The sequence below is a fragment of the Dermacentor variabilis genome, chromosome 7 (genome assembly GCF_050947875.1).
Source record: "Dermacentor variabilis isolate Ectoservices chromosome 7, ASM5094787v1, whole genome shotgun sequence".
Classification (NCBI taxonomy): Eukaryota; Metazoa; Arthropoda; class Arachnida; order Ixodida; family Ixodidae; genus Dermacentor; species Dermacentor variabilis.
In genome coordinates, this window is record NC_134574.1 from 134686564 (window position 1) to 134758652 (window position 72089).

At 44.8% G+C, this 72089-nt stretch overlaps 1 protein-coding gene across 1 annotated transcript; it reads left to right on the forward strand.

Moving 5' to 3' along the window:
* Positions 1-2563: 2563 nt before the first annotated feature.
* On the forward strand, positions 2564-25182 carry LOC142587148 (uncharacterized). The gene is made up of 9 exons (XM_075698033.1): positions 2564-2668; positions 3757-3867; positions 7196-7372; positions 9192-9371; positions 11817-11948; positions 14698-14826; positions 20683-20868; positions 22204-22383; positions 25031-25182. The coding sequence occupies exons 3-9, from the start codon at positions 7228-7230 to the stop codon at positions 25063-25065; spliced, it is 987 nt and encodes a 328-aa protein (XP_075554148.1). The 5' UTR covers positions 2564-2668; positions 3757-3867; positions 7196-7227; the 3' UTR covers positions 25066-25182.
* The last annotated feature ends 46907 nt before the right edge of the window (positions 25183-72089 follow it).

Here is a 72089-nt window from a genome sequence, read left to right on the forward strand (position 1 = left end):
TTCCAAGGCTAAATTAATTCAGGCAAATATACGCAGTACGGTATATTAGATGAGGCAAGTCAGAGCTATATTGTTTGGTACATTCTTTTAACGCATCGCTTCTGTATGGCGAGACATATATTTCATCTGGTGTACACCCGAGTTCTTCAAAAGCATATGTTGCAGGAGGGATTTAGAGATGTAACAAAGAGAGGAAAGGCAGAGAGCTCAACCAGACGAGCGTCCGGTTGGCTACCCTACAGTGAAGGTGAAGGACAGCGCTATAACGATGTAGACGTGTGTAACTGACCTCCGGTGGTTTCGCTGTGGAAAGCGAAAGGCATGTAACTGGTGATGTCACTGCTGTATTATGTTGAGCGGATGCTGGTACCACCGCGCTAGCTCAGTGGCTGTAGTGTTGATCTGCTGAGCGCTGGTCTACGGGTTAAATTCTGGCCACGGTGACCACCTTTTGTTGGTTGCGAAATGCAAAAGTGCTCGTGTGTTTAGATTTTAACGCACATAAAAAAATCCTCAATTGGCCAATGTCATGCGGCGACGCCACCCCGTACCTCGCCATCAGATTGTGGTTTTCGTACGTCATGCACCGAGGATTGGTGCATGACCGAGGAAGAAGATGTCATTTAGTTTCTTTGTGTTGACCTTCAAAGTGTGGAAGATTGAAGATTTTAACCCCACAATAACAATATACTGGTTTAGTGATGACAGGTTACGTCAACCAGGTGATGCAGAAGTCGCCCAGCTCAACCGCCTGCTTACGCCACAATTTGATCGACCGACCAAACAATAACGAACATGCCGCTATGTGCAATCAGTGCCTTTGCATGAGCTCAGAGATCACGCGATCTCCGAGGTCATCACCTTTTTTGCTTGCTCTTTTTATACACTGCTGAGCGACGCCATGCAGGCGATGCAGATACTTAGAACTGAGGTGAAGCAGCGCGAAAAAGACGAGGACACAAGGAAACAAATACCAATGACAAGCGCTGACTGCCAACTGGAAGTTTATTTGAAGTTCACCGCACATTTATACCTTTTTCAGCATACGTCATGCGCACATCAGTCGCAAAAACATCTGCAAATGAACAACATTTGAATCTTTGTTCCAGGAATGTGATTTCTTTTCCCGACAAGGCAAGAGAGGGAGTGCTTACACATTTATCTCCTTCCTTTTTTATATGAAAGGCCTCTACTAGTTCTCTACTAGGCCTCTACTTTTTCGTGCTGTTTCACCTCAGTTCTAAGTATGAACCAACTAGCCCTCAACAAGATATTACTGATGCAGATACCTTCCAACTGCATCGCCATGGGACGCCAGCCTTCCGCCCATGTTATATTTTTCATAAACCGGCAACGATGTCAATGGATTACCAGTACTAAGGTACGGGGCAGAAACATGGAGGCTTACGAAAAGGGTTCTGCTTAAATTGAGGACGACACGACGAGCTATGAAAAGAAGAATGATGGGTGTAACGTTAAGAGAAAAGACCAGATTGGGTGAGGGAACAAATGCGAGTTAATGGCATCTTAGTTGAAATCAAGAAAAAGAAATGCGCATGGGCAGGACATGTAGTGAGGAAGGAAGATAACCGATGGTCATTAAAGGTTACGTACTGGATTCCAAGGGAAGGAAAGCGTAGCAGGGGGCGGCAGAAAGTTAAGTGGGCGGATGAGATTAAGAAGTTTGCAGGGACGACATGGCCACAATTAGTACATGACCGGGGTAGTTGGAGAAGTATGAGATAGACCTTTGCCCTTCATTGGGCATAACCAGGCTGATGATGATGATGATGTCGTCACTGGGTGCAAAGCGCGCCTTTCCATGGCCCGTGTGTAGTACGCGCACACTTCTCATATTTCAAACCTGCCATGGCCCTTCGTGCCTCCTTGTTATAGTCACGATATAGCAGCCTCCCATTACGAGTGACCGATCGCCTGACCGAACCAGGCCAAACAACCGAATGGTAGGTAAGTCAATTAGGCAAGTGAATTAGCAATTACAGAGCCGTCTCTATTGTTTTAGTTTGTTTCTCGCTCGGTTTTTCAGGTTTGAACATGCATGAACTGGCATAGCAGTCCATTCGTAAAATAAAAAAAAGGAATACAGAAACCGTAATATGGCACGAATGGTAATATTACCGCGAATATTTAGGCAAATGAATTGCAAACAACATAAACAGCTGTAGAAAAAGTTCTGTAAGGAAACAATGGTATAGTTTGTTATGCAGATCACGTCAGTGTTTACTTGCTTTCTATTTCGTTTTTTCTGAGTGCATTTGCAATTTGTTGCCCATAATAGTCCACTGCTAGCGGTAAGTAATTTCTAAACATTTCACTTTGCCCAACTAATCACTGAACCAGCTGAATGTTGTCCATTCTGCAAAAGTGGCGGTTTGGCACATAGTGCTAAGGTTAGAAAAGTTTACTTGTTTCTGGTCTGTTGCGTCGAGAATAAAAAGAAAGGAGGTTATGAACACACATAATGAAAGGTATTTGTTATATAATATTTCTTCTCACTCGTGCTTTAATTGAGTGCTAGTCTAATATTGTTCTACAGCGGCGACGGCGCAGCCCGCTGGCACCGGACATATCAAAGGGCAAGGAGGCGAACCAGAGAGCGGAAAGACAGGCCAACAAAGCGGAGAAGGGATCCCACTAAAACCTAAAGGTGGGTAATGGCCAATATGCACACTCGAGCAACGTAAGAAGCAGTGAGAGTGGAATACCAGCTGAAGATATAACGCAGCATATTGAGCATAGTTGAACTGAAAGTTTTGCAGTATGGCTCAACAGCCTGAAATGCATTCCCTAATACGTGTCAACTAGCGGACTTCCGCAGCCGCCTTCTTGTGCACGTAGTTTAGAACACATGCTTACGCTGTAACGCAACTACGCAAGCGGCTGCTCGAGTAGTTGAAGACGGTACCGACTCTACGTGATTTCAAAGCTCCAGCACGTGTAAAAGTGCCATGTTGAGGGGATGTTGTACGCCTTCGCCTAGTCCTTTTTACTCGGCTTTTATTAGGAAACAAGATACTTCGTTTGTCCAAAAAGGGGCAGTGTCCATTGGTTCCTTTCTTGCGTCAGTGATGAATGATTTTTACTTCGCTGGGGTGAATGGCGCCACAATAAAGGACTTAGTCGGCATCGACGCCTGTTAAAAGTATGCTAATAGCGATATATGTTTGGGCCAAAAAATAGAACCGACGTCAAATCACGGCGTGGAGGTCACCGGTATAGCCAGGAGCATTAAAGGGGCTTAGCCGCACTCCAGAGTTTTCACTCCAGACTTCCAGGAGTGAGGCAAACTGCAGTAGCTAGATTTGGAGATAAAAATGGAACACCGTCACTTGCGGAGGTCGCAATGCTTCCATCAGGGTGATTAAAAGAGGATTTTCAATTAAAAAAGATAGAAGACTGCTGTTAATACTTCACCCGGAAGGTGAATCATGACCAGCGATGGCAAGGTTTAGAGTTGCGTCTGTACTGTTCGGTGGGTGTTCTAAAATACAAGGCCGTGACATGTTGGTGAGCTGCAGCACTCAAGGCAACTGCCGCTGGACGGAGAGAATAGCGCCCCTTGCAGTTACTATGCGCTGCACAAAGCTGTCGGGATCAATTTTTTTTAAATATCTTAACCTCGGGTGAATGCTCAAGTGTGTATTAGGCTTTGATGAAATAAATGTAATCCTCACTTATTACCCCAGCTCACTTGTGTTGATGAATGCAGCGCTAAATTTTTAATCTTTTTTACAGAGGTACCCAAAAAGCCCGAACCTACCGGCAATTCAACTGGGATAGGAGGTGGGAAAGCGGGTAGCAAGAAAGGACCAGGGACTGGAGAAGGGAGCCACCCAAAAGACGGAGGTGAGCAACGGGAGAGAGACACTTGCGATTGAGGAGGCAGAAACTTGCGCGCGCGCTTACATTCCGCGTGGCTTCAGCTTTGCTTACCCTAAAGTTTATGCAGATAAAGCGAACGATTCAAAGGAATTCGCAATAGCGCTAAGACCACAACAAAGTTACCTAAAGAAAGTTCAAGTGCTTCAAGATGTTCACTATTTGCCCTCGGTCAAATGCCTAGATGACTGAAGGACCGCCACGGAAAGGCATAGAAGGCACGTTGGATATTCCCACGAATATTCCGAATTTTCTGCGTCTACCGACGTTCAGTTTCCTAAAAATGAGTATATGCTTCCTTTGTAGGTTCAGATAGTGTAGAGTGGTTGAAAAAAGTACTGATTTCATGAGTTCTTCTGAACCTTGTGGGCTTCACAGATGTAATTTTCAATATTCGGTGTACGTTTGTTTCGAGCTTTATGAATAATACAGCCTCGATCGGCGTTCCGCTCTTTTCCTGGTTAGCCCACATCATATAGCGACCACTCCGGCAAGGTGTTTGTGTTGGGTTTGAACGCCAAAGTAGGACAAATACCGCTGTGTCAGTAAAGCTTTATATTCGGACGAAACCGTGTCGGTATTCTTTGTTGCTTGCCATGCTGTCATATGAATTAGCGCCCCTTTTTAGAGCGCAGCTCTTTGGCGTCCGTTCCTGGGTTTCGCGTCGTCGTCGGCGTCGGCCTCGTAACCAGCTCCGCCCCCCTTTCATCCCCCCAGCGCTAGCAGCGACCGACTGATACCGCTGGATGCCGCTGACGCCGCTAGAGAGTCAAGATAACGTGACTGCATAGAACACCGTCGCCGCCATGCAGAAAGAGGAGGAAAGGGTCCCCCCCCTGTTCTTGTGTGGCGGATAGGGTGCTCTTCAGTTGCCGACGCGCCGGTTATTCGTTGTCCCTGAAACCAAGTCCTCAGCTGGGGTTGACTCACTATCGGCGTCAGCGGCATCAGTCAGTCGCTGCTATCTCTTCCCTCCTCCCTTTATTGTGTTGTCCGCTTGCTGCGCGCGCTTCTGCCCCCATCGTTTGCCGCTGGGTGTACACGCCGCCCCCCTCCCCCCTCTTCCTGCGAGTCTCCGGTTGTCAAAGCGCCGGCTCGAACTTAATTCCTTTCTTCGCTCCTCCTCCAATGCAACCCCTGTGCGGTGGCAATCAGAGAGCCAGATCGGTGGCGGCGGATCTGTATATGTGCACCGCCCGAGCCGAAATTGCCGCTGCCGTTCGCCCTGTGCGGTGGCAATCAGAGAGCCAGATCGGTGGCGGCTTGACATAAAGACAAACAGCAATTTCCTAACACTTATGCGGGAGAACATCCCGTTCCTCTCGCTCGTAACGCGTCCCACGGCTGTGACAACCTCGCGAGGCACTTGTATACATCTCGTCTTTGAGAATCAAGCATTGGTGTACCAAGTCGAACATATATCAGTCTACTTCTCCGACCACAAAGCTTCCTTCATGACTGTCAAGAACTGTTAGTGGAGTCTTTGTTAAAGGAATACGTGTGAAAAATAAAAAAAAATTCTGTGATAGCGCATACATGTGTTGCTCGATTTCTTTGCCTCAATCTATCGAAAAGGTGAAACAGCTTATTTGCTGCGCTCAAATTTCGCATTAGGAAGTAACGTAATCGTCGGTAATTTTTTCTCCAGATCTAAATTCACTCATCATATCATCTCTCCCATCTGATAACAGGCTTTTCGGAGAATCCTTGTTCACCTTCATATTCGAGTTTTCTTATAGGGGGGGGGGGGAGGGGCGGTGTGTTATAGCGCTCTAAACGATTACGTGTTTATAAAAAACGAAGAGATAATTATAAAGACCATTGTAACTTCTTGTGCACTATCACCATTGTTTTTACTTTAAAGCTGAAAAAAAGTGTTATTCTAACTTGAATTTGCAGCCCTAACCCAATTGCTATGTGATTTTAGTACTGGGCAGGAATTTCTAGGTATGATAGCCGTCTGCGATAGCCGTATACCCAGGGAGTGAACTGGAAGAAAGTTTGTGCGCGGTTGCTAGGACGGACGGGTAAGAAAATTAGGTTCTAAAAGCATATTGCGAGAATTCCGCTTCTGCATCTCTCCTAGCCCCAGTAGCGCTTAGGCGCAACAACTACCTGAATCTATAGTTACTTCTACTGTATCGACGCACAACCATCATTTTCATACAGTCACCGCAGCCAGCTTTGGTTAAATGGTTAGATCCTGACTCGATCACGATCTCATTCGCAACGCACGTCACTTGAAATGCCATTGGTTCCTTTAAATATTCATTATAACAAGCTTGCCCATGTTTGGGAGCTCAGTTTCTGTGCCTTTTGGAAGTACACGTGCGCTTTAATTATAACTATACCATGATAAATTGAAATCTCACTAAAAAAGCTATAACAGCACTAGGCATGCATAAAACTGCTCCGGCATTGGCTCGTTCTCAGCCTCCATCTTTAGCAGAACGTAAGCAAAAGAGATGGGGTTTAGTCGAACATAACATAGTTTTTTTGCTGATTTCATGTGGTTGTCTGATTTTCCCTTTATTAATTACTCCCATTCACCTTGCGGGTTTCCGCACAACTATTACGTCATACCTATTCACGTGTATTTTATCTTTTCCACAAGAATGGGAATTTCAACAAGTCAAAAGGAGAACAACACGGGAAGCAAGAAGAGAAAGCTTTGTTTTCCGAACAGTTGAGGCATCAAGCAGCGTCATGTGGTTTTGGAACCTTCCTCAATAACGCCCTCCGGGACCCCTTGGTAGCTTGGTTGCGTGACAGAACCACTCGAGCGGAATTTCTTAAGAAGGGAACCTATATATTCAGAAGTGCCTGTGACATTGCGAAAGGCATTGAGCTGGCACGCAAATAAACCCAGGAATGGCAACCATGCCGCGTTCAAACAGTCAGCGCAGTTAATGCATACCGTACATGGGTAACATGCACAGCAGAACAAACAAGCTTGCGCGCCAAAACTAGGAGTAAATGCGAACAGAAATAAAGATGAAACACAGGCTATCAATCGGAGTGGTCAAAGCAGTGTAAGCACTCCCTCTATCGACCTGCTATATGAAGAACCAGCCTGCGCATGCTGTTTAAAGGTGCTCGTTTTTGCTCAGAGTAAACTTTTGAAGTTAGCGTCAGGTGTTTCAAAAAGACATGACCTTGCTCCTACTAACTTGCTGAGCAGTCTTCTAAACAATCTTCTTGCAGTTTTCAATGTTTTAAGACAAGGAATTACAATGAGCAAGCAAAGATTGCACAGAAGCTAACATAGTAAACAGATGTTTTATTCACGATACAGGTAAAGAAGGGTTGCGACAAAGTTGTTCTGTGATGCCAGAAGAAGGACATTGCGAAGGTTTGAAGCTATGGTATTACAACATACGAAGAGCCAGGTGCAGAAAGTTCAGAAGTGGAGACTGTGAAGGGAAACACAAGTTTTTTACAACTAAGGATGAATGTTTGGACACATGTCAAGGTAGGACTGATCTGAGTTACTTGTCTGCTTCCAATCCTGATACAGCTGTCGTCGCGACCCCTAAGTGCTCAAAATAATGGCCACCATAAAAGCCTGGAACAGATAATAGTGAATATAACGAAACATTAAATGGATTTTTAAATGTAAGTGGCAATAAGACCTCTAAATATATATATATATATATATATATATATATATATATATATATATATATATATGATACGCCCTTTAAATTCAGTGTAGTATGCCAACATAGCGTTTTGAGGCACCGTTCTGCAAATTTGAGCAAATCACGACTGACTGAACTGGCAGTTCAGTGTAAAAGATGTCCTTGCATTCAATGTCTAATCGAACGGCTGATGTTATTAAGTACATCAAATAGGCAACCTCTTCAATATAGGGTGAACAATTTTTCTGCATAATGTGCAACAAGAAAGCTGTTTTCTTTCTTTCCCAGAAAATTAGAGCGACATTCGACAATGCTTGTTTTGCTAACTTTTGAGCAAGCCAATTCCTGTTTTTTTCTTCATTAAAAGACTAGGTGACACAATTTCTGAAGTATTTGACATATCTGGTCTGAATCTACAAGTAGGGCAGATTGTTAGGCGTTTATTGGCAATTTTTCAGAAAATGCAATGAAAATTCAAGAACATGGCGAATATTGAGTAAATAATTCATTTGTCTAACGTTGTTTTAGCTCTGGCATGGTCGTTTAATGAAAAGTTAGGCAAACTAAGGCAAGTTATCAATTTAGGCCACTAATGACTCATACTGTATATAATGACGTTGTTAACATGAACATTTATTGTTGGTGTGTAACTTAGCTGACGATACAACATTGGTCCTGTCTGCAAAATCTAGCAGTGACCTAATTAATGCTGCAAATATTTTGCTAGATTAGCTAGAAGTTTGGCCGCATGAAAATCCCCGCTCTGGTAATGTCGATCAATGTAAGGCCATGTATATTTCCACAACACATAACTAGCGCCATGACGTTCGTTCCTTACCTTCTAATCACAAAAATAAATGCATAAAATTGCTTAAATCACTCGGGTAATGTTCCAAGAATAATTGCAATAGAATGACCAAATAAACCACAGAGAACTGAGATATTCTAAACCCGTAGGTTTTATGTCACGTTGTACATGTATGTTCCCTCGAAAACAAAGTTGTTACTGCATCAGACATCAGGTCGCATATAAATTACTGTACACTCGTAAAGAGAGGTCTGGTACACAAACTCCCCTTCAAAAAATATCCATCCTTGAGAAACGCGCTATTGGCGTTGTCTATAATTTACCGTGAAGACATTCGACGAAGCAAATATAGATAGAGACCAAATAAAGATAACCCTATGTACTTTTTTTATCTGTAAGCTATTACGCAAGTGTAGTAACGAACAAAAATACACTTAAAAAACATTTGTCTGAGCTCTGCTACGTTTGCATGAATCGCCATGCCCACACCGCTGCAAACCAGACTGGTTCTTACCAGCAGTGAGAACAAACAATGAATACCACATATCAGCATACCAATTAGCACTACTAGCAATAACCACATTATCTGACGCACATATTTATATAGACAATGTCAGGAACGCGGCCATGCATGAATTCGTTCTTTTATAATTTTAACCATCTCGGTGCCACTTTGTAATAACAAGTTCAATATGTTAATAATCTATTTTATCAGCAGTGTTCTTATCAATGCCGATCATGTCAATCAATGTCAATGTCAATCATATCAATGTTCGTCAACTGCAAGCTTGGTTGCGTACGAAAGAAGCAAGATAAAACACATTCTTTTTTTCTCGCTCAAGGTAAACAAGGCACGCCAAGGCGAAGGTGCTTTGCAATGCCAGAAGAAGGAGACTGCGACTATGTGGATAGATGGTATTATAATACGAAAAGGAATGTGTGCAGACAGTTCGCGGACGGAGACTGCGAAGGGGCCAACACTTTCTTTAAAACGAAAGCTGAATGTGTGCAGATATGTCAAGGTAATTCTGATTTTATTTCACCTATCTAACTTTGTGTGTTCAAATCAAATAATCTCATCGTTAAAAGCGGTAGTTGTACCGACATATGGTCTCTAAGAAGACACTATTGACACACGAGAACAATCCTAAATCAATATTGAAATATCATCAACACCCTCCCCCTCCCGAAGAAATAAAGGAAGGACAAGGAAAGCGCTTTTAACTGCCCATACCACCATTCCTTTTTTTCATGCGTCTTAGTATTATCCTACATAGAGAAGATAATTATGAATGATTGAACCGGAATTTAGTCACAGCAGATATCCCTGCACGCAATGAATTGCGAACTTGGTCACGTCACTAAACTCGAGTAACGAGCAACAAACTTTAGAAGCGGCATAGCTTCTATGCCTAATGACTAATTGTTATTTTAAGCAGTAACGATCAGGCCAATTGCATGTAAGCAGATTGCATGTAAGCAGGAGCGTAGTAAATGAGAAATTACAGGTACGAATTTGCTGTGGCATGACAACCGGCTAACCAACCGGTTGCCGCCTCTGTCGCACTGCGGGACAGTAAAGCGGAAATTCCCGCTCACGGAGCAGGCACCACACGATCGCTTTTCACTCTCGAGTACATCAACCGCATTGAAAAAGTGTCGTCTTTGTCAACAGCAATTGAGCTAGCCTCTGTCAAGTTATTGATATGCTCCCTTAACATAGCCAGGTCCACAATGAGCACATAGAAGCCGAGACAGCGGTGATCGGTTATCACGGTACATGACAACAGCTTATTATTAGCAAATTTATTAACTTGGTAAAATAGCAAACGTTCCGTGAATACGTACACCTACAGTAAAGTTGTCCAAGCGCACATAGGAAAGAGAACGTGACGCAAGGTGGCCGACGCCCTGCAGGAGGCGCTTCTGATGCAATTCGCAACGAATCAGCAAAATTAGGCTTAGCAGAAGCCAGACCGCTCACTTTCAAATGTGACACTAGGTGTTGTTAGCTTGCTGGACTGCAAAATGCGCATTCATGCAATGGTGGCGTATGAGTATATACGATACGATAAATTGATGCGATACGCTTCTTCCGTATTTGTGTAAACGTGGCTTGTGCTAATGTGGTATGAGCAGAGCAACTCCGCATTTACCGCTAATTTGAGACATTTAGGCTCAAGAACTTATGTTAGCACAAGTTAGTTATCTCACATAATTCTCCATTATAGGTCTTTCAGTTATACAGATAACTTATATAACCCTTTAACTGACAGTTCTACAATATTGTTGACCGTACAATAGATGTACAAACACAGGACAACACCAAACGTCAGTCGCTGGCTTTCAATTTACCTTATGTATCTGCTCAACAGTGGTATAAAAAAAATGTGGACCGTGAATAGCAGCAGTTGTTTTGATAACGCACCCTGAAGACCTAGTCGTCGTCGTTGTCTTCCTAGACAACGTGGTGGTCGTATTATCGGTAATGCGATTCTTTTTTTACTTTGTTAAAGAAAACTTTTATTTTTCTTCTCCATTTATGTGCATCTCAGGAAAACAGATTTACCTTGTTCAAGGAACTACGAAACACAAGTTTCCGACTATATATTTGCCTTTAGCCCACTGGTCAACAATATTTTGGCCCGCTGTATGTCAATTAGTTATAAACCATTTCATATTTCAATTGGTATGTATTTGAATAATTTGAAGACATAAAGCAATAAAGATATACAAGGTCAGGTATTTCTTACGACTTAAAGGGTTAAAGAAAAAGGTAAAATGTGCTGCGGAATGTAATTAGCAGCGCACAACAACTTTTGATGCAGAATAAGCGTACGCAGCATTCAAATGTACAGTAATTTATTTGACAGTAATTGAGCCTTTGTAGTATCAACTCACTATGGGCGTTTTTGTGGTTGATTTATTGGACTTTGTTAACCACCAGATGTTTCGCGCTAAGAGCATCATGTAATAAGTAAATACGATGACACAATTTCACATACCTTGTATGGTGCTTTGAAGAAATATTAAGATTTCCGTTGTATCTGGGCTTTTCGGCCTCATATTTTTGCGCGGTACTCGAAATTGCGGGCGATACATTTAGAGCGCACGTTTGAACTATAGATTTTCTGTCCGAGTTATGAAATACCAAGACAAAGCAGCAGAAGCTTGATGTGCGCGAGTTGGTGCAACATACTTGAAGCGAAAACTGCGCAAAAGTGACGAGGACAAAAAAGAAGACAAGTACAACGGACGGTATAGCGTGTGTCAGGTAAAGAAAGCTATAGCGCCCATCCGTTGTACGTGTCTTCGTAGTCGTCTCTTTTGCCCTGTTTTTTCTTCAAGCAAGACAAAGCAGACTGCTTAGTCACGACTCATCATTTTTCTGTACCAATATGCTGTTGTAGACACACGTACTTTCTTCTGCTCATTGAATCAGCTCAAGGGGAACTACATATTCGCAGATGCATCGAATGAACCAGAAAGTACAGTACATACAAAGAGAGGTGAAGAAGAGGCACCAGCGCCAAGTACTTCTGGCCAGGGAAAAAATCAGAAACAGGAAAAGGGTGAAGTGGGTAGCAAACAAACCGAAGGTAAGTGGAGCGAGAGGAGACGCGCATATATCAAGTAATAGGGAGAGAAAAAGCCAAGCGCCATAATAACGGGAAAACATCAATTCTCGCTTGAAGTTTTACAAACTAGAAAGAAAGCTTGAACGATATTAGGTGGCCAGTGCACTTTCTCAAGAGCGCAACGGCAGTGACGGTGAAGTTATTCGTACGAAGCACAATATCACTGTAGAGTAAAATATTTAAAAGCTGTTTCCTATGAAACTTTTAAGGTAGTAAGTGACATTGCGGCCGCAGGTCATCATGCAAGGTCATGAAACGTTCCTCGAACACCGCACCAAGGAGGCACAATAAAGCACGTTTTTACAATATATTTGTAAAAGGATAGTAAAAAATTTATTTTTTTAAAGAAAATGCGAACCTGTATGAATTATCAACCAGAAAAAAAGAGACATTTCTCAAGTAATCGAGAGTATGCTACAGCATTTCTATAATGTTTGCATTCTTACCAAAGTGAGGACCGATATGTAACAAACAACTGATACGTGTTGTTATCTACTATGCTCGACCTACAAATATACAGATGTTCCTAGCTTTTACGATCAAAGATTTCAAAAGTATATGAGGAACCAACCGTGCTTGCTATCAAACAATCTGTTCTGGAAGAGTTGTCAACAAGGTAATGAACCAGCAAATTAGGCGCATACATAGAGACAAGAAGCGCACAAGACAATGCCGAGCTATCAGCTGACTATTATTTACCGATACCCGCATGGTTTTCACCAAGCGCATTCTTTTTCCACATGTAGTTGACTCATGCTGTCAACATCACACTTCTAGGTATGAACAGTCCTTTTCAGTCAGGGTGAATGACGGAGCACTAATTCAAAGGTCTTTGTGCTTCCTAATCTGAAAATTTCAAAAAATCTCCTTCGTGGTTAGCATGTTTCGCTGGTCAGGAATCGTTACCGAGTTAAATATAGAAACACAACCACATCTACTCCAATGGTAGGTTAAATTGGCCATCCTCACCTGCACCTACTTTGTTTTTCCGTTCATTCAGCCAGTAGTTGATACAATGCCCGGTGTGCTCTGTAGACACCTTTCCACACGTCACCTGTACCTTGTATATCACTTGGAAGGAAATCTTAAATTTGTTTCTGTGATTAGTGCATTGCTCAAAGGTACTTTTTCTTATCAACCGAAGTGCGCACACACAAAGAAGATTAATCTTGATGGAGCCGCAAATACAACGTTCATGCCTTGCCGCTTAGCCACTTTCTCGAAACAGTGGGTCAAAGTTGGCTAGTTAAATACGGTGACAAGCTTTAACAATAATTAGGAATCACACCCGCATCTTGTTAGTCTCTTTCAGCGTCACTAACACTCACACTGTATACGCAACTGTCAACTACATTGTGCCTATACCGTTCAAACCTATATAAACTACATCGCTGTACTACGCGTATTTAATACACCACGTAGAGCATGGCGTCGCCCCGCTGACCAGCTGGATCGCACTTTTACTTCAGCTTTAAGACTAGCTGGAACGCCCACAATAATTATCTCCTATGCAAAAGTACAAAGAAAACACTACGCACACAAGGTCAGAATCTGGTACGGCGCAATCAGACGTTCTGAAACACGAACATGATGAACCCATAGCTTTATATTTTGACTCATTTAATGCCCAAGTATAGCTCCTTCGGGGCCATAAGTGGTCCGCCTGCCTATGTTATCTGGATGATATCATATATCCCCCTACTTTTGATAACGGTCTCAATCGTTTGGACGCTATTCTTGAAGTCACTAGGCAGGCTTTCCTTCAACTTAATTAACTCTTTTAAGTGCCATTTTGGACACCACGAAGTCAAAGTTATTTGCTGTATTGCCAGGGCTGCAGCTATACATCCATATACTGATAAGATTCACGGAGTCAAGAACTTTCCTGTACCCTGCTCAGCAAAAGATGTGTGCAGCTTCCTGGGCTCAGGCTCCTATTTTCGTTGGTTTGTTAAAATATTACGAACTAGTCCGCGTTTAAGACACACCGTCTTCGTCTTAGCTAGCAATTGACGGAGTCCCCGTCTTCCGTTTAAAACCGTAATGCTTATCCAGTTAGCTATCCTTTTAACAAGCGCCAGGATGGTGCTCCAGCCCCCGGGGTTTTTATGTTATGGTGTATTTGGACAGGACCGTACGCGCGAGAGGGAGACGTCAATAGTTGTACATAGATTTGTGCATCGGGCTTCCTCTTCGCGACAGTGTTTTTGCTTCGTAGATTTCTTTTCCGGGAAGTCTGAGAAAATTCACAGAACAGTGGTAGTGGTGTTCTGATGGCAGTTAGCCGCGGAAAATACATGCCTAATGGATTAAAAACAGCGAAATCGAAAGTTTTATACTACAATACCAGATTTCTCACTAATATTCATGGCCATAGTTGAAAAAATAAAGTTTAGTTATTCTTTGTGATAAAATCCAGGGTAAATATTAAGAAAGCAATTGTTACAATGGAAGGGGACTGACTACTCAACATCCTAGAGCAGCATAAGCGTCTATTGCAGGAGTTTTCTAACAGCTTAGCTAACATTAGATGAAAAACACTGACATGTAAAAAAAAAAGATAAGATAGTAAAGCGCAGAAGGATGAGCAGCGACGCTCCCCATTTTCTTATCAACAGTGCCATTTGAAACGCAGGCGGTTACGTACACGTTATATGTGCATGGTAATTCTGCTTACTACACGATTTCTGTCACCAATGCTTACTGGCAGGTGCATTGAATGGAACGGGGAAGACCGGACACGTCAGTGGAGGCGAAGGAGAGGCGCCGCTGTCAAACACTACCGGAAAGGGAGGAAAGGAGGAAAAGAAGGGTGAATTGGAGGGTAAGCCTAACGAGGGTAAGCATTCAGACTCTTTCGTTGCCATGTAGAACTCGTACGCATGCGCCATACTGTGTATTGTTTAATAGCGCCCCGTCCATGGTTTTCTGTCCTCTTTTTCCGTGTTTCTTTGTGCTACAATTGCTTCAATGTTGAGATGAGCCAGACCTGCTGATGTCATTTTCTCGGTGAAAAAAAGGCTAGGTGCCTTAATGATGAGAGTCTACATAAACTGTGCAATGTAGGACAAATGATTCCTAGGTAGTAGTTGCTAGTAAAGAGGCTCAAAGACGAGGCAAATGAACCTAAAATGACTAGAACGATTTTGGTTCACCGGTACCAATGCGTACAACCCTTGTAATGAATGTTGCGCGTCGCAATCTAAAGTCGCTCAAAGCACTCACTATATGGTACACGTTGAAGAAATGCACACGTTAAAACTGTACGTTTAGAAGACATTTCTCCTCTGCAAGAACACCCCTTTGTTCTTCCCAATAAACATATTGAATTCGGCAATTCGGCTTTAGGTAGAAAGACATTGAACATCAATCTTTTAACAGTTTAAACACTGTGTAAAAAACGTTTTAGTTTGATAATGACATTACTTATAAATAAATAAACTCCATGCACTGCAATCCTGGTAGAAAGAAAAGTGATTTTTATCCATGTATTGACTTTTGTTACTTTACAAGTCTGCCACACGTATAACTCATGCGAATGATTTTTAGCATGAAATGTACAAGAAAAATCCATGACACAAAATTTGCGGACGATGCATGTAAACATGCCTGTATGAAATGTACCTGTATGCCGAACGTCAACAGCAGAAAGAGCCTGTGTCATGCCAAATGGCCTTTAGCTCTTGGTAATCTTTGTTCTATAAGGAAGAAATAAACCGAACAAAATTAAAAAGAAGTATAACCAGAAATAGCCTCACCTACCTTAAGATGTAACACACTACACTGCACATAACTATGATTTTTACACGATGGGCCTCTTTTCAAGCGTATTCGAGTCTCCCAGTCACGGCGATTTGGCAGGCTCCTAGTTCTCCTAGTACGGTATTCATTAAATGCCTTTCTGTTTGCTGAAATCCTAATGTTCCGCCCTTCTCTTTTTTCCCGGCAATCTGTATTTTTCATTCCAGAAATCCGAGTTGTCATTCTTTTAATTCTCAGAAAGTTCGCCCAAGTTAAGAACTTCTCATACAATTTTTTATTTTTTATATAAATGAGTCAGTAAATAATGATAAGCACAGTTTAATTATTGTGTACGCCCACGATGGCAGCATAAGTTTTTACACCTGCTTTCATTGCCAGGCTTTTTGGGGATCGAGTAGGACTTGTTAACGCAATTACAGGTCCTAAATACCATCCAGATTTTTCGGAATAGTACAGTTTGAACTACAAATAATTTACAAATGTTCTTCTCAATTATGCCTAAATGTTCGTGCCTGCTTTTTTTCTAGATGACCAAAATGTTTACAGTACATTTAAGGCAGTGTTGACCTTAGTTCCTGCGTTTGCACTAGGTCTTTCCTTTCATCATTATCCATTCCTCTAATTAAGGTAGTATTTCCCAATATTTCCACGGGACAATCTGTCTGCGGTGGCTTTTTCTTGCAGCTGTTTCGCACGAAGACCTCATCTTCCAGTAACTTATGATGACGATGCGTTTCAAAGGCATTCCCTTTGAAACAGGGCGGCGACAAATATTCATCATGCCTGCTTGAGTTAATCCGCTGTTACCTATATCTAGAGAACTTCTATTCATGAAATATTTTCTCTTTCACACTATCCCCTGATCACCATTTTATGGCATCCTGCCGGCGTAGATTTTACATTGTCTCATCAGCTGGCGTTCCGCAGACCTTCTGACGTTTCTCGGATCACAATCACGGGCTTTGCATCTTGTGGCACCTCTCATGATGATAACAAATTGTTATCAATAAGCATTTATTTAACACGAAAAGTTCGTTGCCCTATCACACGAACTTTTTGGCAGTTATATATATATATGTTCTGGTCACGCGCTATTTAAAGCGTCTTCAAAGAGATTATAAATTCAAGTACACGTCCCGCACCATAAATTTCCGGTGGTCTAACCATGGAACACTAACGCAAGCAAAATTATCTCGTGCCAAGACCAACTACAAGTTTGGGGCTAATGGCGGGTGCTTCCCGTCGCATAAGGTAGAATTTTCCTAAAACGTGATGGTAGATGCATGCTCCACTTTTAATTTCCCCACACACGATAGAATGGAACATACGAATTAGTGTTAACCGTATTTACTTGGGCGTGCGAGACATAGTATTGAAACGAATGACGCACAAAAGCGATGGCGTAGCAGTTTTCCTTATTTTTTGTCGTTGTATCTAGCCTCTATGAGTTGCTAAGCGACCGTCTTCAGCTTTCTGGATCACTCCAGGCCACAACAGAAGAGGTTTTGACATTTTCCTGCCATCGCCGTCACTAACATGTAGTCGTCGTCTATGTGGTCTGGCTACTGTTGTTAAACGCAAAATTGCTCACTAAACAAAAAATACGTTGGTACATCGGTTGACTTTTTGACCAATTCCAAACGGCGCTTGAAAGCCTGCTGTATACTTCGACAATGTTTCACGTAACATCGATTTCCAGAGTATGGGCAATGTGCACATTTTTTTTGTGCCACCGCTGTTTCTGACTAATTTCTGTAAATTGTGTGTCACCAATTCAGCACATCAAACTTCCATCACTACATCATCATGAGGCCAGTCAGGTCACTTTGACTGCTGGCTTTCCTTCACCTACACCTTCACCCCCCCTTTTTTTTCGTCGACTTGTTATTTATTTGCTCCAACCGACCGCACTGCGTTCTGGAATACAAAACACATTCCGTGTAACTTTGCGACCACCGCAGCCTTTTTTTTGTGTGTGTTCTTCCTAATAGTCCCCATATCCGTTATTACTTTTCTGACCCACCGTCATCACTGCGCGATGTCACTTTCTGACCCTTAATGCTCCAGCGCCATAGACAACAAGGCTGCCTATAACAAATATAGGTCAGGTTTTCCAAACGTCTTTCAGGGTGTCTTGAAACTTTTCGATCCAGCATCTCCCAAATACTTATAATATAAAATAGTAATGGTAGTAGTTGTAGAAAGCGACTGTCTTCCGCTTTAGCACAGCTGTGTCTCATTGTTGTGTATCGGATTTGTGTATAATAATTGTAGACTTAAACATGTACTTTACGCTGCGGTTTGCAATTTCATCTAACACATACGCAAATAATCAGAGGTATGCTAGCCGAAGAATACGAAAGTTGACACAAGGTCTAAATTTCATATCCTTATGCTTGTGTTTGCGTTTAATAGTGATAAGCTGTACCTTTAGAATATAGTTTCATACTGCAAGTTCTCTAACGAGTGTCCCAATGTTAGGTATGAACTCGCTTTTCTGTTTTGATGTTCTTCGTAGCCTCTAGAAGAGAATAATGTGCTTGTTTTATCACGTTTTTTATGCTACTGTACAATAGCTTCCTTGCTGTGAAGTGTCACCCGCAAGTCATGCATTTGGCCAGCCTTTAGCCGTGTCTTCCAAGGCAATTTTGAACCGGGTTTAACCTGAAGAAGCCAACAAAAAGAACTAAAGAAAGAAAAGCGCGAAGAAGCCGAATGCACACTACTTGATATGGCCTGTGGTCAACGCGCCACAAAGATTAAGGTGTAAATGCACGGTTTTGTAGATAAAATACATCCATTTCACGGCAATATATTTTTGAGCTTCAGAATTGATTACTTCTCAACAGACGCGTTTCTTGTTTACTTTCTTGGTAATTTTGTGTAAGGACATTGAGCAGGCCTTCTGCGAACGAGATAGGCAGTGGGAGGGGGGGGGGGTGTACAACGTCGGCGGGGAAACTTATTTAGCACGAGTTGCACTTAGCTATAGCCTACGTTGTTTGAAGCGGGGCCCAGGAACGACGAATACAGAAAACAGCACTAACCTCATATATTGACGATATTGTACAACGGCGGCTTCTCTCACGGCAATTGTCATATCGCGTCGTCACATCTAGACAACGTATATTCCTCTGTATATACGGATCTACAGCAACATCACTGCTCGGGCAATATTCGAAATGTGTGTAGTTGGAATAGCTCATAGGCGTTACTGCGATGTTTGACACTAATGGTTGCCGTACGTACGCTTTCGTTGTTCATTGTAGGAAATGGTATGCTGTGGTATTCCTTAAGAAAATTATAATTAAAGGTTATATATCAAAGGTCCTGACTGTTTTGTGCATACTGAAATTGTTCTTCTATTATACATCGGATTAGTGCAATACAAAGAGACAGGTCCTGTGAGTCAGTATGGAGCCTTCTCTTTTTTTTTCGAAACATTCTTGTTCGACTCCAGACAGTTTTCGTTTTTTTATTGGTAGTGCGTACCACAGCGTACGTATCTCAGGGTTTTCGTGGGTCAACAAGCAGCTCCATACTGACATTTGCAGTGAAGTATGGGATGCAGCTGAGGGTTCAATTGGTGACTGCGACTGGGGACGATGAAAACGAGCCAGCCAAGCGCGTTGAACGTGGGCTCATCAAGCACGTGAGAACCATTCTGCGACCGTCTCCTCTTTGGACGCGCCCTTTTGGCCCGTTGTCGTTTTACTTCGAGCGAGCGACAATAGCTGACGATTCGATTGGCGGCCACTAAGACGGAGCACATAGCAACACGTGCGCCATGCTCTCCAACATCCTGCTTTTCTGACGTGCATTCTTTGCCGCTGTTGCATTTTCTGGAGTAAGAGACACGAATAAGCGCTGAGCGCCATTAGTTGGCTTGACTTACCCTCGATGTTTTAAAACACTACCTTCGGTGACAACCTAAATAGGCAACGTACACCAACAATAACACCGTGCATCTGCGCTTGACCTCTGATGAGAGTGCCAACTTAGAATTATTCACTAATTATGTACAACCAATTATTCTTGCTTGTTTTTGTGCCGTCAAGCCGTACTGCGTGTCTGGAACAGCCACATTTTCCCTACAGATGTGTCTTTGCGTAACGGGTCTGAAGATGAACTTGGAATGCTTAAGGACATTTTAGGAGTGATCCTGATATCAGCGCTAAGCGAAAAAATAGCCTCAAACAACGAGCTTCTATATTCCAGTTAGCCAAACATTTACACTAGACGACCAAAGTCACTAAGCTATCAGAAGGCTACAGCTCTGCAAGCTCTCTTGCCGAGGTAAAGCTAAGTACGCAACGTTTTTGTGGGTCGGGAAAGAGAGAAAGACTAATCAAGAGGGGAAAAGCAGGAAGGTTAACCAAGAACATGCCCGGTAAGCTGCCTTGCTCTCGGAAAGGCGTAAATCGGGAAGACTAGATAACAATGAAAGAGAAGACAAACATTGAAGAGTCCGTCATTGCGAACACGTTCGCAGAGGTGTGTTGGCTGTAACAAGTGTTTGGACAATACAGGGCGGACTTCGTTTGCAGTTCTAAGGTTTTTACCGACTATAGGCAACAACGCGCGTATCCCGCGCCACCAGCTCCACGCCCGTCTACGTCTCGTGCTCAAACAAATCGCGCTACGCTGCCTACGACGTAGATGTCAACTACAGTTGAGTGAGCGAAATTATTTTGTTTTCCTTCTTGTGTGGCCATATGCTCTAATGTTAAAATATATAATAGAAACCAAAATGGCCTTACAAGGTGAATTCGATTTTTCTAACGACAGAAATGATCTCTATACGAGCCATTGAAGATGTCCACAACGGGCCATCACGTGTTCATCTTTTTCAGTGTCGCGAGAGGGTGCATGAACTGTCAGCTGCACGGAGCCGTAATGCTACGACGTTAGTCATTTCAGCTTTAATTCAAAGGCGCAGGTACGGTTACGACCAAACGGCCCGAGAATGTCACATTTCCTGGCCCTATCGAGACACCCCCAATGTCAACGACATCGAAAGGACAGACTATGACCGAGGCAAAGGGAGGAGTTGCTGAGGCGAAGCGTCGACAGGAGCAGCGAAGGAAAGAACTAGAAGCTAAACGCAAGCAACGCTCACGTGAGTATCATATGCGCGATCGGTGTGCTTAAGCGCCGACAAATCGCACATGAGCAATGTCGTCGTGTATGACCAATTACGTTCGCCAAGGTTTTAACGAAACAAAGAATGCAACACCGGGCCTGCCAATGAACCTGGGGGGCATGGAATTTGTTCTCATCTTTTATATAAAAAATAAATTAAAAGAATGTCGTTTAGCGAAAGATAGATACTTGCAGACATCTACAACAGTTATAACCTCAATTGTTAAACATTCCTCATACGTATGCGACGATTCTTGATTTATTTAATCCAGTGCAACTGTTGTTAGGTAAGGGTTGATTGCTTTAGCAAGTGGCCATCAAAAGGGGATATGGACCCTCCAGGAAGGAAATCCCAAAAAAGCAGGGTCATTTTAGGAGTTCTGATTTGACTTTACACATCCCGGGCGGGAATAAAACGCTTGGTCCTAGTCTATAACTGCGTAATGCCGAGTTGACAAATCGAAAAAAAAAACAAGGCAGTCGGGGACGCGCTGAGATCGCGTCATTTTTGTGTCTATCTTCGCCAACAGCACATTTGGCAGCTTGGTTTCCCGCTTATGTGGAGCAAGATGCCCGATGCAATGTATGATTTTCCTCGGCGCCACGTCGCGCTCAGGTACTTTGAGTGTGGAAAGATGCGCGTTTCATTTCGTTTGTATGGAGGTACGCCTTTCTGGATATTCATATGCACCTTCCACGCGAGCCACTCTGGGTACACCCAAACACATGCGTCTAAGTAAGCGTGAACATTACCGGGAAGTTTGCTCAGCCCCAACTAATAATGGCATTTGTATTAAAGGCATAAGCAGTACGTGAATGTCAAATAATCAGAAGCGTGCAAATGAAAGACAAAACAGAGGGGGCTGAGATCACTCTGTGAAGGCAGCTGACATGGAAGCTTGTTCCAGAGAGCTTCACATTTCAAAAAAGATTGTTCCATAAAAAGGCCTAATTATTGCAGCGCTTTTAATCCAATGAAGTAACTGCTAGAAGAATTAGGGTTTCGTCAAATTGTTAGCACATGTTGAACGATTGCAGAGCTCTACTGGCTACTGCGAAATAAGACACTCGGAGACAGAGAAAGTACGAAGACGACACTTCGTCCTTTCTTTGTGCCCGTGCATCTAGGTTCACACTTTCACCAAAGTAGCAAATTTACACTCTCATAACGCAGTGCAGTCTTGCAGTTAATGCAGACTTCCTGTTTTGAAGTGCCTTCAAAACGTACATTCAACTTGTCTCTTATTGTAGTAGATGGTTTCTGTGGGATGTATATGGAAACGAAGGATATGACATTTGTGTTGTTTTCCAGGCAAACCTCAAATCAAGGGAAGTTGCGGCTCAAGACCACGAAAGGGGACATGTGACGGTGATGGAGAGAAATGGTGGTTCGACGGAACATTTCGATTATGCAAGAAAGTCACGGAAGGACAATGCACAAACCATGGCGCATTCTTTGATACCTGCAGTGACTGCATGAACAGGTGCTTTCGTAAGTGGCACAGACACCCATTTAGCAGCGTTGTCATTCGCGCCCTTCCTTAGTGTACAAGAAGCGGTCGTCATTTGTGGCGCGTGGTCGTATAGTATTACTCCGCGCATACGTTATTATCAAGGGACCCTCACCTTCTTGGACACTACCGCTACGTATCATATGTTGACTGCATGAAGTCCTGACCAACGCTGGAGCTGGTCACTACCCATCACTAAACCTTTTATAATTCCTTACTGGTGTAACCAAACACTATAACATTCTATATATACATCTCATACCATTCACGAGTATTCCCTTGTGATGAGCTGCGCTTGAGAATGTAAACAGTAGCGTTTGCGGCACCTGCTGAAGTGACACAACGATGAGAGTGCCAATCAGATGAGCAACGGCCACCAACAAAAGCAAAACAATGTGCGCGCGATAATTAAAAGGGCCATAAACAGGACGCCTATTTTAAAGGCAACAAGTGAGGAAAGTGGATTCACACTTTCACAATCTCAAAAGCTACGCTGATGTGGATAAGCTAGTATTTGCTAGGTAGAAACTTGTCAACCCAGTTTCGGAAATCTGGGCGGCTTATCTTCATTACCATATTCGTCAACGTCTTCGGATCATTATGATCAGTAGGCCACCGATTCATTATAATTTATGTTCACTTCAGGACCAAGCCCTGTCGAAATGATCTCCAGTAACGCAGTTTTGCATCAACCGAAACCAAGACATGCTTTAAGCTGTCCAATAGCCTCACCTAAAAAAATCTCCAAATGTTCTTTAAATGGTTTCGATCCTATGCGGCATGATTACCAAGCCATGAAGAGTTCTTTTCCGTGGTCCTTAAAAAGAAAGTTCAGTCGCCGCATTTCACTGGTATTTTGCGGATAAAGTTTGAGGTTACCCACTAATCTTGTGAAAAAAGTAAGCAGCGCGAAACGAGCGACGGAACAAAAAATCCTTGCCCTAACGTTCAGACACCTGTAGAGGTAGCCGATATTCTAGTTGATATTCAAGGAAAAAAAATATTGAGCTGTGCAGGATAACGAATACCGGATAACCGCTAGATAGATATAAAATCGACGCTAAGGTTAGGTGGTGTGATAAACATGTGTCCAGCATGCGGTAAATGCAGTGCATAGTTTCGCACGTGATACTTTCGTCCAAGTTGCCAAGATGCTTACTTTGATCTCACAGTGTTCGGCAGCATGATATGCAGGTGGAATTGCATAAATAATTGTAGAGCTTCTTACGTAACACTGGAGTGCATGTATCTTACAACCAAAGAACGCGGTTCTCCAGTGAAGGGTCCTTCATGTCACTTGGAGATCTTCACGGTTACTGCCGGCACATATCATATCTTGAACTGCATCCATTATTGACAAAGGGCGAACATGAATATCTTGAAGTGCATCAAATATTGACAAACGGCGCAGTTAAATGTCTTGAACTGCACCATGTATTGACAAACGGCGCAGTTAAATACAAACTAATGCTAGAGCCATCGCATCCATGTGTATTCTACAAACAAAGACCCTCAGTCAACTGTACGTAGCAACACACACGAGCTATTGTGTTGCATACGCAGTGAATCCAATTAAAGCTCATTCATTTTCTCAATTCTCGCCAAAATATGCGAGAGTGCAAGCCTAATATTGCTACGGGGTAGTATTCCCAATGACGAAGAGCCGAGTAGGAAGAAGACGAAGACGACGATTGGAAGCTAGCGCGGGCTGTTGCCTCTTTGTCAACTGCGGCGTCTTGCCTTGTAAATATACTTGTAGATAGCTTTTCGTCGGCGTCTTCCTACGTAACATTTTTGGTGGAGGTACGGTACTTCCTCCTGACACGCTACTTCCTCCTGCTGCGACCTCAACATCCGAGTATGCGCGCGACGCCATCGCCCTCGCCGATCATGCACGCCAGCTTGCCCGTGCTCGACTGACGGACTCGCAAACCACGCAGCAGCGTCAGTACAACGCCCGCCACCGTGACGTACAGTTTTCGCCTGGTGCACTCGTGCTCCTGTGGTCGCCCTGTCGTCACGTCGGACTTTCCGAAAAGCTCCTTTCGCGATACACAGGGCCCTACCGCGTGCTGCGCCAGGTGACGCCTGTGACTTATGAAATTGCTCCTGTGAGCTCAACCTCGTCATCTACTCTGGTGTCTAGTGATGTCGTGCACGTCAATAGGCTCAAGAGCTACTACACTGCTTCAGAGTCCGGCCTTGAGTCGCTCCGGGACGGCGCTTTTGCCGCCGGGGGTAGTGCTACGGGGTAGTATTCCCAATGACGAAGAGCCGAGTAGGAAGAAGACGAAGACGACGATTGGAAGCTAGCGCGGGCTGTTGCCTCTTGGTCAACTGCGGCGTCTTGCCTTGTAAATATACTTGTAAATAGCTTTCCGTCGGCGTCTTCCTACGTAACAATATATATTAAAAAGTTGTAAGAAATTTGTAAGGGATTGTAGTGCATCACAAGCATCAATTTGTAGACCACGGTTGCAATTTCAGTTTAAATGAAAGAAAAAAAAACTTGGTTGACTGTTGTTCTATAGGTAATGTTTTGCAGCATGTAGTGATCATTCTTGTGCTTTAAACACACACTGCTCTTTTATCCTTTGATTGGGTCACTTCAAGCATACCTCTTTACAGGTCGGCAAGCGTTCCGGTGCCAATACTGGGAGTGAACGGACGCTACACGACAACAACCGACCTGGGAGCAGTGTTCACTTCAGACGTAAGCTGCACTACAAGCGGACTGTAAAATACTGAAATAAAGTGCTTACATTGAAATAAATGAGTTAAACGGGGGAGTCATGGTGTATGGTAATTCAGTCGACGTGGTATTACCGCACGCTCACAGTATAACCAAATTTACATAAAAGTTTACGCTAGTCATGGCCGCAGGGTCCACGAAGATGTATGACGGAAATTGCAAAATAAGGACCTGCGATTATGAAACGTGCTGCATATATATGGCAAAATAGAAATACGAGAAAAACAGCAAGCGAAACTACAAACGTCAAGGAAGCTTATTGCTGCTTATGCAGAGTGGACAGAAAATTTGAGAAATTGGCGCAGTGCGTCTACAATTTGTCATCTGCACGTATAACGGTGCTGTCCTTTGTAGGAATAGCTCAACGCTAAACTTCATTTGTTCTATACCGCTTTGGAATTCACCCAAACACTCGTAATTTTGGTAGTGAACGACAATATTACACCGGGAAGATTTAGTTTCATGCGAGTAAAACGGTGTCAGCCTCTCTAACCTGAGGTCCTCCAATACCAAAGTATACTATACACTACCGCACAAGGATTTATTTTCTACCTTGCTCCATATCTAGAATGATGCGCAAAAGAAAGCGGCCGTCAGTGGGAAATACGAAAACGCAACGCATGTTCATTCGATGAGTAAAACATATCCGTACTATACGAAGTGCGTACAAGCAAACAAGAAAGCATCTGAGTCGATGAACACGCGAACTTGCTGTCAAAACTCTTGCGTGAGGAAATACAGCAGCACCAGCGAACGAAGACACATTTTTGCTTTCTATCACTTCAACGCAAACTGAGCACAGAGAACGCACAGCACGCAGAAAGCTACGAGTCGTTGACGCACCTAGACTCTGCCCAAACGCAGATCGCTCCCAAGATACGGCCATGTGACCGCGCGTAGCCGCCACATGCGCAGTTGCTACCGCAGTAGAGCACCCACCGTCCACTTTTTCCCCAGCCCCCGGTGCATCCTGTTGGAATCTCAGCGCTGACACCCGTTGTTGCAAATGGGTTGCAAGCCCCAAGGGTAGCGTTGGCCTGGCGGCCTGGGGCACAACTGGAAGCATCCGAAGGTCCCGGCAAAGCATGAGTCGACTGGTAACAGAACAACTTATTTATTCTAGCATAGCAAAAGAGCGGGCGGTCAGGTCGACCGAAGTGGAGAGACGGGAGAGCACGTAACTCTTCGGAAGAAATCGGAGCCTCTCTCGGCGTCCGGGAGCAGCTGCTCTTATACTCTCGGAGTCGAGGGGAAGAAGGAACGCCTCGTCAGAGGCGCACGTGATGCGCGGCACGGACAGGCTGAGAGACATGTTGGGACGAGTGTAGTGACGCATCTGCCGGGCCGGCGCCGTTCAGACCTTCTCGCTTCACACTTGGGGAGCTCCTCTCCCCGGCTGCCGCGCTTTGACAAGCGTGGGCACCAACATGCACACACACACACACACGCACACTTGAAGACACGTGGCATTGAAACATGCCTGGACGCGCTTGGCGGAGAGGCGTATCGGCGGCGCTGAACGGGCCAAAATATCCGCCGCTTTGAACGAAGCCCCGGCGTCCGTTGCATCCGCGCCGGCTATACCGCGCGTTGTAGGCGAAACGTAACAGACCGCCCCGCCGGGGGAAGGAGATCCCGATGGTCAGGGGACTGCATCCGCTGTCAGGAAGGATGTCGCTCGATGATGCTCATAACCGAAGTCGGGCGTCCTTCGGCGTTTCTTGAGCGCAGCGAACAGAGAAGGCCTTGTTCTCTCGTACAGGTTCACACAGGACACTGCAAAGTGACTTCGGGAGAGTTGACATTTTTGTTCTCGTTCCCGGCAAGCGTTAGAACTACGCCGAAACTCAACCGCTCAGTCAGCAAGCACGAAACAACCCTCACCAAGTCCTGCCAGGCTCTTTCCCCTTTTATACCACTGCCTAGTTCCTTACAGTAGTCTAGCAGCACTCAGAACGCGTCCACAAATTCGAAAATTGCACTAGAAAGCACGTCATCACTTTGAAACACTAAACAAAAGCAATATGTTAAAAAATCCTGCCTCAGGAAGAAAAACATCAGTAACAAACAACTTTGAGGCTGATTCCTACGTTAGGGGCTTCGACTTAAGCCATCGGCGTTACCGTTGAGACTCCCCTTTTTGTAACGCACCTCAAAGGAATATTGTTGCAAAGCGAGGCTCCAGCGCAGGAGGCGCCCATTTGTGAAAGAGATGGTCTGCAGCCATTGAAGAGGGCAGTGATCCGTCTCGAAGCATGCGAAGGGGAGATCGCAGCGAGCGACCGTACACTAGCTCAACCGGCGAAAACCCCGTAGCCGCATGCGGCGCGGTCCTCAATGCAAACATCACCCCAGGCAGACACAGCTCCCAGTCAGTTTGTTGTTCAAACCACAAAGCTCTCAACACACGCTTCATGACGGAGTGGAGCTTCTCAACGGAATTCGACTGTGGGTGGTACACTGAGCTGTGTAACAGCTTTACCCCACACCTTTCGAGAAAGGCTGTCGTCAAAGCGCTAGTAAACACTGTGGCCTGATCTGATTGGATTTCCGCAGGAAAACCAACTCGCGCAAATATGGACAGTAGTGCATTGACTATCTCAACTGAGCTGAGTTCTTTAAGCGGCACTGCTTCAGGGAACTTTGTCGCTGGGCAGATCACAGTCAAAATGTGTCTGTACCCCATGGCTGTTACCGGCAGAGGTCCCACTGTATCAATAAAGAGCCGTCTAAAAGGCTCCGTAATGATAGGTACCAATCTCAACGGCGCCCTCGATTTGTCCCCTGGTTTGCCCACCCGCTGACAGGTGTCGCATGTCTTCACAAAGTGGTCTGCGTCCCGAAAACACCCTGGCCAATAGTACTCTTGCAAGAGACGGTCCTTAGTTTTCTTAACTCCTAGGTGTCCGGACCACGAACCCCCATGCGACAAGCGCAACAGATCCTGACGATAGCTTTGAGGCACGATCAGCTGATCGAACTCCACTCCCCTGCGGTCTAGATACTTCCGGTACAGGACCCCACCTCTTTCCACAAAACGAGCATTTTTCTTGGCGATACCTTCCTTGACAATGCAGCGTATGTTTTCAAAGCTGCCATCCTTCTTTTGCTCGGCTATCAAAGCCGACCGGCTGACTTTTAGCAACCTATTAAGTCCGTCTGACGTAGGCGCGATGAGCAAATCTGCAGATAGCTCTTCTAACTTTCCCGTTTCGGGCATTTCCTCTCCAGTATCTGGTGCCTTCAACGCTACAGGCTCAATTTTATTCAGTTCGGGCGTGCTCTGAATATCAGCTTGCTGCGCCTCTGACCCTTTCTCATTGTTCGACAACGTCGGCCCCGCAACTGCCGCCTTTGCAGCGAGCTCCCGAACCTTCGATCTGGTTAAGGCCTGAACGCTAGCCTCACCAAACAAAAGCCCCTTCTCGCGCAGGAGGTGATCGGACCTGTTCGAAAATAGGTACGGGTACTGGGGGGGGCAGCATAGATGACACTGCCGCCTCCGTCTCAAGCGCTCCGAAAGGTCCTTCAATAAGCACTTTTGCTACGGGCAGACACACGCTGTGAGCTTCCACGGCTTGCTTGATCCATGCGCACTCGCCCGTGAACATATCGGGCTCTACGTAGGAGGGGTGAACTACATCCATCGTAGCTGCGGAATCGCGAAGCACTCGGCACTCTTTCCCGTTCACGAGGAGGTCTCGCATGTAAGGCTCGAGAAGCTTCATGTTGTCGTCTGTGCTGCATAATGACAAAAACACGACTTTTGTTTTTGTTTCCGGACACTGCGCCGAAAAGTGACCCGGCTTCTGGCACGTATAACACACGCGCGCTTGCCTCGTCTCGAACCGCTTTCTGCGTTCGGCTTCGGCTGCCGCCGTCTCCTTAGGTTCGGTCGGACTGCTTTCACTCGCATCCGCACTACGTGTGTTCCCCTTTGCTCTCATGGGTGTGAACTTCGGCCTCTCAAACTTGGAGCCAAATTCACCCTTTTGACCGTCCTTAGCTCCACGAGCCCGACGCGTCACAAACTCCTCGGCTAGCTCGGCGGCTTTAGCCACCGTACTAACGTCTGGCCTATCCAAGACCCAGTACCGCACGTTCTCAGGTAACCGACTATAAAACTGTTCCAGCCCGAAACACTGCAGAACTTTCTCGTGGTCACCAAACGCTTTCTCTTCTTTGAGCCACTCCTGCATGTTTGACATTAGCCTGTAGGCAAACTCTGTATATGACTCACTTCTGCCTTTCTCATTTTCCCGAAACTTCCGACGGAACGCCTCCGCTGACAGCCTGTACTTTTTTAGCAGACTCGATTTCACTTCGTCGAAATCCTCTGCCTCCTCTCTCTTCAAGCGAGCGACTACGTCGGCCGCCTCGCCGGGTAACAAAGTGAGCAAGCGCTGTGGCCGCGTTTCCCGAGAGAACCCCTGCTTCTCGCACGTTCGCTCAAAGTTAACCAGGAACAAACCAATGTCCTCTCCAAGCTTAAACGGCCGCATCAGGTCAGTCATTTTGAACGATACTCGTTCTCCTGCACCGTGTGCCTGACTTCCATTACGAGCGCGTTCCATCTCTACCTCGAGACGCTTCATTTCCAAAGCGTGTTCGCGCTCTTCTTTTTCTTTCTGCTCTTTAAGTTCGCGCTCCTGTTTCTCTTTTTGCTTTCTAAGTTCGCGCTCCTGTCTCTCTTTTTGCTCTCTAAGTTCGCGCTCATGTCTTTTTGCCCTCTCCTCAATGGTCTCAAGGCATTCCGACAGCTCGTCATCCACAGCTTCTAACTCAAGAATAGCCCTTAGCAGTTCTGGTTTTCTGAGTTTGTCTGAGACATCCAGACCCAACTCTCTTGCAAACTCCAGCAATTTCGGTTTGCGCAACGACTTCAAATCCATGGCTGCTCTGAATGCTGCTTTCTCTACTGCCTACTATATTCTTGCCGGAAACTAACCCGGCAGCAACGACAACCACAATTACCAGCTCTGTTTCTGACACTAACAAAAGCCTGGCAAAACTCAGAAGAAGAAAGTCCCGCACTCACCAAACCTCGCAGCCAAGAATTCAGCGCAGTCGTTCCGCTGCAGGCAACCAGTCATCACACAGGGCTCGTTGCACTGCTCCCGGATGGTCGTTGTGCTGCTCAGCATACAGTCAACTGCATATCTTCGCTGCTGGCCTCCGTTGTCGCGATCTCACCGCTGGCAGACAGTTGTTGGAATCTCAGCGCTGACACCCGTTGTTGCAAATGGGTTGCAAGCCCCAAGGGTAGCGTTGGCCTGGCGGCCTGGGGCACAACTGGAAGCATCCGAAGGTCCCGGCAAAGCATGAGTCGACTGGTAACAGAACAACTTGTTTATTCTAGCATCGCAAAAGAGCGGGCGGTGAGGTCGACCGAAGTGGAGAGACGGGAGAGCACGTAACTCTTCGGAAGAAATCGGAGCCTCTCTCGGCGTCCGGGAGCAGCTGCTCTTATACTCTCGGAGTCGAGGGGAAGAAGGAACGCCTCGTCAGAGGCGCACGTGATGCGCGGCACGGACAGGCTGAGAGACATGTTGGGACGAGTGTAGTGACGCATCCGCCGGGCCGGCGCCGACAAGACCTTCTCGCTTCACACTTGGGGAGCTCCTCTCCCCGGCTGCCGCGCTTTGACAAGCGTGGTCACCAACATGCACACACACACACACGCACACTTGAAGACACGTGGCATTGAAACATGCCTGGACGCGCTTGGCGGAGAGGCGTATCGGCGGCGCTGAACGGGCCAAAATGTCCGCCGCTTTGAACGAAGCCCCGGCGTCCGTTGCATCCGCGCCGGCTATACCGCGCGTTGTAGGCGAAACGTAACAATCGGAACGTCAAGCGCCTGGCGCACGATGGAAGGCGGCGCGCTTTCTCAGCGCTTTCGTCTCCTTCGAGCGGGGGAGCTTGTGCCGCGATCGTCGGCTCCCATCGCGCGCTTTCACTCGCACATACAGTGTAGGCCGCGTGGCGACGGTGTTATGGCCATTGGACTTTATAAAGATACCTCAGGGCGACGGCGACGCTGACGGAGCGAGTGCGCTTAGTGTGTCCATATAATTGATATGGCAGTAAAAAAATTCAACATCAAGCTTACTGCATTTCTAATTATGCCATTTCGCTAAGAAAGGCCTTGCCAAGAAGACCACGTTGCGCTTATTTCTCAGATCTCCGATGATAATATATTCATGGTCAGAACTGGGGAAGTTCTGGGCATACTAAGTTCTGCGGCATCTGCAGGTTGTTTATTACTGCGATTAGCGTTATAGGCATTTCGGAGTCCTCCACTATGGCGTCGCTCATAATCAGAAAGTCATTTTGGCACGTAAAACTCCATAATTATTACAAAAAGTTTATTTCGACAAGAGTCTATACGAACACGGAGTCACGTTCACGGCACCATTCCACCAAGACGATAACGTAAAACAACGAAACACGGCACGTTTTCAAGGTAGTGTCCGAGTCCTCACTCACTAACATATAATCACATAGACCTATGGAAAGGCACAGTTACACATAAACTAAATGTCACATGTATAAAATGATGTTCTATATATACAGTATACACGCTGGTTATGTACAATGATGATGTGACAAAACAGTTTGCGCAATTTTGAAGTGATGTACATGAGCTGTGTATATGCTAAAATGATCATTTATACGAGAGCACACGCACATCCTATTTGCATTAAATGAATACTTCTGATGACCTGGCTACAAGAACCAGGCTGGACGAAAATTAAGCGATACGCGTCCATCAGCCACCGACACGAAACGGCATGAACACTGTCGAAGGAACTCTTCTTCTTCAAGGAAGAACAACCCCTCTGACAGAAACGACCGTAGCTCAGAGTAGAGCCTATCCAGAAGCGGAACCAGAGCATGGCGACGATGTCCCGCGCCAACTGCCTCGCTCCGGTTACGCCATAGACAAAGGGCCCCCACAGCAATTAAAAGCCGCGTGAAGGGGCCACATGTGCAGCGACCAGATGTAGCAAAGCCGTTAACTCGAAGGCCGCGGAAAGCAGTATACACGGCCCTCCAAACTACTCTGGCAACGACGCATTGCAGCAGCACATGTTTATTGGATTCTTGAAGGGGGCAATTGAGACACAGCGAAGATGGGCCAGCGCCCCACCACTCTAGGCTGTATGTAACGTGTTGGATGCGCTTGCACACTATAGATGTCACGTGAAGTTGCGTGGGTGGCTAGGCCACGCCGTTATCGCATTCCCCGACACATTCTTGGAACGTGCGAGGTGCGCTGGGGGAACTAGAGGTAGCAGTTAGGCTGACATAGTACCTACTACATGGTTTTCGAGAACGTCTAATTCAGGATATACCTATTGTACGCAGCGATAAAATGCCGCAGCTGCGCAGCTTTTTAACAAGTAGGTACGTTTGAAAGTTGTCGTCCGCAAACAAGCACATTTTCGGGCCAAGGTAATCGTAGGCGAGTTCAAGATCGCAGAGCAAACAGCGGGCAACTCATACGCTACAATAGACCGAAGGAAATGTGTTAGGCAATGCACAATCCGACAATTTTCGAAACAGACATACTCAGGCCGTTCTTGTGATGCAAGGAATTCACCGAACTAATTGAATTTCTCAAGGTAAAATACGCAAGAAAATTGTAAAATACAAATTATGCACAACCAACAATCATGATGGCTCTCGGATTGTAGTTTCAATATGCGAGAAAATATAAATCTGTTATGCGAAAACTCAACCAAACCCCTTTATGGCGTGTCTACAATGCACATAGTCGAGATGGCGTCCGCCATTTGCGCGCGCTGGCGAACAGGTATCTCAGAGTCCACGGAGCAGCGCGCTCATTTCCTTCAATGACGTCCAGATGGCGCTCGCGTCTCGCGCTTCGCGGCCCCTGTGGGAGGCCGTGTTTCGACCAGAAAGCCTGCCTTCGTGCGTAGCGTTCGCCGACAGCGTTTCCCGGTAATTATTACGGTTACATACGCTACAGTTGCCGTGAAGCGTGGGAAGCAGTCAGGGATCTTTGAATGCTATCGCGTTCCACTCATAAAGGCGAAGCTTAAGCGTCCCCCAATTTTTTTTACTGCGAAGCAGTAAACGGGTAGGGTTCCGTGTTTTTCCTGTCCGTGCGTCGACAATGAAAAAAGTGAGCGTGGGCCGATCCCAGCCACAGTAAAATACGAGGCCAACCCATGACGGAGGTTGGTCAGGCGTCAGGCACTCCGCCCCTATTAATAATAATAATAATAATAATAATAATAATAATAATAATAATAATAATAATAATAATAATAATAATAGTAATAATAATAATAATAATAATAATAATGTTTATTGTCACAAAAAATAGAAAACAACAGAAACCGGCCAGTCTAAGCCTCAGTTGGCTCGAAGGACCTTGCCTATGAATATGATAGACACGGAAAGAAAAGAATACATAAATTGATGAGACACCTAGAATAAAGAAATAAAAGGAATGATAAATAAATTGAGTCGAACAATATAACATTTGGCTTATCTACTTAAAACAAGAAAGGTTGAAGAAGGCAATATTGTGATGCAAAAATATTCTGAAGATTAATTTTAACATATCTGCTTTAATAATTCTTTCGGCGTGCTTTTCGATGTCGCTTTAAAAATTTCGTCAGGCAATTTGTTAAATATGTCCGGCACATATGCACAGCGTCTGGCCGCGCCATACCATGTGGCGCGGCCATACCATGTGGCAGTCTTTCAGCGATAAAAGAATCATCCAGAAACCCGTTAAGCATGAAAAGAAGAATGGCTGACAGCGTTTCAAAGCTTCTTTGGTGATTTGTTCTATCTGAAGCTGAAAATGATCTTATGTAAATCAAGTTCCGACAACTCAGGCACGGGGGCGGAGCAGATACAGATTTTTGGAGTGCGCAGTCCAGCGCATTGCCCTGGGGCTGCTCCATCAGATGAAAGAGCAAAATGACGGTTAAATATCTTAACCATTGTGGCGGCGTCGTTCCAAAAGTAATGAATGGCAGATTTCAAGTCTGCTTTACCTCGAAGGTGATTTAATAAAGACCAAGCCTTTGCCGGGTTTCTCATAGCTAGATTAAATTGATGTACAAGATACTGCCGTTTTGCCGATCTAATAAGGACGACCACCCTGTTTCTAGCTGCTGTGTACTCTGCGCGAAGTATTACATTTTGGGGAGAACGTTTCGAACGTTTCCAAAGCACATCTCTTTCCGCTATAACACGAATTACGTTAGCATTTACCCAGTTATGATTTTTCGGCGTGTCCTAATTACAGTTCTTTTTCTCAAGTTTTCAAATTTTTGTATTTGTACACACAAGAATTCGTAGACATGTGCAGCCTTTGAGTTCATTAACGTAGACCAATCACGCGCCCTGATTAGGTCATGCAGCTTATCTGGTCTGTTATAGAAATCTTGACAACGTTGCTAGGCATGTTCTCTGCGCAAGCAGTGTTACTATTGGGGTTGCGACACAAAGCGGCAAGACAAAAAATAATGATGTGCCGCACATCGTTTTATGACACATGAAACTAAAGAATAATTTGAAGCACGAACCGAAATATGATATATGCATGAACTGACTACATTACCATTTACCTGGTCTTCTCTGGTTGAAATATTTATAGTATTTTCAATCCCGTGGGAAGCCAAAAGGGATAAGTAGCGCGCTGACGCAGTCTTCGTGTGACAAAGAGCGTTTATGTTGAAGTCTCTAACTGAGCATATTTTATCCACCGGGTTGAATTGTTGCAAGAACGCTTACAATTATATTAAAAGCCACTGACACTATTTGATGGAGGACGATATTTGATGGGTTACGGACTGGATCCCAAGGGAAGGGAAGCGTTGCAGGGGGCGGCAGAAAGTTAGGTGGGCGGATGAGATTAAGAAGTTTGCAGGGACGGCATGGCCACAATTAGTACATGACGGGGGTTGTTGGAGAAGAATGGGAGAGGCCTTTGCCCTGCAGTGGGCGTAACCAGGCTGGTGATGATGATGATGATGATGATAAAACGCAAATACAGATAGCAGAAACAGCGCCTGAGCCACTTTAATAGCAAGACATTCCGCAAAAGTAAATGAAACATCGATGTGGGACAGGTCATACACGTTTTTAATAATAATAATAATAATAATAATATTAATAATAATAATAATAATAATAATAAAGTAAATAAATCAGGAATCATTGTTTCAAGTGGTTGGTCACATGGGTATTGTTTGTGAGTAGAGCATGGACTCACGAGTAGGAGGCTTTGCCACATACGCCAAGGACAAAAGTTATGTAGAGTGATACACCCTTGATCGCAACAGAAAAATGCCACCGAGTGTGGGGACGTTTGTGCAGTACAAACGAAAGATGGAATTGGGATATCCACTGCGTATATCCAGGCATGCCCACGTGTGATATTGAGAAGTTCGTAACGACGCACGTTGCATGAATTAGCTGAGATGACACTACCCCTGTGATCGTCGCTGGAGACTGTGGAAATTTCAAAACCAGACAATAAATTGTTGACACTGTTTGTGCTAGAAGAGTATGGTTTGAAGTGCCACTTCAGTAGAAGTAACTCAACTACCCAACAACGGCCGTGCATACATTTTACTTTGGCCAAAAAGCTGTCCAAGGTTGTAACCGAAGAAATCAGTGCATATCACAATGATCACGAAGCTATCGTCACTAGAATTACTAGATGACGAAAATAAATGCATGGACCTTTGTCAAAGCAGGAGTGACGATCTACAGCTTCACTGGTCTTCCAGGTTCACCGAGTGAAATGGCTCGCTTATGTTCCCATAAAGCTCTACGTAATGTGCTATGCACCTCCCAGCAACGTGACCTTTCGTGATGTTGGCAGTTCAACGGCGGTGCTGGCGCTTCTCCCGACAGGGTTGTTATTGTTCCCGTTTTGTGCGCATCTCTTCGCGGCGCTCCAGTTGTGCCTACGTCTTCTCGTGCCTTCATTCACCACCGTCATACGTTACTGCCGCTTGCGGCGCTTACGATTCGCCCAAGTTGTACGGAAATTCCTTTTGCAAACAAAACTTATGCTTCGAAATTTGCGCGCTTAGGGGACACTCGCCCTGCTCACGCTGTCGACAGGTCCGTCAGCTACCCACTCGATCCTACCGAGGCGACCACTTCCACTCAGCTGAACGCACCGACTCCGCCCGTTGCGTCTGACCTCAAGTTCCTGGAGGCTCTATTCTAATGGCGAATACACGGACACTCGAGGTACATTCACGTCGTCAGAGCTTCCTTAAGCATATTGCTGTCCTGCATCGGCGGTGCATTTGCAGCCCATGCGGACAGGATTAGAGAGTTTCAAGAGACGCTCAGTGCGTTTGGCTGCAAAAACAGCGAAACGAATTGGGTGGACAGCCAACGCTCCATTTATTCAGATCACTGGGAGAGCCAGGGGCTTTTCTTTCTGCTGCAGGTGTTAGTGTTCTGTTCGTGGCACAGCGCGCGCACACCAGCGTTCCTTCAGAGCAGTTGCGTGCACAAAATGGCCTGGCCGGAATGGGCACATTACACGTCAAGCTAACGTTGTGGGATAGCTCACGGCGCGTCGACAAACACCCACTGTATCCCGCCGGTCACCTCTCGTCTCTACATACCTTCCCCAGAATGAAAAGAAAAGGCACAAACGAAGTATACTTTTTGCTGCGCAAATTCAGCAAATACAACTGGCGTACACGCATTACCGAACTGTTAAAACCGGCGAAAATACTTTAGAACATTGAAGAGAAAGCACGGGGAAGGCGAGAGATGGAAATTCAAGATGATGAGCAAAACGAGCAAAACAAAATGAGCGATACGCTTCTACCTTGTTCTCGTTTTCCCTTGTTCTAGTTTTGCTCACTGTTTACAAAACTGCGCACCATTATAGCAGACATCGTTCAGTTAGTCAATGGAGAGGACTCCGTATACTCGAGTAGTAACCTCTAGCCAACAGTTTTATCAAGTAACATGGAACCTTCCTCCTTTAACAAGGCAGCTCCTATCGGGTGATTAAGCCATTTGGTATGTAATGGTTTGAGAACTGACAGATTTTGCTTTCAAGGGGTAACAAAATTGCGTTTCTTGTGCTTCTGTCCTCAGTTAGGAGCTTTGTAAATACCAGTTGCTAAGAAAAACTAAGAAATGTTACGGTGCGTTTAGCTTCCTAAAGCGATAAAATTGTGCTCTTAAGCACCAATTCGCACCAATTGATCTCCTTACTGCAACTGCGCTATTCTGAAAACCTCGAATAAGAAAATAACATCCCACGTGATCAGATTCGTCTTCTATTCACTACAGGGAGTCTCTGCTTGGAACGGAAGAAACGTATTACACCAGCCTAAAACAGAGAAAATAATCTTTAGGGTTTACGAAAATACTGACAATTGCCTTTACTGAAAAGCCCGTGGCGAATATCCGCCCAACCAATATGTTATGCATATTGCGCCGAGAGGTGTTGTAGTCCTTTTTCCGTGAAGTAATGTTGAATATAAAAGGCAGAGCTCGATTGTCACAGTGCGTGGCATTTGAAGCGGAGTTCGCGGCCATTTAATGTTGATTTGTGCCACTTTTGTGTGCCGTTAGCTTATGTTGTAAAATACTCTTAGGCCAGCCATTCTGAATCCATTCCAACCTAACCACATATAAAATGCCAAAGTCTTGTTATGTGCGTTGAAGAAAGTATACATAGCAACTTTCTGAGAAGATATAACCTATTACACTAAAGATAGCTGAGATTTCCATCCACGTTAGCAGCGTGTACAGCGCCGTTGAACTCGTTCGCAGGTGTTTATTATAATTGTCGCGTGGTCTGATTATTAGAACTGACACTTTTGCAGATTTGGTCACTTGAATAGCTGACGCCTCTCGAGAGGAAAGCAAAGGTTAAATATAGGTGGGATGCTTAGCTACGGTTTGCTTTGTGCTCTTGGGCAACCACAAAAACAACTAATGATATGAAATAGGTAAATTGACTTGGAAGGTTAAGCTAGTACCATCGGAAAATTACATAATTTTGGAAACCGTACTTGCCAATTTCAAGAGTGTGTGTAATATTGTATAAACCGCACAGCAACGAACATCTTGGATAACTTACTTTGCATGGGCTGCTAAGCAGCTAGATGGAAATAACGGCTCACATTTTTTTACATAACAATGCCCTGGAGAAATTGGTAAGAGGTACTCGGAAACACCAAACATTACTGCTGGGCGAAGCACTAGTGGTCCTCGTTTTGCAAGTCCTGTATTTGACTAACTGCTAACCACCAAATGCAGCAGGATTAGGCAGAACGATTACAGGATGCAAATAAATTCGCATTGTAGATGACTGAACGTACAGTCACATTTTTTTTGCGATCACTTTTGTGCCCAGAAGTTATACCTGCTCTCCAGCTACCAAGACATCATGCTCACATAACTAGAATTTGGCACGCAAAACAACGAATATCTCGTTTTTTTGGCCAATTTTATTGTCGCTGTTTCCGAGTACTTGCTCCAATACCTTTTGAGTTTTGTTGATTATTATCGTTCACCTAAAAGAATTTGCTGGACTGGGTCGGTTAGGACATCATTCAGGCGGGAACAAACAGTGCTAGGATGGTTAAAAGGCCCCAGAAAAGTTAGAAGGGTAGAACTTAAGTAAGGCCTAAGAAAAGAAATTTGTGAGAAAAATCACAGAAAAAGTGTGACTGTGCCCACACTGTTGTTTACAAGATTCAGTTCCCGTGCAAGCATTGATATATTGGCCAAACAGGCCGATGGTTCATCGACCGGCTGAGAGAGCATGCCCGCTCAGTAGAAGGGTAAGCGCCTGGTCATTTAGCCCAGCACTACTAATAACGCGGCTGTCGGCCTGTCTTTCACAAATACACAATGTTAGGCAGATAAAATGAGCAAAGAGCACGTGAAATCTGCGAAGCGTTTTCTATCCAATCACACGGAATTTCCTGCGTCAATGTACCACTGTTTCCCTGCATGGCTGTGAGATTAGCTATTTGTCAAAAACATGACAGTCTGCTATGACAACTTACGTGACGTCATGATTTCAGTCCTCTTCCTGCGCATATACCGTCCTTTTGTTGGTCTCCTGCGTTTAACCTGCGTTTTGTATATGTTGCATTACCCGCAATAAACCAGTGCTTATTAGACACCGCCTTGTCTGTCGTCCTCACTTCGTGCCGTCTTAGCGCTGATTGTTGTCCCCCTAGTTATTCGCCTACTTTCTCGGATGGTGTTTTTGTGTCCAGCTGAATAGTTTTCCGAGAACATGACGATCACAAAAAACTTCTACGGCTATATTTTTCTCCTTTCTTATTATTGCAAGGACCCACATCACCTTAGATACGCTTCCGAAAATGGCTTCCGGTGTCGCTATTATGTCAAACCGCACTCGACAACCGCTGATCTATCTTTTTAATTACGGCGCCATTTTTGGCAAATTACTCTCCTTTTCTGTATGGGATACGTGCGTTCTCAAGTTTATTGAAGGGTGATACTTGCGATAGTGCAGTTTACATAATATTGCTAAGTTAGCCTCTGGGTATGGGCCACTGTGTAAGGGGCCCTGGCGCTGCGGGTATGTACCCTTGGTGCCACTGGGTTTCCGACGACCAAGATTTTGATAATGAGGATAATGATGATGATGATTACGGCTGCTAACAAATTATAAGGCTAATTACCCTCTAGGTGATTTCGATCAAGCATTGTGGCTCGAGGGTCGCTCTCATAATAAATATTATGGTTCATTCATCCCGCCGCTTACCACTGAAGTTACTCATAAATATAGTTTTTTATCGGGGTTGAGTAGCTTCCGAATTTTTCGAATATATTAGCATGTTCTTTTTTTAATCCCGGACAATACTCTGTAAATTCTGGTCAATATTGACGTTGATGCATACGGATGGTACCACACATGTCCCAATTAAGTATGTTTCTTTATGTATCAAGTGGTAACAAAGTAGTAAAGAGCTAACAGGCGTGTAAAGAGTGAGAGTAACCGTGTGAGCAGTTTGACTTTATGGAAGATTTTTGAAGTTCTCAAAGTCTAGATGTACGCTAAATCACCAATCATAAACCTATTTTACTACTTCTAATCGTGTTTCGTGCATAGAAACGACAAAGGTTACTTGTCAGGCTTTCTACCTTCATGCCAATACTTGGATGCTTATTAGAATGTTTTTTTTCTGTAAGCAACACCAAAACTTGATTGGTCCACTTAGCTGCTTTCTTGTACACTGACATATAGTATGAATACTCATCTTAGATGATGAAAATGAAAGTTCTACAAATAGTTTCATAAGCTTTTAGCCTGCAACAACATATTTATTTCAGTTTGTCTGCTGCATGAAGCTGGATCTGAAGTAAATGTGGCGGCTAATGGTCCCTGTAGCACTGCAACAGGCAGCATGAAAAAGAGCGCACCAATAACAGAATCTTGACTTACGCTAATCGGCATTTCGAGAGAGAGAGAGCACTTCAACTCAGTGGATCACCAGCTTTGTGTTTATGAGATCGTTTTCTTAAGCTTAATGTGGTAGAATATTCTTCTGTTCTTCTTAACTTCTGTGCATGTGAAACTCAATGCAGACGCTTTCAGAACAATGAAAAATAAGTGCGAAAGTTAGGATTAAGGACTGGGTATTGTTGGTTTAGCGTATTTAGATTTCAAATACTCGCAGACTACAACGCACATAAGAGAGATAAACGCACAAGGCGCCTCGATCTTCCAAAAAAATTTACTCCGAGGAGCGCTTCGATTCATACACAGAGCACTCTTTACAAACTGCTATCTTTGAACTCTTCCCATTAAAAGCATTCAAATGTAGTGTTGCCAATATGTGCCTGCTGGATGCTTTTCAGAAGTCCTTTCCATATCAAGCACATGACAGTTTTTTAAAGAGACTGACCATTTAAGGAGGCAGGACACCCCAAGCATGTTCTTCTTTTTGTGGGCTAAATAAATCTGAAGTCGAGAATTCGCCAACCTAATGAGGAGCAGCCTCAAGGAAAATAGAAAAATGTCCGTGACACTATATGGATATCGCGTGTCATACGATATGAAAAAGATCGCTAAGCGAGCTAATGTAAATGTGGTCTTTTCTGCCCCGCTTAAACTCCCTAGGCTCTGCAGAATGTCAAACCCTGGTCTCCGCAAAGCATCGGTTTTCGTGGTAAACCACGAGAGCAAGTAGGTCAAGTGGAGTGGTATATAAAATACCTTTGTCGTGCGGTAGGAAGCACGTGTGCCGAACTCAGCAATGCTGAACAAGTGATTGACTGAGACAACATCACAAAAAGATTTGAAATGATTCGTCGTGATTGTAAGTGTACGCCAAATATTCGCACAGGCTCTGAAGTTGCGAGAAGCTATGACAATTGCGTAAGTTTATTATTTCCGGGAAAAAGAATCATTAAAGCAGGCAATTATTGCGCGAGTGTGGCATTGTTTTTCTTATCGCAAAAAAAAAGCTGCTTCGCTTGAATACGACTGCGCACTGATGTACTGCGACAGCTCTCTATGCATAAAGCGAGTATGTTACTCGACATAAATTTTGGGGGGATTCGCGCGTTCTGTAAGTGTATATTTTATGGGTGTCATCTTCTACGCGCCTTTGACGTCAGAGCTTGTGCAGGAGTCCCCGGAGAAAAAAAAAGAGTTGCTCTAAAAATCAAATGACTTGCAGAGCTGTGGAGACTATTTCTACCGAAAAGAAATAAAAGATGTTGGCTCTTTATTACACGATTAACATACCTAGTACTGGACATTTATTAATTATTTATTTATTTAGAAAACACCTTACAGGCCCTGTCGGGCATAGAGTAATGGGGGGCAATGTAACAAAGAACTGTGAAGTACAATGGAAACAACTCAAACATAAACCTAAGACAACTGTACAGTGGCTGAACTAAAAACAAAACAAAGCACAGCATGATCAAGCATAGCAGATGTATAAAAGGAAGGAGATTATGTAAAAAGCACGCATAGGCGTTCACGAAATATTTTACGATCAGTTATCGTGACGATATCATCGGGACGACCACACCAGTGGGATATCGCACGAGGTACAGCACATAAATTAGTAGGTAAATTAGCAGATAAATTAGCAGATAAATTAGTAGATAATTTAGTAGTCAAACAGATCTACAATGCACAATGCAACGGCAAGCTTCAACCAACATGAAGATATGTAGAACCTATTCCCTCGAAGGCTTTCGCAGTATTTTGCGTTTTTTTTTCGCTTTCAACGAAGCAAATCCCTTTATTTAAACTTTCAACTTCGTGACATTCAAGCTGCGCGAGCAAGCGCTCACGCGTTTTCATCTTTTTCTTTCTCCTAATTTTTTTACATCAGTAATCTCGGTTTGCAAACTAAGAAACTTGATGCTGTTGAATATATCTTTCAACAGTTGCTTTTTTCTAGGTAGTGGCGTAGCTCTGAAGAGAAGTTTGAATGTTGGAGCGAAATTGTTCCGTCCAATTTTGTTGCCCCACCATTATTGACAATGACGACGCTCTTGTAAATGCACCACATACAAAATGGGATGGCTTGGTCCTGTATAGAACAGATCTTAACTTTGATTTGTAGTTTCAGTGGCTCTGTCTCAGGGACAGCTGCACAAGAAAACTTGCTGCAGACTGTTCTCATATATACTCTACATTTATCCGCAAGGTAGATGGGCTGACGAGAATCCGGAATCGATGAAATTAACCGTGGGCGAGTATTGGAAAGCACAGTGGGAGGGGATGCTAGAACTGAGCTGCAGTTTCATCAGGCGGGCTTGTCTTCGTATGGTGTGCCACGAACAACGAGCCGAAAAAACACCAAGATTTCGCAGGCATATAAACAGTGCCTTGTGTCGTTTTTAAAGGCAACGAATTTCAACTGCCGATTCGGCCAAAGCTTGGAAAGCGCCTAATCTCGTCTACGAAAACAGTGCAGTCAGCCCTGTCGCTGGCACAAAAAGCAGAAAAAGAAAGGTTAATATCATCTAGAAAATTTTGTGCTTCCCTTCTGTGGCTGATTTTGATGACATGGACAGCGGTGGCGAATAACCTTTTTCAGTTTTCGCCACTTCCGCATGAGCACAGCTGGCAGTTGTGCGTTCTTTTTTTTCACACGGTACTCTTGACGACCTTTACGTCAGGCCATGCACACGCACTTCTGCCTCGCTTTAGCACTGTGTATCGTGTCTGAATTCTTTGCAGAGTTTCTTGCCTGCTGTAGGTATACTGGGTTTCAGGTTGATAGTTTAAAGTCTAAGGTTGAACTTATATTGAACTTAATATTTAATTGACGTCAGTTGATTTGCACTAAGTGCGTTAGTACGAGGTAGGTCACACGACGGACGTCAGAACATCCGTGTTTGATATGGTGGCCAAAGTTAACAGCAGTGAATAGCTACTATCGTTGTCTTTTGCGTTGAAGAAATTTGGTTTTTCAGCCAAAAAGTAATTTTTCGGCAAATTGAAACAATTACGCAGTAAAAAATATCTTCCTTTGAGTGTCTCTGGAAAGTAGAGCTAACTCTGAATATTCGAATATGGGTGTTGGGAACATACATTCTACAATATCAGTTAATTTGCTATATTCAATATTGCCATGGAATAGAGCAACATAAACGGAAAATATGAGGCGTATCTTCAGCCATGTCGTGCTAGCAAGGGCAATCCTGCAGCCTACCTCATTTTTCAAGTAGTTTCCCATTAGAGGCAGTTCAAGAGAGTGGCTGCCCATGATTTTGCCCGATAGTCGTTTAAGATGACCTTTGCTCTCGAGAACGGCGGACAAATATGTTACTTTCCTTTATCTTTATTTATATCAACATCTTCAGAGGTATATTTGTGAACAGTGCAGGCCCGCTGAAAATATTTTATATGTCGTAAGAGTTGTTATGATTCGTGTGCATTTCTCTTTTACTTTTTTATATGTAGCACTCCAAAACATTGATTTTTGCTGTTTGCTGTTAAATTCACTTTACTAACGCACATTTTCCGGTTCATGAGTAACATTCATGCTTTTCTGCAAGTATTTTTGTGTTTTTCAGTTTTGAATAATCAACACCTGTGTTTATATTTATTTCATCTTGAAGTCTTATGCCGTCGAAGTACTACGTAAGATGCTATTCTACTTGTGTGTGCATTTCGTTTTCTTTCAATCTATTTTTAATATTTTATGCCTTACATATAATATTCCATGTGGCTAACCAGTGGCTTCAGAACCAATCAAGCTACTGGCCGTCTCCTTTTGTCTTAGGTCCTTCCCAAATTTTGGCTGAATAAAATTTCATTCTGATTCCTAGGTATTGTTCAAAAAGGAACCGTAGGTTATCTAATCAGCAGCCTGTTAAACATTATTATCGATTATTTAAGAATCGTAGCACTTTATGGACTCAACTGCAAGTATGTAATACGAAAACAGCATGCCCTCGTGGAAAAGCAAGTTCTTTTTAAAGTATATCAAATAGGCGGAAGAAAATTCAAACTTCTCACCCAGTCTCTTCTGCTGTTTATTTTTAGGTGGGTTTAAGTGGTATAGTATGCAGCATAAGCATAGAAAGCTAATTAAAGGGAACTTTCTTCTTTCGCTTGTTCTGTGAATGGCTATTCTAACAAGGTAAATAAAGAAAAAGCCCACAACGCGGGGCACAGGCTCGCGACATGCGCTTAGCATCTCCCGATTGGCAATGAGTTGCGCTACGTACAGCACACCCACTGCTGCATAAAAAGTGCACGTTTTTTGAAATTGTTGGTCAACCAACTCGCATATTATATTGAGCGCAAATAAAGACGGGGACAGAGGACAGGAAACAGATTTTTTTGATAATTGGTTGCCACGCTAGGCTGATGATTGTTCTTGTTTGCTGCGATCTGCGCATGTTCTCTATGCCTATATATGCCCACGGGCTGCCGTGAATAAAACAGTTGAAAGTTGCCGCCCGTGCTGTTTATGTGTTCTCTCCCTCTGTCCCCGTCTTTATTTGCGGTCAATGTGATATGCAGTAAACACCAATTAGGCCAATGTGAAGTTCTTCTGAGCGAATTCGCAGTTGAAGAATTCTTCAGGTGGCAATTTCAATACCGAAGCAGTGCCTGACAATTCTGTCAATAAGTTGTCAAGCAGGCGACATCTGCCTCATGAGAGAATAGGAAGGGGAGATGTAGAAAATTTAGGAAGAACGGGGCCATGAAGAAAATAAGTATAAATGACCGACATCATCCACATTCCCGAATGTATATGTGTGGTGGCTAATTGTTGAAGCGACGACAAGTACAACGTATCAGTATTTACAAGTATCGAGCAATCGGAAGCCCATGAATGTGGTTTTGTATTAGTTTTTTCGCCTAAGTACACGAGAACGTACGCGTGTGTACACGAACCGAGCAGTCTGAGGCTTTATGTGCGCTGTTTCCAAATTTGTGAAGCCAGTTTGTGAAACCAAGTTTGTGAAGGCAGAGTTCAGAAGAATTTGAAGATATTATTATGAGCCTGCCCCGGACTTCTAGTTGCTATACCATTGGATTGCTGATCACGAGTTTGCTGCCACTGCGGCCACATTTCCATGAAGTCGAAGTGAAGAAAACTCTGGTGCCAAGATTTAGGTGTCCTGTAAAAAACCTCATGAGGTCAAAATTATTTCAGAGTCCTCTATAGACTCTAATGTGGCTAAGAAACATATCCTGGCTTTGGCATACGGAACTGCCGAACAAAGGAATGTATTTTTTCTGCCCTCCTATAGAAAGCTTCAAGTGACAAGTATCGAATTGCTGGGCCATAAATAACAAACTCAACAACTAATTTACATATTCTACAGGAATATTAAGATATACTGGCTTAGTGTAAAATGTCACCAGTCCTGCCGCCATTTTATTGCGGTTTTATGTTGTGAGCCTGCTTATGCAAGAACTACTTGGTATGTGATTCATCGACACAAATCCCAAAAAATTATTGTAAGGTTATTGTCAAGGTCAGTATCAAATTAACGTTGAGATGGTCGTTGGTTCGCGGATCGATTTCATATATATTGCCAGGACTAACATCGACGTTGACATCATCGCACAGAGCTTGTAGTAGCGAATTGTTAGCCCAAATAGCATGAACAATATAGTAGCCTTTCGCCAGGTTCAGTCCTTTTACGAATGCAGCGGAACGATGATAATAGTAAAGTTTCGTACATTGCCTTAAAAAAAAAAAACATGTGCAGCTGTCACTGTGAAGGTAAGAACATATTGAGGTCAGCGATCTAGTGCGGTCTGAAGGCTTTCTGCTTTCCTGTGGAACAGATTCATTCGCTCCCTCTCTCCTCACAGAGGCTTGGTTTTAAATGGATCACTAGCACTTACACCTATGCTTAGCTACGCAAAAGTGCCTGCCTCAAGGTGGATCTGGCGAGCAATGACTCCTCGTCTTCAAACGCCTGCAAACGTCTTCAAAAGTGCAATTTGGTTGACTCTGATTGTGCTGTTTCTTGGTACCAGCGTCAATGCATCTTGTAAGTTACTGGCATTTCTGTTATTCGGATTATACCTTATGCCAGCTGATAATTCTGAGCGATGTGCGCTCTAACAAAGTCGCTTATTAATAAGAACCGATAGCTCAAAATGTAGAATATTCCACGAGTTACCCCGAAAACGATATAGGCAGCGTCCCAAGAAGAGCGCAGTGGTATTAAGCAGTTGCTCAGAAACTGCGCAGCGTGCTACTGCTTTAAAGGTAAGGGAGCTGCTGACGTAAACTCAGTCTTCAGAAAAACTCTGGATAATTGAATGCATATGGCCAATCGGTGTTCACGTGACTCTGTTTATCAGGTCTATACAGTTTTATTTACCTAGTCGTGAAGGTGTGGGGTGGAAACAATTATTGAATCCCATTAACAGATTACAGTGCTGGTTTTTATTGAATTGTAAATTAGCGCAAGGACGTCAAACAACATAACTTTAAATTTTAAAAACTAGCGTTAGGAAGTGACTACTTGTTACAGTAAACAGCACATGTAGCACTCCCCCTTGGCCTGCTTCCATTTTTCAAAAAAAAACTATGAGTTGTACGAGCAAATCAGAGTTCGTCCATGAAGATGACGTTGTTTTTAACAGACGGAGTTACGGGTGCAGATGGCGCATGCATGGGCACACCAGAAAGGAAAGGGAATGCGCGTGTGGTGGCCGACATGCATATGCGTGTCCGAACTGTTACAGTGTGTTCTAAAGAGCCTGCGCAAAAGGCAAATGCGGTGACCGTGCGATATGGTTTACAGCAATGCCTCAGTGACGACTTCTTCGACTGGCCTGCGCGCCTTTTGGCTCTCACCCCAGGCCACTTCTGATAGCATGGCGGCACACATGGACGCGGCCACCGACGTTGCCTCCGAGATTTAAGTTGCTTTACACTCCGACGCTGGGCTGCCGCCCCTGTGGATTCGATGCAGCTCTATGATGCAGCCGTGGGCACTGACGCCCACTAGGTTGTGGGAGCCTGCATCACATGCGTTGTGGTGGATCCGAGGCATGCTAAGCAACTTGAGATGCTTCCAGAAGCGCCTGTGCAACGTTGCGCAGGGGTTTTGTGTAGGCCTTTGACAACAGTACTCCTCACTTTGGAATGCCACGTCGCTTTGTTTTCAGCGAAGCTTAAGCAGTATTCATGCGTAAAGCGGACACGCGCCACAGCCAAAAGGAAGACGGCGGCATGATAATGGGGCCATGTGTTGATACGAAAACAATAACGACGACACGGTAGGTTTCGGTTGCAGTACTAGCGTACTGCAACAACGAACGCTAGTATTATCAGGTAATACTTAACGCCGCATATGTTACACGGAGCGCGCACTTGTTCAAAATAATTGGACGCCGCACAGAGTGACTGAGTACATGCCACGCAGAATGAGAAGCGCGCATATATTTGCAGGTGTGGGCCCATAAGCCTACAAAGCGTGCTTCAAACCATGGGCACTTTCCCTGTTGCCGCACGTGCGGCTTAGCTCTGATGCCCGATTCTTGGCGATTCTTGGTGGGATATGATTTTTTTATATCCGCTATGCTCGAAGGAAAAGCGCGTGGTTAACACGCAATTGTCTTGCCTGCTATTTGAATAAAGCGTAGACTAAGAGAGAAACTCCACTAAAAAAATCGAGATTGCTGTGATTCTCCAGGTATGAAAAAAAAAGTAAAACGGTAATTTATGATGGCGCTCAATGCACTTTTGTAATGCGGCGAAGCATTGAGTATATTGCAGTGGTGCGAGTGAGAATTTGCGCGCATACGCTGTGTAAGCAAGACTTTATTATATAAGCGGGAAACTGCACTGGGCCATGGTCTGGTCTTTATTATTATCTCAGGTGTTCCCCTGAGGCCTTTTTGCTGAAGCATACAATGTCCTGCAGTGTATCGAAGTACGAGTTTGCGCGCGTATGAAGCATAAGCATTCTTGCTATTATAAAAACTCGCATTTCAGTTCCTAACTACGGGACCTTACTCTGTATATGCTTATTATATATTTATCCCCCTTTTGGTCATGAATAAAACTGATTCTGAAAACTGGGATCACAACTGGGCCATGGTTGTAGTCGTTATTATGAGCTTAGGTGTGCACTTGAGGCCTCCGTCTGACGGTATTATTTTTCTTTTCGCTTGTTATTCAATTTCACCGCACAACCTATAAGTATTGTGGAGAAGATTTTTAAAGCACATTAACGATCATGAAATGCGTATAAAGTCTTGCTTGCACTGTGTATGCGCGCAAATTCTCACTCGGTTCGCGTTAGGCTCTTCTGCAAGGGAACAGCCAGAACAGCCACAGTCACGCAACCCGGCGAGGTCCTGAAAGAAAAGCTTCGCTTTTAATATACGAAGACGTTCACTTCTTCAATATTTGAAAAAAAAAGAAAACTTCGGCCAGTGACGCGCGTTGTGCAAGGAGTAAGCAAGCGCACAGCCGTCTTGGCTGTTCAGCGGCTTTGGCTTCATTTTATTCAGCCCATCCGAAGTTGGTGAAGAGGGGCATACCTAACATGTATATAAAAAATGCCCTTAACAAATCATGCGAACACGCAATGGAAACCAGTTTCTTGCAGCAGTACGCGCGTCTTAAGGAGCCTGGTTACCCCAACCATGTGTCGGTGGCGGAAAGGCTGTTCAAACAGGAACGTTCGAGAAAATGCACCCGTGACAATGCGAGAGCTAGCGGCTGTGACCAGGTAAAAACCCCCGTCATTCCGTACAAACACCAGGTACCGCATAGCTTAAAAAATGGGGAATTCACGTAACCTGTGGGTTGTTTTGTCAGCCCCAAATAAGCTAAGCACTTTGTGTAAAATCGCATAAACTCATGAGGGCAATAAAGCCGGTGTGTGATTAGAAACACAAATACCAGTCCGTCTGGTCCGCCGTAGCGGTGGTCTATCGTATTCTGCTGTCACGCGTTGAATTCTCCTTAGGCCAAAGCGGAAGACGCATCAATGAGCGCTAAACAAGACCACAGAAATAAGTATCAAAGTTTATCACAAGGCGGTTTTCTTACTCTTCATTGCAAAACGTGCACATGTCGCCCTCTTCTAGAAGACACCGCTATTATAGCCAGGGATAAGCGCGAGTGTGTAAAATTAATATTAGAAACTGAGCAAATATCCTCGGCCGCTTACCAATGCATCAGAACACCGTCACTGTCATTGTGCGCAAGTGTAGATTATTTGGGCATGTTATGAAACCTGGCTGAATTTCCAATGTTTGCAATGTATTTAGTATTTCCTTGGCGTTTTTCTTGATGTACGGGTTTTAGATTGTGTTCAAGCCGTCATGTACGTATCTTCAAGGTTGATATCACTGTGCTAGTGGTTTTTGGGCGTGTATAAGTACGACCGATTGGGGAAATAAATTTCGTTGGTGATAGTTAGCGCTTTTCTTAGTCTTCGTTTCTTCTTGTCCCCGTCTTTTGCTGTGCTATCCAAATAACTTTCCATATTACAGAAAAATAGTAAACACAAAAGGCACTTACGTTACCAACATCTTCTAAGAGAAGGCTTCGATTGCGCAATGTTAACTTAAGCGGCTCGAAATCTTTTCTTATCCTTCATGGATATGACTTCACAGGAAGATAGTTGCATTCCGTGGATGAATGAAGCAAAAATGACTGCAAAATAGTTGCGCAGATTTTACAAGGAGGAGTTGCGTAAATAAAAGGTTGATTTCTATGGCAGACACACATGCAGTTCTATTGAAATTACAGAAGATGAAACGAACTGCACCTTATTGAATCAGTTCTGATCAATCGAATAGTTTGTCAATGGCACTATCCCAAAGATGCCATGCATATTAAAGTTTCGGATGTATAAGGGTAGTATTTAGTGTACAGTCGCTTTGATGTTGAGTGGTTTTTAGCATTCTCAAGGAGATGTACAAGTTAGCGAGGAGGGCCTACCCCTTAAAGAAACAAAGAATTCGCTGTAACGTGATGAACGCAGCCCTATATGTGGACTGAGTACCAGATGCCACATGCATCGTTCCCATGGTTTGTGGCGCTTGTTATGTAAGCCAAACGGGCAGATGTCTGAACGAGTGCCTGTACGAGAACGCAAATGATGTCTGCAGTGGGAATAAGATTCAGTGCATTCTGACGCATGACCCAACATACCGAGCGTTTCAAGTGAGGTCATTTATGACCAAACAGGTGCAATTATTGAAGCGGCAGGAATGTCTAGGGAGTAGTTTGCTTTTGCGAGCAAGCAGTTTCGCTATAAACTTCGCTTATAAATCAATCCTATTGTATGATGAAGGAACAATGTGCAGCAGGCGAAAATGACTGAACGAGGTTTTCAATGCGATGTTTTATTCACTTGAACTGCTGTACGTAATACTCCATACTCCAGGTATGAATACTGCATACCTAGAGATAAGTTGTCACTTGTAAGTCAGCGGTGTAGCCGTCTCGTTTTCGTCCCTGTCTCGTTGTGTTGTTCAAGTTCAGTTTGTCTTGACATTTTGCAATATATCTGCATCCTGGTCACCGTGGGCAATGTATTTACGTGCCTTATGTTGCTGGAATAATCTTATGTACACAATCAAGGCTGCCAGAGATGAGAGGTTCCTAAAGAAGAACACTTATTGAAATTTTACATTTTCATAATATTTCAGGCACAGAAAGCCCGGCGTGCTCGCAAAATGGCCGGGTAACTGGGAACTGTAGGGCTTCGATTCCAAGGTGGTATTACGATGCCACAAATAAGACATGCCACCCTTTCGTTTATGGAGGATGTAATGGAAACCGGAATAATTTTGAATCCTGTGAAGCGTGCATGGAAAGTTGTTGCCGTAAGTAAAACGTTTCACATAACGCTTCCTGGCAAGTAGACGTAACGAGCAGTTGATGAGAAACGACAGTGTCAACCGAGGTGCTGACGCTGAAGAAGACGCGGTCGAAGTATATGGTTGCTCAAAACGATTCGACAAATAAATGTTAATCGTGCCGCAGTTAGGTGGTGGCTGTGCGTGTTCACCTATTGAACGCTTGAGCGCTGCACAATAGCAGTCGCACAAGAGCCCCCTACGTGGCGCCCCAACAACTAGGCAAATTCTAGCACGAAAAAAAGATGCTTGAATGTTTGAATCCGAGGTTATCTTAGGCGTTCAATAAACTTTCCGACTAACATGCTGGAGAATCAAGCAATAATTAAAGAGTTGACCTAACATAAAGAATTGATTTATTATTATTTATTGATGAGAAAAATAATCGTAACTACACTCGACTACCGCTAATATGCAGATGGTATGAGTTCTTTAGAGTTCTTGTGTTTGTTTTTTTTCTTTTTGCTTTCTTTAAATCTTAGTCCATGTTAGCTGGGACTACATAGCGGAGAACATAGCGGAGAACCGAGTACCACCCAGGTCACTGTTGAGCTATAATGTGAAGGATTATTTGCCCATGTTGGGGGTTAACAGCCGTGCCCGTTTCTCTGCTGCAGCTCGGCTGCCTTCCGGGACAAGTGTCGGGTGCAATTTCCGTATCTGGGGCTGACCAGATCTAAGCATTTCTATTGAAGAACATAGTGCAGTGTAGATAGTGGGAGTGATTTAGGTGTCGTGTACTGTCACTTTGTCATAAGCACATTCGGTATCGCCTTTAAATGGCATCTTGGATCGAGATTTTACTTGCTTAAGATGTTTGTCATTGCCACAGAAGCTTGGGCAAAAAGTAGCAAAAAGTAGGGGGGTGATGAAATTAGGAAATTCGCAGGCGCCAGTAGGAATCAGCTGGCGCAAGACAAGGGTGAATGGAGATCGCTGGGAGAGGCCTTCGTCCTGCAGTGGACATAAAAATAGGCTGCTGCTGCTGCTGCTGCTGATGATGATGATGATGATAAGCTCGTATGATAGTATTTTGATTAAAATTTTTCATCATTTCTTTCAAGCGTTTTTTTCTACTTTCAGTGCTTATCCCCCTCGCCTAGTCGCGCTTCAATCGCACACCATGTGCACTAACTGATATCTCTGACAATAGGCTTTGGCATTCCTTTCATTCCAAGCTTCGCGCCCTATTCAGGTTGAACACAGTGGCGCCACGGCGTAGTCGCGCGTCTGCAACGAATGTGCTTTGTCGTCTGGCCATTCCTAGCGATCACCGATATTGTTTGCACTTGGTGCCGAAGGGTATAATCTCTGGAGCGATAAATACCTAGAGCTGTCGATACAGTGAGTGATGGTAGACGTGGCACAGCAAAGCTAGGCGTTAAGAAGATGGCAATGTCACCAAATCGATGCTGCGACGAACAGATAGCTTGTGCGATCTTGGATAAACATCCACGCAAACCGACCAAATTCCTAGGAAGCCGTCCGCATAGATTGGGGCAGGTCTCAAAGGAGTAATGATGGCCCTCCTCTCCATCACGAAAGTCCTTGTGCCCCAGGGAGAAATATTAGCGGCAAAAAAGAGTAATCTTCATAGCTCGCTAACGAGAAGAGTGTATATATATATATATATATATATATATATATATATATATATATATATATATATATATATATATATATATATATATGAGGAAGAACAGCTCTTTAACATAGTCCTCAATGAACGAGAGTACCGAAGCGGTCGCTTCATCTGCGCAATTATTACAAAGATAGAGGTGTGCGCGGCTTTAGCTTAGCCAGCTTCCCGAGCCACCTTCTCCTATCTTACCTAAACTTCATCTCTGCTTGTGCTCCATTCTCTGGTTATCCATCTTCCCGCCATTTGTATTTTTCATGAAGAATTTCACAACGAATCACAGAAAATTTCATGTTTCATCAGTCTCTCTCCGTGGAAGTTACATATTTCATAATATGTAGACACTTTATCGAAAGTCTGACATGAAAATATTGTAAATACGTCTTCCTTTCGAGGAGAAATACATGAGTAACATTTTTAGGTAAGTTCTTACTATCTCCCAACAAAAATAAATTCGTATTGTTACCACTTCTACATTTTTCTTGACGCTTTCTGTGGCCAATCAATCACGCACGTCTTGCCGCTGCTGCGGGACTCTTCAGCACCTTATATTTGAGTGTGCCGCTTTCAGTGCGCAGCGCATGTTGCTAGTGAGAGACTATCACATCCTTGGCCTGCGGTGTACAGCACTCGACGAATCTTTGTACGCCAGTGGTTGTGCGTCTAAGCGAAATCAGGCTCATCGCGCTCCTTACTTTCTAGCGTTAACTAACTTAGCTTCACGTGTGTAGCGTCGAAACTATTTTATTCAACATTCTGTAGTAGCGTGACTTTCAGTGACCGGCCCTGCTGTGTATGATCTGTACTGTGTATTGTGCTTTATTCTTGAGATTTGTCCTGTTAATCTTCCTGTTGTCTTTCCTCCCCTCATTCCTATCTTCCATTTATGTGTTGCTGTCACCTCCCTTCTGAAGAGTAGGCAGACGTTGTGCCCCTTCCGATGACAGATGCCAGGCTGCTCCTCACTTTCCGTTTCCTGTGATTTGTATATATGTGTTTAAAAGAAATAATAACTAACAATAATTTCACGAACAGTATAAAGTTACGTTGTTTAGGAGGAAAGAAAGGATTGCTTGCTGCGGGGCGACGTAGCCTTGCAGGAGTTTGCATTAATTGCTCCGTGAAGCAACATTTCTTCAAGATCTGATGCGTTTCGTACTACGTACGGGAGCTACTGGTGGCGAGAACAGAACTGAACTGGAGCGCAAGTGGATGCTTGTCATCAATCCCACCTCATTCTCCTACACTATAGGGTGCACCATTGACACTATAGCGCTCGCTAGTTTCGTCAGTTAAAATGCTCCTGAATGTGGTGCGACAAATGGCTGCCGCGCACTGTGCATGGCATCCTGCGTTGGTGCTTCTTAGAAGCGTCACATGGATACATTTGTTTAAGAAAGCCTATAACTTTCGGAAGGTGAGTGTGGTGCTATGTTGCCTGATGAGAAAAAAGCAGCTTTCATAAAGCAATACAATTAAAAATAAAACAAGTACAAAGCTTCGGAATGAACATGACACAAAATAGACGCAAATTACAGAAGCGCCCCGAACGGGCAGCTTCACTTACAGAAGTGTGGTGTTATACAACTGCCGAATGAATAGCTCTTGGTATTATTTCATTTCACTCAGAAAAATTGTGTAGAAAATTGCTTGTTATGGTGGCTGATACCTTGTTCTATGTACCCATTAACGCGATTATTGCCGGACATAATTTAAACTGCATTTGTTGCGTTTGCTTACAGAGAAAAAGACGATTCGTGATGTATGCACCGAAAAATGACCTTCTGAGAAATGGCAAGAAGGAGCAGATGAAATGAAACATGGATAAAATGAGGCTTGCGAAAGAATTGTCCTTATTGGATCCTTTCATCTTATCAGTATAACTAATAAACTAAATAGAAGAGCGAGTGTTCGTGGTCTTAGAGGTAGGATTCCCCAACATTTTGACGAGACACACAGAGGAGAAACGCACACCACATAGCACTCTGTGGTGTGTGTTTCTCCTTTGTGTGTCTCGTAAAAATGTTGCGCAATCCAACCTATAATACGCTATACCAACACGCCCAGTCGTCAACCTTGGCGATGTTCGTCGTCCTTCTTTGGCGGTATATAACGAATTTTCCAGTTTGATATATGTGACGCTTATTATTTTTTATAATGAAGAAATACGATAGCCGCGATAGTTAGTAACTTCCTTGATGACAAAATTCCAATGTTTCTGGCGGTCGTGTGACGCTGTAGATTAGTGCCATGCTATGTTACCTATTTTGGAGGCCTTTCTTTTTTCTCATACAAAAAGGAACAGGCGATGCTTGGCTTACTGGAAAGCATATTGTCGCTTTTGAGTTTTATTTAAAGCTTCCCAATTTTTAGTAAACAGACAAACAGCAAGGTCAGCGAGTATATTTTTTAGCTAATTATGTATCAATTACTAGAAAAGTATGGTTGATTTTTTAAAGAAAACTCTAAAGGACACCCATCACTTTTAGGCCTCGTGCATGATAGGTGGGAAGCGTGGTATATGTCTTTCTCTCTGAAACTATGAAGTATTTATATTTTATTGGTAAATAAACTGCCGAAATAAAAGTTTACCTAAAGGGTCCTGCATTTCTTTGTGGGCCTTATGTCACAGATTTTCATGATGTGAGTGAACTTTCTGGATTCTCGAGGGCAAAAGTCGCACAGACCTCACATTCAATCGCATGTACTATTGAACCTAAAGCATATAGTCTTTAAAATTATTAAAATTTAAGACAAGCTTAAGCACTATTCCATTGTGACCAGCAACTTCAACTAAACTCTACATAACAAAAGCCTTCACCACAACAGCGAAAAAGCAAAAATAGGATATCACATATTTAAAAAAAACTTATTTCACGTATGCAAACAAGATAGTGATAGAGTCATAGAAATGCCTAATTTCGAGAATCAAGTACGCCTATTCGACGGACGAGAGCCGGCGTATTCAGCATGGTATGACCGATGGCCATACCATTTTTTTGAAGGTAGCCCTATTACGGTTACTATAATTACACGAAGGTATTTGGCCCTCGTCAGCAGCAGTCCTTGAGATAGTTACTCTGGCGGCTAGCTTCCCACGCTATGCGTGCCGCCCTCGCACCTGTTAAGCTTTTCCTAGACGCTAGAGTTATACTATGTACGCGCAACCTTGAGCGATCGGAAAACACGTTTTCTTGCTCTTGGCCGACGGAGAAGGGAGGCTTTGTTCCGGCCGCAGAGCCCTCCACGTCTCAGTAAGGTGTCTGGTGGTGGTCTCGTGCGGATGCTGCCCTCTCGGTGAGCGCATATTTCCCCTCATCTTTTAAAAGGTTCAATACTTAGAAGCATTTGTCTCGCAAACCATACTTATTTCGAGGGAATTTTCCACGTCTCAATAATTTCTCTCGTCGTATTCGAGTGCTGATTGCCGTGTTATCGTTTGTTAACGAAGCTTTCCCTCAAGTCTAAATATTTTAAGGCAGTTTGTCGTGTGCGTATCATGGCCACGTACGCTTATATCGCCTTCCGTTTCTCTACCACGGGTGTGCTTTAAAACCACGGCGCTGCAATTTTGCTTCAGAGACTTTCCTTTCCTTCCTTCTTCTCCTACCTTAAACTAGCTGTCTTAACTACTACACGCAGAGACAAAGCAACAGCGCACGCATTCGATCACGCGCTCGCCGAGCACGTGATCAAGCTTTTCGTAGTCTCTAAAGCCGCTCGAGTTCGCTCTTCTCCACGGGCGGCCATTTTTCCAAGAAAGTATGCCTTCCAACCAAAATCAAGCAAAAATCGACTATCGCGGACAACATCAGTCCCTTTGTACTTATATTTAGGTGCACGTGCACGTTAGTCCTCCACTACGGCGTGCCTCATAATCAGAAAGTGGTTTTGTCACGTAAAAGCCCATAATTTAATTTTTTAAATTTAACTCCTGCGGGGACGGTAGATTATCCGCCTCCCGTGCAAGAGGACCGTGGTTCAAATCCCGGTGCTGCGCAATTCTCCACCGGAAAATACAAAAAAAGAACCGTGTGTTGAGAAAATTGCACAAACAGACCTGGAGTGTGGCCTGACCCCGGTAACCAGAACCGGTAACGCAATCTCTCATCAGAGCAGGATTGGCCACCCTGGTGCAGTACTTGGCCACAACCTCCTATATGAATACAACAATCGAACCCCGGCCCTCAGTCCCCAGCAGCCGCGTTATCAGCAGCCGTTAGAACGTTATCTAGTGAGGCGAGTCTAGCAGTGTTATTGGAGGAATTAGATGGTAGTAAATGGGATATAATAGGGCTCAGTGAGGTTAGGAGGACCAAAGAAGCATATGCAGCTGTAAAAAGCGGGCATGTACTGTGTTACCGGCGCTTAGCGGAGAGACGAGAACTAGGCATAGTTCTCGGCATAGGCTCTAGGAATAGCAGAGGAGAGTTATTAGTAGAGTTTTCAGAACAGAATAATATGCGGATAATGAATACCTTTGTCCGCAAGCGGGTTAGGCGAAAGTGGACGTGGAGGAGCCCGAATGGTGAGACTAGAAATGAAATCGACTTCATAGTCTGCGCGAACCCTGGCATCATACAAGATGTAGACGTGCTAGGCAAGGTACGCTGCAGTGACCATAGGATGGTAAGAACTCGAATTAGCATTGACTTGAGGAGGGAACGGAAAAAACTGGTACACAAGAAGGCAATCAATGAGTTAGCCGTAAGAGGGAAACTAGAGGAATTCCGGATCAAGCTACAGAACAGATATTCGGCTTTAACTTAGGAAGAGGACCTTAGTGTTAAAGCAATGAACGACAATCTTATGGGCATCATTAAGGAGTGCGTAATAGAAGTCGGTGGTAACGCCTTTAGACAGGAAACCAGTAAGCTATCGCAGGAGACGAAAGATCTGATCAAGAAACGCCAATGTATGAAAACCTCTAACCTTGCAGCTAGAATAGAACTGGCAGAACTTTCTAAGTTAATCAACAAGCGTAAGACAGCGGACATAAGGAACTATAATATGGATAGAATTGAACAGGTTCTGAGGAACGGAGGAAGCCTAAAAGCAGTGAAGAAGAAACTAGTAATAGGCAAGAATCAGATGTGTGCGTTAAGAGACAACGCCGGCAATATCGTTACTAATATGGATGAGATAGTTCAAGTGGCTAGAGATTTATACAGTACCAATGGCACCCACGACGATAGTGGAAGAGAGAATAGCCTAGAGGAATTCGAAATTCCACAGGTAACGCTAGAAGAAGTAAAGAAAGCCTTAGGAGCTATGCAAAGGGGGAAGGCAGTTGGGGAGGATCAGGTAACAGCAGATTTGTTGAAGGATGGTGAGAACACTGTCCTAGAAAGATTGGCCGCCCTATATATACAATGCCTCATGGCCTCGAACGTACCGGAATCTTGGAAGAACGCTAACATAATCCTAATCCATGAGAAAGGGGACGCCAAAGACTTGAAAATTTATAGACCGATCAGGTTACTGTCCGTTGCCTACAAACTATTTACTAAGGTAATCGCAAATAGAATCAGGAGCACCTTAGACTTCTGTCAAGCAAAGGACCAGGCAGGATTCTGTAAAGGCTGCTCAACAATAGACCATACTCACACTATCAATCAGGTGATAGAAAAATGTGCGGAATATAACCAACCCTTATATATAGCTTTCATTGATTACGAAAAGGCGTTTGATTCAATCGAAACCTCAGGAGTCATGGAGGCATTATGGAATCAGGGTATAGACGAGCTATATGTAAAAATACTGAAAGATATCTATAGCGGCTCCACAGCCACCGTAGTCCGCCATAAAGAAAGAAACAAAATATCAATAAAGAAAGGCGTCAGGAAGGGAGATACGATCTCTCCTAAGCTATTCTCCGCGTGTTTACAGGAGGTATTCAGAGACCTGGATTGGGAAGAATTGGGGATAAGAGTTAATGGAGAATACCTTAGTAACTTGCGATTCGCTGATGATATTGCCTTGCTTAGTAACTCAGGGGACCAAGTGCAATGCATGCTCGCTGACCTGGAGAGGCAAAGCCGAAGTGTGGGTCTAAAAATGAATCTGCAGAAAACTAAAGTAATGTTTAAAAGTCTCGGAAGAAAACAGAAGTTTACGATTGGTAGCGAGGCACTGGAAGTTTTAAGGGAACACATCTACTTAGGACAAGTAGTGACTCCAGATCCGGATCATGAGACTGAAATAATCAGAAGAATAAGAATGGGCTGGGGTGCGTTTGGCAGGCATTCCCAGATCATGAACAGGAGGTTGCCATTATTTCTCAAGGGAAAAGTGTATAACAGCTCTGTCTTACCAGTACTAACGTACAGGGCAGAAACCTGGAGGCTTACGAAAAGGGTTCTACTTAAATTGAGGACGACGCAACGAGCTATGGAAAGAAGAATGAGGGGGTAAAGTTAAGGGATAGGAAAGAGCAGATTGGGTGACGGAACAAATGAGAGTTAATGACATCTTAGTTGAAATCAAGAAAAAGAAATGGTGGGGGCATGGGCAGGACATGTAAGGAGGAGGGAAGATAAGCGATGGTCATTAAGGGTTACGGACTGGATTCGAAGGGAAGGGAAGCGTAGCAGGGGGCGGCAGAAAGCTAGGTGGGCGGATGAGATTAAGAAGTTTGCAGGGTCGACATGGCCCCAATTAGTACGTGACCGGGGTTGTTGGAGAAGTATGGGAGCTGCTTTTGCCCTGCAGTGGGCGTAACCAGGCTGATGATGATGATGTAAACGCACACACTAGTTACAGGGAGCGCACCATCACTGCGGTGATGGTGTGATCGTATCACACCATCACTGTTGCACAGACTGTTCGAGGGGGACCGTTGATTCCGCGACGTTGGCAGGCTGAGGTTCCTGACAGAGAACTTGCTGCACTGGTGGCGGTTCCTCTTGGGAGGCAGTAGGTGCAAAATGCACTAGGTGACGCCGGTTGCGCTGTACGGTGCAACCTCGCTCCGTTTCAACCACGTAGCTTCTTGGTCTTTGCCCTGGACTGAGGACCGTAGCCTGCATTTGATCAGGTCGCAGCTAGACACGACGACCCGTTTGGAGCGGCGGTAGGTCTCGAGCTCCATGATGCCTATTGTACTCGTCGGCCTGCTGCTGCTTGTAAGCCACATCCCTGGCGACGACATCTTTTGTTGGCGGCCAGTTGGGACGTAGCTGGGAGTCTTGGACTCTGGTTCTGCGCTGACGTCCCATCAACAGCTGGGCTGGACTAAAGCCGTCGACTCCTGGAGTATCCCAATGATAGCTGAGCAGAGCCAGATGAGGATCCTTTGACTAGCGAAACAGTTCCTTGATTGTACCCACCATCCTCTCCGTCTCTCCGTTAGATTAAAGCCGTACGACGCTGCAAACGCCGCGAACTCTTGCAAAGAGAATGGTGGGCCGTTGTCCGACCTGACTTCTTGCGGGATTCCATGGCGGGCAAAGGTGGTTTTGAGAGCGTTGATGACTGTCTGAGCTGTCGTGCTCCTCATGGTCACCCACCTCAGGAAACCGTGATTAATAGACCGCCACCAGGATGACCGCCTGGCCGTTGAGGTGGAAGAAGTCCATTCCGAAGAATTCCCAGGGACGTCCAGAAAGGGCCGCGGAGAGCAGGGGCTCTGCTAAGCTCACTCGGGTGGAAGCGCACTGTTGGCATTTGGTGACAAGAAAGGCAATGTCTGCTGAGATACGGGGCCACAAAACTTACTCCCGAGCTAGGGCTTTCGTCCTATTGATGCCCTGATGACCTTCGTGCAACAGTGTCAAGACCGCCGGCCGAAGGTACGATGGGATGACTATCCGGGCACCAGTCAGCAGAACACCGTAGCAGACAGAGAACTCGTCTGCCACAGAGGAGTACTTCGAGAGGTGCAGTGCTGTCTTGTACTTTTGTGGCCAGCCATGCTAACAGTAGGAGGCGAGGACGTAGCCCTCGCCATCACACCTTAGGGCCTGTGGCACATCTTTAGGGCTGAGTGGCAATACTTCCGACGTGCAGCCGACTACCTGTGCTGCAAAATGTTCGATAGTGTCTAGGGGAGTGGGTGGCTTATGGGTGACGCGCGACAAGGTATCGGCTGTGGCTAGCAGCTTTCCTGGTATGTGCTACATAAGGAACTGGTATCGCATGGTCTTCAGCCGTAGTCTCTGAATACGAGGCGCCAAGATGTCCAGTTCCATCTTCCCCAGAAGTGAAGCGAGTGGCAGGTGGTCACTCTCGACGTCGAAGGGGATGCCCCGGACGAACTCGTGGATCCTTTGTATAGCCCACGTCATTGCCAAAGCTTCTTTTTCGGTCGGACTGTACCGCTACTCGGTCTCGGTCATTGACTTCGAACCGAACGCTACTGGGTGGCGCTCTCCTGAGGGTTGCGTCTGTAGCAAAACTGCGCCGACTCCGAATGAGCTTGCGTCTGCAGATACCGTAGTGGCGTACGACGGGTGGTACTTGGCCATGCACCTGTCTAACGTCATAAGTTCTTTGATTTTCTCGAATGCTGTCGTTTGCTCGTGCTGCCACACCCAACTTGCAGACTTGTTCAGTAAGGCTGTGATGGGCACTGTGACATCCGAGATGTGTGGCAAGAATATGACAAGATGATTCACCATTCCGGGCAGTATTCTAACGCCGGCGACCTCCGTTGGAGCTTCCATGGCTTTGACTGCTTCGACCTTGCCCGAATCTGGCGTGATGCCCTGTGCTGAGACGACAACTCCGAGGTAGGAGACTTCGGGTACCCCAAAACGACACTTTTCCTGGTTCAATGTGATACCTGCTTTTGCAAGGCGAGGGAGCACATGGCTCAGTCTGGCGTCATGTTCCTGGCGGGTGCGTCAAACAGCCAGAATATCATCTACCATGTTTGCGACTCCTTCTTGGCCCCCTGGTGTCCTTGGTATCTGTTTTCGGAAGTACTCTGGCGCGGAGGTGATGTCGAAGGGGAGCCGGCAAAAGCATTATCGGCCATATGGGGTGATGAGCGTCGTATGTTCTTGGGAATCTTTAGAGAGCTTCAGCTGGTGGAAGCTTGCAGTTGCGTGCCACTTTGAAAAAGCCTGTTGCATTGCCGGGGAGGCCAAGGACTTGCTCGACAGTAGGTACCATATGTCGTTCCCGGAGGACGACCTTGTTCAATTGAGTCAAGTCGACGTAGAGCCGGCAGGAACCATCACCTTTCCGGACGACGAAGAGACCGAGCACCATGGTGTTGGCGTTTCTACCTTACGGAACAAGCCCGAAGTCTCCAATTTGTCCAGCTCGTGGCGGACGATCTCGAGCAGCGGCATGGGTATCCTGCGAGGGACGCCTAGCGAGAAAGGTATTCCATCAGGCTTCAACCGGATGTTGCACTCGTTTTTGAGAGTACCCAATTCATTGAAGAGCTCAGTGTGCTGCATGTCTTTTGAAGTCTTGAGTTGATCGAGAAATACAACTATTTGGAGGGCTGGCAGACCCAGAAGAGGTACAGTGGGAGACTGGATCACGTAGAGGCCGCTGACACCTTGTTTTCCCTTGCCACCGAACTCGTGCCCGATACGAGCCCAGCACGCGCAGTGGCTGTCCTCCCATGCCAGTGAGCAGAGCGTCGACTTGGTCGAGTTCGGCAGGCAACATAGGAAATTCGCTGGGAACGGCTGGAACTTCGGCTCCGGAGTCGACCTTGAACTGCGCTGTGTAGTCGTCAACAGTTACATCGACGAACATTGCTGCGGCGGGCGTCCCGACGACGTGCAGGTGAATGGGGCGGAGCTTGTTTCTGCTTGAACTTCCGCGAGCAGCATACATCGGCAAAGTGGCCTTTCTTTTTGCAGAAGTTGCAGGCGGAGCGTCGGGCCGGGCAGTCTGGACGTCGATGAGGCGCGTGGTTCCTGAATTCACTTGTGGACGGCTCGCGTGAGCGCTCCGCTTGCGGCTGCGGCGAACGAGGCTTAGCTCGGGAGCGACGACGAGAAGGGAACTTGTTAGATTTCGTGGCGTCGAGGATGAACTCGCGCCACGAAACCTGCGCAATTCTGTTAGTAGGTGTCGACGCTTTCGTCGGATAGCTGGACACGTCTGTCCAACCGCGACGACTCGTAAAGCTCGTTTGCCGGGTACACGAAGTGCTCAGGGAAGCGGGTGGCAATGGCTTGGTATGAAGCGAGCGACTGGTCGTCGAGCGTGAATGTCTCGACAAGCAGGCGGGACTCCGGGCCCGTGCAGTACAGTAGCGAGCGTACCTGCATGTCTTCCGACGCTTGTGTCAGTCCTGAACCACGGCGTAGTCTTCGTAGCGGCTGAGCCATGTCGCCCACGTTAGCGGGTTCGCGAAGTCCAAGGGTGCTGATGGTGGCTGGAAGTTGACGCCGTACAGTATCGGCGGCTCACTGGTCTGGAGGGTCATATCCTTGCCTTCCTATCGTGGTGAAGGTTAAGGCAGGGGGGCGTTATCCGTTCACTTCAGACACCATGTCGCATGGTTAGTGCCGCCGGGGCATGGACACGACGAGACAGACCAGCACGTAAACGCTGCTCACTCAGACGAAAAGGGTAAACCCCGTTTTATTGGGCCTGAACATATATACACAAACGTCACAGGGGGCGCCACACTCTGGTGGCAGCCTAACAAACGGGACTGAACTGTGGCTACCTTTATAGTTCGAAACGTCTGCACAGCGCAAAAAACGAGGACAGAAGAAAGGACACAACACAGGCTCTGTCTTAAACTAAGCTTTATTTGCAAAACCGCAAGCACTCTATACGTTAGACCTGAGCAAAAATTTATAAAAGCGTTTGCATAATTTCATACATATCGTGAACCTCTATCCCATCAAAGCCATATATTTGATTTCGTTTTTGGTGAGGGCAGTAGACGGCATGTTGATGCAAATGTCACCTAGCCGCTGCATCTTGTCAGCCTCTATGACTTCACGGATAAGCTGTTCTCGGTGTTTGGAGATTGCGATGCATTTTTCAGATTCAGGAACACAAGGGCCGTCTCAACAGAGAATGCAAAGACGACCTTGAACGGCTGTGTGAACATTGTCAAAATCTTATTTCAATGTCCCATTTAAATATCTGCCCGTTTGGCCAACGTAGTTCTTTCCGCAAGTCTAGGGAATGAAGCAAACCACACCCAGTGCGCATGTTCGAAAACGCATTCTATTGTTACTAGTACAAATAGGTGTTCTTTCTTCTGTCCTCTTCTTTTTGTTATACTTACGTGTCAATATTGAATCACCAGCTTGCCCAAGCTTCCACTTTATCAAGTTAAATTGACTTGCTCAAATTGAGATAACAAAGTTGTTGGGTAAATACTCCCATGCACGCTGTTTTACCGACTGGAACCTATTGTACGGAAGTGACCTCGCCTGCCCCGCAGCACAAACATTTAAAAGGGTTCTCACTTGCATGTCTCTTTCTGGGTGGAAGATGCCACAGCTGATGCTAACCCGAGAATTATTTCACCAATAGAAGTACTTGAAAATTTCAACTAGGGAAACTCGAATTAACTAATAACAATTCTTCCAATGGCATCGAAATTTTATACAGTGGCAAAGGCCTAAAAATAATGGACGTACTGCATCTGTTCCAATAAAGCATAATAATATTCAAATTGAGGATACGAGAACCAAGATTACGTGGGTATGGTATTATGTTACACTAATACAAAAACAAAATGAAAGAAAATATAGCTTATATTTCTCATACCATGTTCAATACATGTACTCGCTGTGTTTACGGATCAAATTTCTTTGAATTTCAAACTGGAAGGTATCGAACGCCCTATAACACTGCAACACAAAATTTTGAAGCAAGCAAGGATAATGACGTTGACCGTTCAAGCTGCAGCGACTTCTCCAAAAAATAACGTTTCGCTGTAGCCTGACGTCTTCTACGGGTGTCTGCTACGTATTGGAACTGCCATGATAGGACCGCTCTCGTTCAGACAGACCCGAGGATGTTCAGACAGACCCGAGACACTAGAAATGCTGTCGCCCACAGTAGCCTAAATACAGTATGGCTGAGAGCTTATGAGCATATTATTGCGACCCGTTTGCTAACGCTTTTAACAAATTTGCTCCTATGCTAAGTATTACCAAAAGGCGAATTTATCTTGCCTAATAGCACTGTTTTATTGCTATTACCGTTCTTGCTTACTTCGGGTCTTTTATCTATCTATCTATCTATCTATCTATCTATCTATCTATCTATCTATCTATCTATCTATCTATCTATCTATCTATCTATCTATCTATCTATCTATCTATCTATCTATCTATCTATCTATGTTATCTCTGACGCCAGCCCAGGATACCAAGTTGTCTACCAACGTCGGCAACCTGGTAGGTGCTCGGGGATTTGATGCCGTCATGATCGCTCCGTCCTCGTCATCTGAACTTCGTCATGCTATCGTCATCACACCTGCTCAACCGACCCACTGGTCGAAGCGGTCTTATCGCTTGGGCAACTCGGTATGTGTTCGCGGTCATGAAGTCGGCGTTGTCGCTGCGTCGTTGTCATTCCAGCTTTTTCATCCTATTATTGTCATGCCGTCGCCGTGACGCCATCGATGTCAGGCAGTCGTTATGCGTTCATTCTCATACATTCCCCTCAAGGGCATTTTCATAGTTCCACCATCGTCACTGAAGCTTTGTCAGTCGACTCTCATCACGCCATCGTCCACACGTCATCGGCGTCACCCTAGTGTCATCATAAAGTCTTCGTGATGCACATTCCACGCGACTGTCGTGATACAGTCGCTGTAACGCCATCGCTGTTATTGGCCGTCGCTATCAACATCATCATCAGCTTCGTTTAGCCCACTGCAGGGCAAAGGCCTCTCCCATACTTCTCCAACAACGCCGGTCATGTACTAATTGTGACCATGTTGTCCCTGCGAACTTCTTAATCTCATCCGCCCGCCTAACTTTCTGCCGCCTCCTACTATGCTTCCCTTCCCTTGGAATCCAGTCCGTAACGCTTAATGACCATCGGTTATTCCTCCTCCTCATTACATGTCCTGCCCTTGCTCCACTTTCTTTTTCTTCATTTCAAGTAAGATCTCATTACCTCGCCTTTGTTCCCTCACCCAGCTGTTCTTTTCTTATCCCTTAACGTTACACCCATCAATCTTCTTTCCATAGCTCGTTGCGTCGTCCTCAATTTAAGTAGAACCCCGTACGTGAGTACTGGTAAACACAGCTGTCATTCACTTTTATCTTGAAGGATAACGGCAACCTGCTGTTCATGATCTGAGAATGCCTGCCAAACGTACCCCAGCCCATTCTTATTCTTCTGATTATTTCCGTCTCATGATCCGGATCCGCGGTGACTACCTGCCCTAAATAGATGTATTCCTTTACCACTTCCAGTGCCTCGCTACCTATCGTAAACTGCTGTTCTCTTCCGAGACTGTTAAACATTACTTTAGTTTTCTGAAGATTAATTTTTAGACCCACTCTTCTGCTTTTCCTCTCCAGGTCAGTGAGCACGCATTGCAATTGTTCCCCTGAGTTACTAAGCAACGCAATATCATCAGCGAATCGAAAGTTACTAAGGTATTCTCCATTAACTTTTATCCCCAATTCTTTCCAATCGAGGTCTCTGAATACCACCTGTAAACGCGCTGTGAATAGCATCGGAGAGATCGTATCTCCCTGCCTGACGCCTTTCTTTATTGGGATTTTGCTGCTTTCTTTATGGAGGACTACGGTGGCTGGGGAGACGCTATAGATATCTTTCAGTATTTCTACATACGGCTCGTCTACACCCTGATTCCATAATGCCTCCATGACTGCTGAGGTTTCGACTGAATCAAACACTCGTCACTATACAGTCGTCGTAATTCATTCGTTGGCATACCGTCGTCCTTGGGCTATTGGGGGGTGGGGAGGTTCTTCTATCAGCGTCATTCCTAATTCGTCGACCGGCTCTCATCAGTCCGTACTCCTAACGCCATCATAGCGACACATTCGTCGCTGTACCACTGTTATCATGTCGTTGTGGTCGTGGTGTCGTTTTTCCGTCTTCATGAGTTTAGAAACGTTATGCTATTGTCGTGAAGACATCCTTGTCGTACCGCCCTCGTTATTTCGGTTTTCAGTCATAATTATGCTGCAGTTGTGATGCCATCGTTGTCACACAGCCGCTCGGTGCAACCGTTGTAATACCGATGTCGTTATTCCGTCATGCTCGGGCCATAGCCGTCAAACTAGCTTAGCTATCTCGTTGTCGTCATCCTGTTGTCGTCACGCCATCGCTGTCGTACACTCATCATCCCACTCTACTCGTCACAATGTCGTCGTTATACGATGGTCATCTATTCAGGACTTCTCGTCTGTTTGTCTTCGCGCCATCGGCGTCATACCGCATTTGTTCCATCGAAGTCAGTCAGCCATTATTCCATCGTAGTCACTGCGTCTTTGTCACGCAGTTGTGTCTTGCCGTTGGGCTGATGGACAATTTTGGCAAGTGAGGGTCAGAGGAAAGGGGTGAAAATTTTGCCTGTGTGGGATACAGGGTTTTTCGCATGTCTGATGTCTGAGAATGTTTTTCGGATGTCTGTCTTAATTATAGGGGTCTTAAAATGAGCCCTATCGTTTTAATATAAACTTCACTTTAGCAATAAATTGTGTCGCTACATTGCTTGAATGCTAATCACATTACTGTCGACAGTCATTGGGAGATGAGTTCTGCCGTAATTTTTTTCTTGAATGACGCTCAATCTGCCAAGTGGCAAATGAAACATCAGCGTTTAGCATAACCAGCCAACATATTATACTTGAAGATGTAAGAAAAAGCACTTTAAGAAACATGCAGATTCATCTTTCACAATTATTAAGCATAAAAGTTCTTGTGAACGAATAAATAGTATTTCTTGTTGCTAGTGTACATAAAGACGTATATTTATCGTACTTGCAGTGCATTTGACAATATGTCATTATAAAATATTTCTTACTTTTTAACTGATTGCTCTCCATAAGTGGTTCCACGGATGCATTTTATCCTGCTTCTTTTACGCGCTCTTGTTTTATGCTGGACATCTAACATTCTGAAAAAGAAGCGAAGGAGTAATAACATGTATGTGGCATAAGTAAAGATAAACAACGTACTAAAAGGCGCAATAATGTGTGAATTCTAAAAATGCAGTTGGACGTTGATGCTTGGGGTTTTATAAAGCTTAGGCACTTAATTTGTTCATATAAGGTTATTGTTCTTATTCTATAGGACGTATAAATTCTTGAAGATTTCTTTAACACTTCTTTGCAATTATTTATCAAGAATATGCATAATGCATGTTCTTTTTTTAATTTTTAAATTATATTTCAATAATTCTTTAACCGAGAACATATACTGACAACCATCAAACGCTCAAACCATCGATCAAATGATTAAACCAGATCCGTGAAACGATTGATCTCATGCTTATTCAAGAAGCGGTAACTGTAGCCAATACTTTATTTTCCATGATCTCTCTTACAATCTTAGTCTCGATTACGAAAGTATACTGGCATTTTTCTAATGCCGAATCAGTGTACATTACTTTGGGTACAAAGGCCAGTGGCACGTATCTTTTATGAATGCCTCTGAAAACCATGGCTTCAGAGTATTTCTGGTCATGTAGTGTTATTTATCCTCCACCAAAATAACTGCGCATGGAAGAATTTCTGCGCCTGTGTTCAAAGAACAATTGCATGATGCTACTGATGAGGCAAAAGCGATCACGTGGGCACCATGCTCTACCATGGGAAGCTACAGCCTCTAAAGCACGAAGGAGCGATTCTTGCTAGCGTGACACAAACGATCCTGGAGCGAAGTGGCCTTTCTTGAGTTCTTTGCGAAAGCATGCCAGAATAGCCCACTAAATACTACCGCATATTTCGTGTCACTTCATATACCAAACTGCGTAGCCACACTTGAATTTTCTGCTTGGTTATGTCAGTAATTTCAACCAAACTTCCGAAATAATGTGCCTCATTTGCCTAGCGGCATTGGCAGATATTAGTCGAAGTCATGTTGTGTCACTGGGATCAATCTCGACGTAAAAGTACGTGGCTTCTGCCTAAGTTATTGCAAAATTTAAAATATTTATGTCAAGGCCTATGTCGTTATGGAAGTTTTGTAGATCCTGTTCAGACAGAGTATATAAAGTTATTTCTTATACAGTATATTTTAAATGGTTTATTTTTCAGTTTCTCCGCGTAAGGCTTTGAGTGATCTCAAGCCTCGCGTCCTCAGTCTTCAACCGAGACCGAAGAAGAAGCTCAAGCGCTAAACCATGCTTCGCGGAACTGACGCCCCCTCCACCCCCCCTGCCCTCACGTGCCTACGTCCTATCGACGTACACTTCTGTCACATTAACCAGTCTTAATGCGTATGCATTTTAAGGCGCCTCACCCAGGAAATCTTTCCTGCGGTCCCATCGTCCGTCCGTAACGCGTAGAAGGAAGCGTTCCATAAGAAACAGAATAAAATGGAAAGGAAAAAAGTCATAAGTCTGCGCGGCATACGTAGTACGGGCACAATGTATGCTGGAGGAGCGGCTTCAAAGGAGATCAATTTTAGGCGCCACGCACTACAAGGTCTTCGCGCTGAATTCTCTTTGTGTAGTTTTCACTAGAACCATCTGAACTGTCCGCTCGGCGTCGATTGGGAGCTGCGCCTTGTGCTGCGGCTCGTCCTGCTCATGGGCCGTGGTGATATCGGCTGTCTGCTAGGCTGAATCCTCCCCGAGATGGCTGGCATCAGTAAAAGTAGATTCTCCCTCTCTTTCGCCTGCTTTCTAACTTCACCTCGGTAATCGCTGTGTAGAAATTAATGTATGAAACATAATAAATTTGAAAGGAAAAACGTCGGCGAGAGCTTGCACGGACAAGGAAGGCCAGGATAAAACATGCGTACGAGAGCGAGGGTGACGTGGCGTCGTACAATGCCATCTCCCCTGGCGCAAAACCTGGCGAGCCCGCAAGTCTATTCCGCCTGCTCTGCTTCATCGAGGCGCGCACGTGACCTATAGGTCACGTGCGGCTGTGGCACTATAGTGCCACAGCCGAAGGGAATTTCGCGGCTACAGAGGCTAGCCTTTTGGCTCAATCAGCCATTTGATGCTTTCGCATCAATATTTACATACCTATATGCATCACTGAAGGGGGCATTACCTCTGTTAGGAGCAGCTGACCGTGCTTCTAGTAGACTAAGTGTGAGCGTCACAGAATTATACCAATTGAAGCACCTACACACTTCCCAATGAAAGAAAAAATCAAGTGAGGCATTGACGCGTGCTTCTTTGCGCACTAGTTAGGCGGCGCTTTCTCTTTTTGCGGCCACGAGTACTCGAATTCATGCGCTTGAACACACAGGACACGAAAACTGTCAAGTTTCATGCAGTCCTGTTCATTTACCGTAACAGGCCAATCTCTGTTTAAGTTACCAAGTCGACGCGCACACCTGAATGGTGCCTGCTTACCTTTCTTATCCAAAACGCAGAGGTAAGTTCGTGTGGCCTCCGTCGGCTTTCCAACAGGAAACTAGAACCGGCAGACCAAAAATAAGGACACCGATAGGCCGTAAAAGGCGCTTTTATGTTGTTAGCACAGGCCCGCCGGGCGGGAATGGAAGACGCACACCATCGCGTAGCTGACGATCTCAAAAGGAAGCTTATGACTTCAACCCCAGCAGGCTCGCTAGGTGCGAAGTTCTTTCTATTTAAAACCACTATCCTATAGTGCCGTTTTTCAGGCGGCACAGGAAACTTTCCCATCGAATGTACTCCACACAAACACAAACGTCTCGTGTCCGTGAACGTCGATCACCAGGGTCTTGCATCAGCAGCTCCCTCTTTCGATTGTTGTTGGTACAGCCAACAATACTCAGTATCACTCTGAATAGTAAGCTTTGTATAGGCGCCGGAATCTTTAACTGGCGTGCTCGAGCGACGACTTTTCCGTGCGTCAACGCCGTATCACGGGGGGTAGCTAGAAACAGTCTGAGGCTAAGCGCATGCGCAGAAAGCGCGCTCAGCTGGGCTCATCGTCTGCTAGGCTGTTGCTTCTTAAGGACACCACACGGCACTGACGCACGGAAAAGTCGCCGCTCCCACACGCCAGTTAAATATTTGGGCGGCTGTACATCCCGCGCAACAGAAGTGGTAAGAACACAAAGCCAACATCTCAGCGGATACGGGAAAAACACGTTTAGAAAAACAACTACTGCGAAGACGCACTGCAAGTGCAGCCAATTTTGCCCCTTCTCCTCCAGCACTCACCAGAAGGGAGAAGCTTGTGAGTAGCGGCCCCATTTAAAATAGCGATACAAGGCTATAAAAACGTGTTCTATAGGTAGCTGCACCAAAAGTGCAGTGGATATGTGCCACTCTTCAATAAATCACCATCTTGGCTCACGGAATATATGCCACTTAGTGTGCGGCAAGTCAAGGAATAATTCTCAGCGTTGGCAGGCACCGGCGCGCCACGGTTTTGTCTTACTGGCCGCGCACGAACTTCTCGGACAGCGCCACGAGATGGCGCAGCATATCCAGAATGAACCGCGCAAGACGAGTCCCGTTGTGGCATGAATCGTTTTCGAGTTTTTTTGGGGGGGAAACGCGAAAGGGGAGTACACGCCTCACACATAATTATTTCCACGGTGGCAATCCGTTGTGCCACTATATTGATTCAATGCTAAACGCAACAGCAGTTATCGTGGGATCATGTCAACGAATTCTTTAGCTTTGCTGTAATTTGTCGCGCTGTTGATGTGTATCATGGGTTGTTTGTGGGTATTGTTTTTCACGTGGTTCGTAATGTTGGCCTCAAGACAGCATCGGCAGTTGCTTGAGAACGTTGATCTTCATGAGCTCGATTTTTCTAGTAATTGTCCAAAGCAGCGCATCGCAACAAGCCATTGATAGTCCATGAAAGTATTCAATAACTGGTCAAATCATCGAGAAAAG

Bases quoted from the DNA above. Each gene is read 5' to 3' on its own strand.
- LOC142587148 (XM_075698033.1), top strand. From the start codon at position 7,228: ATGCCAGAAGAAGGACATTGCGAAGGTTTGAAGCTATGGTATTACAAC. The intron at 9,372-11,816 runs GTAATTCTGATT...ACATATTCGCAG, and splicing joins ATGTGTGCAGATATGTCAAG to ATGCATCGAATGAACCAGAA. The intron at 20,869-22,203 runs GTGAGTATCATA...GTTGTTTTCCAG, and splicing joins TAAACGCAAGCAACGCTCAC to GCAAACCTCAAATCAAGGGA.